This window comes from Apium graveolens, chromosome 7 (genome assembly GCF_009905375.1).
Source record: "Apium graveolens cultivar Ventura chromosome 7, ASM990537v1, whole genome shotgun sequence".
Lineage (NCBI taxonomy): Eukaryota > Viridiplantae > Streptophyta > Magnoliopsida > Apiales > Apiaceae > Apium > Apium graveolens.
The window spans coordinates 145,607,019-145,679,107 of NC_133653.1; positions in this window are offsets into that span (position 1 = coordinate 145,607,019).

Here is a 72,089-nt window from a genome sequence, read left to right on the forward strand (position 1 = left end):
AGCATGTATTGTTCTTACTTCAAGTGGATGACAGAATAACAGAGACTGCTGCAAACTACTTAAAGGAACAGATTCAGAGACAGAAAAGACTTTATTCTGTTAAGTCTGACAGCAGATATGTTCCAAAGTACAGAAATCACAATGGTGATATTGTTGATATGAAGCCTAATACTGCACAGATCAGAACATATCTTGGTATTAAGGGGCTTGAATTCAATCTAGAGTCTAATAAAGCTTATGTTATAAGACTAGATCGGGAGTTGGGAAAAGCAAAGATTAATGATCTCAGAGCTGCGATATTTCAAACTGGTGAAGATACTGCAGAGTTTAAAGATGTTAAACGGAGAATGATTGATGAACTCAGATATGCTGAGAAATGTTTGTTGAAGAATTATCTCAGAACAACTCCTGACATCAGAGAGATCAGAAAATGATGAAGCCAAGTCGAAGATCTACAACTGCTTAAATTCTGATATTTATACAGATTGAAGTTGTTATCAGAAGTTGAATTGGTAAAAACTTTAAGGACTGTAAGTTGTAGTTATCTTGTCTATTTCTCATGCATTTGTACTTAATGTTTTTGACATCATCAAATATCTGTTAAACTTGTATATTTTGTTAATTTACAAGTTGGGGGAGATTGTTAGATATATTTGATAATGTCATGGCTAATATGTTTTATGTTTAGATTTCAGATCTTATTTGAACAGAACAAATCAGTACTTAACTGATCAGTACTTATACTGGAAGTCAGAACTTAAGGGATATCAGTACTTATGTTATCAGGAGATAGATATCAGAACTTAAGTGCTGAAGGACGATCAGATAAGGACAGTAGCTGATTAAAGTTAAGAAGATCAAGATAAACATAAGAAGAGATATGCATGAAGAAGGAATTCCGTGAAGAATGGAATACTTGGAATAGAAGATATCTGATTGATATATTTTAGGAAGCAGAATTATATTCCATATCAATTAGCGAATATCTTGTAACTGTGTAGTATATAAACACAGACATAGGGTTTACACTAAAAGTGTTATCATTATCGAGAATATTATTTATTATAACTCTAGTAGCTCTCGTGATATTTTGTTCATCACTGAGAGATAACAGTTCCAGATTGTAACAGAGTTTATTGTTTTAATAAAGTTTGTTTTCTGTTACATAAGTTCTTGAAGTTTGATTTGATTGTAATAAACACTGTATTCACCCCCTCTACAGTGAAAGTGTGACCTAACATACCCTACGTTAGACGTCTAGGTATGCTTGACATATCCTCGCTAACAACGTACCCATTCGATATTAAATCCCGACTCGCATTTATGAGCACTATTATAGTACATACAACAATCAGGTTCACATACTCCAAACTCGACTCGATTTTCATTTTAAGAAAACACATGTACTTGTCGCTTTAGAAAACAAGGTTGTCAGTTATAATTTATAAAAATATATTCTCGCAACACGCAGATACATTTCGTAAAAATAGGGTTATTAACCATTAAAAACAATATACAGGTAGGTCCACACAACATTTGTTTATAGGTATATCACTATATACACTCGACGGATATCCCCCCGATAATTTCCAGGACACGCTCTCGAAATTTGGGCAGCGTCTCCTTTGTTTATCGGACTACCCGTCGAACGAAATCGACGTCTCAACCAACAACAATCCAACAATCAATCCAATCAACTCAACTTTATAATCCAATCATAAATAAATACGCAATCCAAATCTCAATACAACCTTTAAATACCGGATACATATTTCTCGTTTTGAAAATAATTTTATAGATTAAATTAATATTTTAAAATTTTTAGGACTCAGAATAATCATCACAGCCCACCGTTGGCTCGTCGAGGCTCATCGCCGACGGCGGAAAAATTTACGGTTACACGATTAATTTCGGGTTTCCAACGTAATTTCACCGATTATGAATTTAGTTTTCTGAACGAATATTCATATCACTAATCTTATTCAATACTTTATCTATAGAAATAATTACATTGAATCAGAATCACAGGATCACAGAACTGAAACTGCACAGCAAGAACAACATAAACCCAACAACATACACGGGCGGTACACAAGCGCGCTGCACACACACAAACCCCACACATACATAACCCAGATACACAACACCATACACACACGATAATATACGCATATATAATAGTATATATATATGACAGAGATCAAGACGGCAATCACCAGAAAAGATGGAATCACGGCGGTGACCAAAAGCAGCGGCGGCAGCTCAGGACAACTGGGGGGGAATACAGAGGGCATAAAGAAGAGAACGGGGTGGGGAAGAATAGAACAGGGGGTACATCCCCTTTGTTTGTTTTTTTTCGAATAATGCTGCTACTGCCACGTTTCTGAAATTACATAAAAACTTAACAAGTGTCCTGCATTCCCTAATTACAGGCTTAATCTGACCCAAAATTTGCATTTGACGATATAATTATACGAATGAATATTTATCGAAATAATCTTAAAATAATTTTAAAATTCTTGAAATATTTAAGACTTAATAAAATAAGATTTTCATAATTTTATAAGCATTTTTGAAATACACGACATACCCGCGATTCGAATTTAAGGGACCGAGGTGCACACAAACAATTTCAGAAAATTACGAGAATAGTCTTAAAATGTTACAAATATCCCGAACTTTATAAAAACATAAATTTCGAAATTTTAAAACAATTTTTGAAACACAATTTATACCCGCTTTTTAACAATTGACGAATCAACGTGCGGGTAAAATTAATCCCAAAAATTTCCAAAATAATTTTAAAATTTTGGGAATATTCCAAACTTAAATAAATACGAGTTTCGTAATTTTTGAAGAATTCTGGAATTAAATACGGATTTTACAATTAAATGCAATCAGAAAATCATACAGGGCTAAATAATTGATGAAATATTGATTTCTAAATTTTATAAATTCCTAAAAATAATTATTGTAATTATAAAACCATAAAAATAATTTTAGAGATAATCCAAATATTTATACAAATAAATTTGCATTAAATCCACTTTTACAGAAAATAAGTGAACACAACTCCATAATTAATTATGCAGACAACACGGTACACCATAAATCACACATAGATAATAATCAAACAACATATATCGGTCAATACCAATACACATATTTTATTTATTTAATAATTTCCGTAATTACACATTTAAATTTTACAAAAATACACGAGTCATTATACAAGATGCCAGGGAACTGATGCAATAAAAAAGAACAGGAGGACTATACTCACTCAAGAGTATGAGCACTTTGACTCAAAAGCTGATGAGTCATTAACTAATTTATATGATAGGTTTGTAAAACTCTTGAATGATCTGTCACTGGTGGACAAGGAATATGATCTTGAAGATTCAAATCTAAAATTCCTTTTAGCCCTTCCTGAAAATTGGGATTTGAAGTCTACTACCATAAGAGACAACTATGACCTTATTGAAACTACTCTTGATGAAATTTATGGTATGCTCAAGACTTATGAACTTGAGATGGATCAAAGGAGCAAGAGGCATGGAAGAAAGTCAAAGACAGTTGCTCTTAAAGCTGAGGAGGAGTCTCCCAAAGTTGTTGTCTCAAAGAAGGGCAAATGAAAGGCTCTCATCATAAAGTCTGATTCAGAGTCATCATATTCTGATGATGATGATTCAGAAACTGAAAGTTTATCTGAAGTTGATGTTGATGCAGAGATGATGCAACTGTGTGCTCCTATGGTGAAGGGTATCACAAAGATAGCCTACAGGAAATTCAGAAAGGGCAAGAAGTTTTCCAGGAAAGGTGGAAGTTCTGATAAGAAAGGGTTTAGAAAGTCTGAAGACAAAAGAGGAAAGTCTGACAGAGGAGACAACTCAAATGTCAAATGCTACAATTGTGGTGAAAGAGGCCACATATCTCCTAACTACAAGAAAGGAAAAAGTGATAAAGGCAAGACACTTGTCACAAAGAAGAAAAGCGGGACAGACACTTCAGATTCTGAAGATGAGGTCAACTATGCCTTGATGGCAAATACTAATAGCAGTACTGACATTTGTGAATTGAAGGTACCTCAAACAACCTTTGCTTTTCATACTGATGATATTACTGAGTTGAGATTATACCTTAAAACCATGTTCATTAGTTTTAGAGATCATACTTTAACATGTGAAAGATTAACATCTAAAAGTCTTGCTCTTAAAAACAGAAATGACTATTTAGAAAAGGAGTTAGTTTTTCTTCATCAAACTAATAAAGAAAGAGATGAGGCTTTGTATGTTAAAGATGAAGTGCTAAAATTGAATCTCTAAAAACTGATTTAGAAAAAGAAAGAGAGATCATCAAAACTTGGACTAAGTCTGGCAGAACAACTCAGAATATACTAAGTAGTGGAAACTGGAAAGAGGGATTAGGTTATGGAGATGATAAAAGTGAGAAAGGAACTATGCAAATTGAGCCAATTTATGTTAAACATACTGCTAAGCCAAAGGTAAATCCTGTAAAATATTTAGCAAAAACTGTTATGTCTGATTCTGAAAAGATGAAAGATTCTAAGACAGAAGTAAAATAAAAGTCAACTTCTGACAAATTAAAACAGGATAAACCAGTTGAAGTAAACATAGGCTTAATGACTAAGAAGCAGCTTAAACATAAGCTGAAAGAGATTAGAAATGTGAACAAGTTAAAGGAAGCTAGAAAAAATAGGAATGGAAAGGAAGGTGTGAATAAAAGAAATAATTATATGCCTGTTCCTAATGGTCCTAGAAAGAGATGTTATAACTGTGGAAACTCTAACCATCTTGATTCTTTTTGCAGGAAAAATAAAGATATAAACTCTTTACCTCCTAGATCAGGAATTAAGAGTCAGTCTGTTAGGTTTAAACCACAAAATCCTTGTTTTCATTGTGGTAGTCTATGGTATTCCATTCATACTTGTAAGGAATATCATAGTTTGACTATGATTATTATCAAATAAAACCTTCTTTGAAGAAAGTTAGTTTGATTCCTTCTAGTGTAAATTATGATGCAAAGTCTGATATAAAGTCTGATAAACAGCATGTTAGCATAAACTCTGATATAAAGGCCAAAGGATCCAAGCAAGTCTGGGTCCTTAAAACTAACCAATAGTGGTCTTTGTGATTGATGGGCAACAGGAAAAACATCCTAGTTCTGGACAGTGGATGTTCAGGACATATGACTAGAAATAAAGTCCTGCTATCAGACTTTGTGGAGAAAGCTAGCCCATGAGTTTCTTATGGAGATGGCAAAATCGGAAAAACTCTAGGATATGGCAATATCAATCTTGGGAATGTCATCATTGAAACAGTAGCTCCTGTCTCAGGACTTAAACACAATCTGCTAAGTGTGAGTCAAATCTGTGACAGAGGTTATCATGTCGATTTCTTTGAAGAACACTGTGAAGTTGTAAGTAATTCTATAGGCAAAGTGGTTCTGAAAGGTTACAGACATGGTAATATATATAAAGCCAGACTTTCAACAAATTCTGATGGTTCTGTAATATGTCTGTTGAGTAGAGCATCAATTGAAGAAAGCTGTAATTGGGATAAGAGACTCTCTAATTTAAATTTCAACAACATAAATGAGCTAGTAAAGAAAGATCTTGTGAGAGGACCGCCAAAATCAGTATTTGCTCCTGATGGCCTTTGTGATTCATGTCAAAAGGCAGAACAAAGAAAATCTTCATTCATGAGCAAAATTGAATCCTCAATTCTTGAGCCTTATCACTTACTACATGTTGATCTATTTGGTCCAGTCAATGTCATGTCAATTGCAAAAAAGAATTATGCTATGGTTATAGTGCATGAGTTCACAAGATACACTTGGGTGTATTTCTTGCACAAGAAGAATGAAACTGCATCTACTCTAACTGATCATGTCAGATAGCTGGATTAGTTGGTCAAAGATTCTGTTAAAATAATAAGAAGTGATAATGGCCCTAAGTTCAAGAATTCAATCATGGAAGAGTTCTACAAAGAGCATGGAATTAAGCAGGAATATTCTGCACCTGGAACTCCACAGCAAAATGGAGTTAACGAAAGAAAGAAAAGGACTCTCATTGAAGCTGCACGAACTATGCTTGATTTAGCAAAGCTGCCAACCTACTTTTGGGCTGAAGTTGTGCAGACTGCTTGTTTTACACAGAATGCTACACTCATAAACAAGCATGGAAAAACACCATATGAGATGGTGAAGCAAAAGAAGCCAAATCTGAAATACTTTCATGTATTTGGATGTAACTGTTTTGTTCTTAAGACTCATCCTGAACAGCTGTCAAAATTTGATCTAAAAGCGGATGAAGGAATTTTTGTTGGATATCCACTTTCCACAAAAGCCTTCAGAGTCTATAATTTAAGAACAAGGGTTTTCATGGAATCTATCAATGTATCTTTTGATGATAAAAAGATTACTAGACTTGAATATTTCAATGATCATGATCAGCTAAGATGTTGAAAATGAAGATTTAAATTCTGATTCTGTAAATTCTGATGGCTTAAATCCTGATACTGTAAGTTCTGACGGGTTAAATTCCGATGTCATTGAAACTGTGGTAACTACTCCAAAGGAAATTGCACCTGTTCAGGTGGAACAAGCTGAAGATCCTACCACAACTCAAGACTCTCAAGAAACATCAGAACCTGCCACTGGCTCTTCAAGTTCTGATTCATCAAGTTCTGATGAGCCAAATTATGATAATTCCGGAAACTCTGATTCTTCAAATCCTGAAGGATCCAACTCAAATTCTGAAGTCTCAGAGAGCATAACTATAGGGGGAGTATCAGAAAATGCTGACGGAGATAGCATGGATCATGGGGGAGGATCCAGTTCTAGAGAACAACTTTCATCTGCAAGGAAGTGGACTAAAGCACATACACCTGACTTAATAATTGGAGATCCTGAAGCAGGCGTCAGAACTAGAACTGCAACATCAAATGAATGTCTCTATCATTCCTTTCTATCTCAGACTAAACCAAAGAAAGTGGAAGAAGCTCTTCAAGATGTTGATTGGGTGCAAGCAATGCAGGAAGAGTTAAATGAATTTGAAAGAAATAAAGTCTGGACTGTAATATCCCATATTTTCAAATATTATTATTATTATTATTATTAATTGAAGTGTTTATGTGATTTTAATACGAATTTTAGTGAATTATCTAGTAATTAAAGTTGATGTTTTGGATGTTTATATGTGATATTCTTTGAGTATACTAATTTTTATATGTCCAGAATAAAATATAGATAATTGTGATATTTTTCTGGTAATTTTTGGGCTGTTATATGATTTTATAATGATTTATAAATTTAATAATTATTTTCTGAGTAATTATAAAACTATTTTATAAAGTCGAGAATTGTCCAACTTCAACCATTTTTGCGTTTTTATAACCCGAAACTCTTCCAAAAACTCCTTCCTAACCTAATCTGGTAATTTCGAACATTTTCCGTGTTTTAACTTTTTCAATCCGGATTACGGTTTGACCTGTACGCATCTCGGCGTACAATTTTCGATACGATAATCGTTTTGATAAAACAAAACCCATTTTCTCGAAAAGAGAGATATTACTACCCTATTTTTGTATACAGTATTTTATAACAAGCTCTGTTTTGATAATTATCCAAAACTAATATCAAATCGGATCGTTATTGCAGTTACTTAGCGGCTAAGCAACTAATTTATCGATCCAAAACGATCCAGAACGAACCAATATTCCGTAAATATAACTAGCATAATTCTTATTTCATTTTATTCGTTTATTCATTTACAACCAGTAAAAATATAGTAATTACAGAGAAAAATCCTAAAAATGATACGTTCTTGAGAATCAAACGCACAAATGAAGGCGTTAGCGAACTCCGATTCAAGCGTATAATATATCAAAATGAAGCTCTCGAAATATAGAATCATAATCAATCATCAAATCAAACCCAGAAATTTCAGGTAATCCTCTGTCTATTTATTTTAATTCGAATTTATTAAGATTTTAAATATGAAAATTTGTTCTTGAAACTGTTGATATGATTTGATGCCATAATCATGTAGAGAATAATTTTCTGATAATTTTGGTATATAATATGTCAGGTTTTGAGGTTCACATCATGTAGAAAAATGAAATTAATTCTGGAAAAATAAAATTAGGGTTCTTGTTCAAGAACAGTTTTAATTGTTTTTTGGATATTTTTGATTCTGGGGTTAGTAGACTAATCTGATGGTTGGTATAGCTTTGTCTAATGTTTTGTAATCGATTCACGTGTTTAATTTCATCAAAGATAACTGAAATTGATAATTCGATAGTTAGGGTTCATATGCAATTTTGGTCAATTCGTTTTAACAATTGGTTGATCTGAGGTTAGTATGAGTTTGGGGGTTTGATTGTGCATATTACAAGCATCATTTTCGTATATACATCGTCGAGTTTGAGTTCCGATTCTGCAGAATCGTGTTTTCGCTGGACATGGCCGACGTTTCGCTGGGAAGTCGTCAGAATCGACAACGGGTGGTTGTTTCTGATGTTTACCAATTCCTGGGTGTTTTGTTGATGTTTACGAAAGATTTGCAGCAAGAAATAGGGTCGAACCGTGTTGATTTGACCTCCGTTGGGACTGGTCAGAGAACCGCTGGCGATAGCCGGAAACTGGGAAGAACCACCGGTGTTCTTCGCGACCCGGTTGGTTCTTTTCGACTCAGAATTTCGACCCGCCATGACCCGGGTTCGATCCGGATTTCCCCAATTCTGTTTTAAAAATAATGTTTCTGAAAATTCTATTATCAAATAATTCAAAATTCAATTCTTTTAATTTTAAAAATTCCAAAATTCATTACTTATTATTCTAAAAATTATTTTTAATTCTAAAATAAATTCTAATTAGTTAATTAATTAATGTTATTTGATAATTAATTATTTAATTAGTCAATTGATTTAAATATTAGTTGATTAATTAATTTAATTAGTTAATAATTAATTTTAATTGATTATTTAATTAGATTTAATTATTTATTTTTGATTTAAAAATTTTGAATAATAGTTCGAGCTTTAAAATACTATTTTAAATTATTTTCAAGACTCGATAATTATTATAAATTATTTTAAAGACATATCCGGGTATTCGAACCCAATTATTTAATTATAAAATGATTCGGAGACCCGTTTTAATTCCGAAAAATGTTCAAAAATTCATAATAAATCAACCGTTCGTCCGTTTAATACGAAACGAACGCGTCTAGACTCAGAAAAATATTCCGCTTTCAATAAAAATACTTTCGAGACCCAAATTCTTTTATTTCGAAAGGTCATTTGTTTTGTAAATCGAATCTGAGTCGTGTAGTGACTGAAAAATCATATTTTGACCAGATTTCAGTTTTAAACGTACCTTGTCGAACCTTTTGATGAACCGAGTCATATGTGATAGGAATTATATGATACATGAGTTATGTGCTTATGTGCTATGTGAATTATGTGTGCACGTGGGTCAAAGGTCCTGTGTTTGATTGTTTTAATTATGTGTGGGGTATCGTATGGGTAGACGATAGGGTTTTGACGCGTCGTTCACCGAATAATTATCGTTTAGATGATTAAATTTATATATTTTAATTATGGATACGATTCTTTCAAGATGATCAGGACCAGATGGAATGGATGAAGACTAGAGTTGAATAGTATGGAATATTGAGGTTGTAGCACTGCATGAGCAGCAGACCAAAGGATTAGTAGAATAAAGACGGTGATGTTTTGAGACAGAAGGTCAGAATAGATGCGTTATTGCGAGTGTGACTAACTGCTAAATCCCAAAGGCAAGTATCCCTATCATCACTTATTGTTCAAGTGATATTTATTTTAAATCTTCTTATGCAAGTATTGCTTTCCCTATTTTCAATTCAGAATAGATAAATATTTTACATATAGCTGAATTAAATGATTCTGTTTATGCAAGCATTCTTCTGTTATTCTATGTTCAGAATAGCTAAGTGATTTTACTTATCAACTTACTGGATTTACAAATATTTTGGATTTTGAGAAAAGTGATTTGGTTGCAAATATTCTTTCCCAAGTGAATGGGGGAATAAAATTATTTCGGGTGTCGATTATTATGACCCCTTCTCAATAAAAGGTTTTAAGATTGGATCATAATTGCGTAAGTGACCGGGACGGACGGTCCAGCGGAGGGCTATTTCTAAGTGTCATATGGAATATTATGACACAATTTTTGCCACAGGCAGGTATATTGCCTTTTTGTTTGAGTACTCGTGTTTTTGGGGTCATGTTTGTACAAATCATAACTCAGTGCTATCACACGGGCTAATCAGCATGTGATAGTACGTTCGTCGGAGAATGATCCCAATCTAAATTATCATATTGTTTTTGATATTCATAGAATAAATGATTTATCAAATGTCTCTGTCTTGGACTAATGGTGAAAAACAGTTTTGATTCAGTTTTCTTTTATTCATGCTGATACTTATTTTGTTATTAAATATCAAAGGTGGTATTAGTATAGATGATTGATGTTGACTTCAGTATGGGATGTTGTGAGCATCAAAGTTCGTATTGATATCTAATTTGATATGACAACAAAATGAGTATTAATATCAAGAGTTCGGTTTTGAATAAATTTATGATTCAATCCATAATCATTGTTTCTTGTTATTGTTGTTTACGATATTTCTGTAAACACAGTTATACGAGTTTTATTCTCGTCAAGATTCAAAGTATTGTTGAAGCATTTCGCTCAAAAATATCAAAATGGTTTTGAATACAATTAAGGAATCAATTCTGGGGTTCCTCAACTAAAATTTTATGATTCAGCAATTATAATTTTAAATGTTCTTCTCTAATGCAAATATCAGTTTTATATCAAAACGACCATATATATATTACAATGATCTTGCTAAGCATTTCTTTCGCTCATACTTGCCTGTTTTAAAATTTAACCTCCAGTGAGGATTAGCTTGCGTTGTTTAGCTGCGTAATTCAAGGAAGCAAAGAAGAAGCTTTTGGAAGGTGGTTGGTCCAGGGTTTGCGGGCTAGTATAAGTTTTATTGTATAAAGTTGTTTATATTATATTATAATATAATTGTGTTATTTTATAGTTGGGCCTAGTATACTTCTTTTCGAAGTTATACTAGCGGGTTAGTATTGAATTGGAATTTGTGGAAAAGAGTTTAAAGAAAGTGAAAAATTTATTTATGGAATTTGGATTTCTTGTTTATAGAACTGTAACCTTAAAAGATCATGGATTAGTTTGGGGTCATAGATGCTAAATATCTTCCGCTGGCATTTGTTTATTGATTAAACAGATTAATTTGGATTGAGGTTTCATAGTGATGACCAAATCCCTTGACCCCGGATTTGGGGGCGTTACATGGACCCTAGTGCCAAGACCAAAGAACAGATCAATTATTGGCACAAAATGGGTGTTCAGAAACAAAACTGACAGTGATGGCATAATTACATGAAACAAAGCAAGGCTGGAAGCCATAATTACATGAAACTGACAGATCAATTGCTAAAGGTTACTCTCAACAAGAGGGGATTGATTATGATGAAACATTTGCACCAATTGCTAGATTGGAAGCCATAAGAATCTTTTTGGCTTATGCTGCTCACAAGAAGTTTAAAGTATTTCAAATGGATGTGAAAAGAGCTTTTTTTAATGGAGAATTGGAAGAAGAGGTATATGTTGAACAACCTCCAGGATTTGTAGATCAAAAATTTCTAAATCATGTCTACAGACTTGACAAAGCACTTTATGACCTTAAAAAAGCTCCAAGAGCATGGTATGAGACTCTAGCTCAATTCCTTCTGGAAAATAGATTTCACAGAGGAACAATTGATAAAATACTGTTCTACCTCAACCATGGAAAGGACTTACTTTTGGTACAGATATATGTTGATGATATCATCTTTGGTTCTACAAATGTCAAACTCTGTAAAAGGTTTGCAAAGCTAATGCAGTCAAGATATCAAATGAGTATGATGGGAGAACTTAGCTATTTTCTGAGACTTCAAGTCAAGTAAAATGAAGAAGGTACTTTCATAAATCAATCCAGGTACACCAGAAATTTACTCAAGAAATTTGGAATGCAAGACTGTTCAACTGCATCCACTCCCATGGCCACTGCAACCAAGTTAGATAAAGATATTGGAGCACCAGTAGATATTACTAACTACAGAGGTATGATTGACTCTTTACTCTATTTAACTACAAGTAGACCTGATATCATGTATGCTACCTGTCTTTGTACAAGATTTCAGGCTGATCCAAAAGAACCTCATCTAATAGCTGTGAAAAGAATTTTTAACTACCTCAAGGGTACAACTGATCTAGGATTGTGGTATCCTAGAGAATCAAATTTTAAGCTAATAGGTTACTCAGATGCAGATTTTGCAGGATGCAAAATAGACAGAAAAAGCACTAGTGGAAGCTACCAATTTCTTGGAGGCAGATTGATTTCTTCGTTTAGCAAGAAACAAAAATCAATTTCCACATCAACTGCAGAAGTAGAATATATTGCTGCAGGAAGTTGTTGTGCACATATTCTTTGGATGAAGAATCAGTTACTGGATTATGGGTTAGAATGTTCTAATATACCTATTTACTGTGATAATCGAAGTGCTATTGCTATGACAGGTAATCCAGTTCAACACTCAATGACAAAGCACAACAGCATTAGGTACCATTTCATAAGGGAACATGTGATGGAAGGTACAGTGGAATTACATTTTGTTCCAACAGATCAACAACTAGCAGATATCTTCACCAAACCACTATGTGAAGCTACTTTTACAAGTCTGGTAAATGAACTTGGAATGGTTTCAGGTTCTTTCTCAAAATTTGCTTAGTTTTTGTTCTCATGCATCAGACTTTATGATCAGCGTTTATAGATTATCTTATCTCTATTTAATCTGTGCTTAAAATGTAATATATTAAATACTGATTGTTATCTGATGTGATTCTATATACTTTGATAGTGTTTTGAATGTCCTGTGACTATTCAATCCAATAAGGATTACCGTGCTAGATGTTGACCTAGTAGTCTTTAACATACTAGAAATCCCATGTTTGAATTAGTTGTTTATATGGAAATTCATTAACACATGCAAATTTTGATTTTGAGCTTAGTCAAATTTACATTGTGTATCTTATTACTAAGTCACAAACTAGATTCTTGCTTCTTATCTGTCAAATTCTGATGTCAGTAAATCTTAAGGATGAACTACATGCTTGATAAGCCTCACTTATTTGAAGAAAAGAAAAGAAAAGAAAATCAAAATCAGGTACTCCTTTGAGATCTAGAGTAATATATGTGAAAGGGAAGACCCAAGTGCATTGTTGGTATTAAGTTATATGCATTAGAAAAGCAAATAAATTTTTCTTGGTGACTTTTCACATTCTCTGATTATTGGAGAAATATTCTGATAATAGCATAAATTGTGATAGCAGTTGTGACTCACTTACACTGAGAAGCCACTGTAAAAAGAATGTCAAAAGATGCATAAAATGAGCACAAACAGTTGAGGTGGACTCTTGCATAAATTTATTCTATAGTAGACTTCAAAATTAAAGACAGATTTTAAGCACTTTTCTTAGTCATGCCTTATTTCTAAGATATACTGAAGTTTATCAGACTTTAATCAATATCTGATTATTTGCAAATGTACACACTCTCACTCCATATGAATGATGAAAATTACTGTGGTGATTAAGTTGTTTTTGATAAAGAATTAAGTATTATTTGCATAAATTTTGAGGACAAGTTCTGATGAAAGTTCTGATGATTAAACTCTGAAGAACCCAGTCAGTATTTGTATGAAGAATCACAAAAATAGACATTCACTTTTTGAGTACAGAAGCCATATTCTGATGACCGTTAAATTCTGATAATAGTCAAGTTCTGATGCAAATCCTGATGGAAACTCTGATGCTTATGTGGCATTATTTATTTACTTGACTTATTTGTGGTTTTACTAGTAACAGTCATATTTATCAGAAAATAATTAAGTGAGATAAAAACAGTCATAATCATTTGGTTAGTGGGAAACGTGTTTGCCTTGACAACTGCATATGCACAATAATTACTGCTTATTTCTCGTGCCCACCAACTACTGCTTTAACTATTTACTGGCTGAGAGGTGTAAAGTGTCTGTTTTACTTCCAAAAAGAGCTGTTGAGTGGAGAGAGTATATATATGGGAGTCAAAAGATTTTACAATCTTTTACCTACTTTTCTTATTTTATAATCTCTCTTATTCTCTCTCTCTAATATTCTCTGAAGCTATTTTCTTACAGGCATTTTATCAAACACCTTCTATACACACAACTTTCTCACCTATTTCTCACAGAAATGGCACCAAAGGACATCATTTTCAATGGAGCCAAGTTTGTTCCCAACAACTACATGGCTATTCTTAGCAAGGACGAAGCTCCATCAGATCTTCACTTCGTTCAGGACTTTCTTGCTAACAGTGAGATTGGGTATGCATTGACCCAACCAGAAGCACTCTCAGGAACTCAAGTACTGGAGTTTTGAAGGAGTGGTGTTTATGATGATGGTGGTGCAAATGGGTCCCCAAGCATCATATTTACAACAGGGGAAGATGAACACTTGGTTACATTGTCAATTGTTCGACAAGCTTTACATCTTCCAGAAAACTGTGTTTACAGTTCAATAATTGAGGAGCCAGCTCTTCAACAGATGATGGCAAACCTTGGTTATGAAAAATCTTTGTCCAAGCTGGGACAATTGAAGAGGCCCCACATAAGGAGGGAGTGGAGTTTCTTTTTTGACTGCATCACCTAGGCCTTTGCAAACAAGTGCTTCAACTTTGATGTAATTCCAATCCTTAGTCAGCAAATTGGGTATGCTCTTATTACTCAATCTCATTTTAATTATGCTAGTGCTGTGCTAGGATTTATTGGGGATAGGATGCAAGAGGACAAAAATACTGTATATTTTGCTAGATTTTATCAACTTATTTACAGTTTTTGTAATTCTGATAAGCCCCAACTAGCTAGTGAGTTGATCCAACCCTTTAAACTTGCTAAAAGGGCCTTCACTAACTTATTATCTACTGATAATAAGAAGACTGTACTAAGACCCCTCCAAATTCCTCAATAAGTCAAACAAGTCTTAGTAAACTGTGATCCAAACACCTATACTGCCATATATCCTGATGTACAACCATCCCAACCTCCATTAGCACCTACAACCACTAAACAACCTACCACTTCTCAATCTCAACCAACTCAACCTACCATCAGAACACATTTCCAGCCAACACAATCTCAACCTTAACAATCTGCTGCAACATCAAGATCTAAACCTTCAAGAACAAAATATGTTCCTAAATCTCCACCAAGGAGAAGAAGGATGGTCCTTAGGGATGAATTAGATGAAGAAGAAGCACAGGTTCATGCATCAGAACTTGTGACAGTAGAAGCTGAAGGGTCAACCCATCAGAAAAAGACTGAAGCTGAAGGTTCAGATATTTTGAAGAGGAAAATAACTATAAGTTTTGATGCTGCTCAGGAAACTCCTTCACTATCTAGGAGATCAAAGAAACAGAGAGCAGGAAGACATTTGGCACAACCTCATTCTGAGGAAACTCAAGAAGCTGAGGAAGGGGATCAGGAATATCTGATCTCATCAGAACCTGTTGTAATTGAAGCTTTGCCATCCCCACCTCAAGCTAAAGACACTGTTCCAGAAATAGTGATTACACCTCCTGTCTCTCCAGTTAAAGAAACAATAGTTGAAGATTCAGGATTAAGTCCTGAAATTGACCTTCATAGGCTGATAATTCTAATTGTGTTATATCTGGAAGCTCCTTAGTACAAGTGATAACTCCACCAGTTTCTCCATTACATGTTGATATTCCTACCACACCTATTCTGGATGTGGACAAAGATGAAGTTGTACCAGAATCACCTTCAGTGAAACACACTTTAGTACTCTCAGAAGATAATGAGTTTTCTACAAGTTCTAGAGAGTCACTCCAGTTAATACTCCAGCTCCCATTCTTGGAAAGAAGGCACTGATTGAAAAGTTTGTTAAACAACCTGCTCTTGTTCCTTAGGAAGAAACTCACAGAGGGGTTGAGTGGACCAAGAAGTGGAATGAATCTGATTTCATTCCAAGATCCAAAGTTCTGATAGAGCATATTGCAAAAGTTGATGAGTTGCTGAAAAACTCTGATTTCAAGCACCAACTCAAAGTTACTGCTCTAAGTACCAAATCTCTTCAAGGTCTACACTCTCAAACTCATGAAAAAGTTGACAAACTTCTGGAAAGAGATGATAAGCTGGATATGGAGATCAATCTAGACAAAAAGAGGTTTATCAAACCTATACATGAGAAAGTTGAAGCCATTGAGAAGGTTCAAGAAAAGCAACAGGCCCAAATTACTGAGGTCCTGTAGATACAAGCCTCTCAACAAGTTCAACTAAATGAAATTTAATCTTCAGTAGAACTTCTTCTCTTTCTCCTACTACCAGATGATGCCAAAAAGGGGGAGAAGGTAGTGAAGTCCAAATGCTCTAATACTCAAGTACTGAAGAAAAAGGATGACAAAGAAGATGACCAGGGAAACCCTAGCAAGGGCAAGTGTGACGGCCTCAACCCCGGGGTCAGGGGCTGACGTCACCAAAAATATGATAAATTATAAAAAAAACTACTAAATAAACTTTATTATAATACACGACCCCAACCAGGAGCCTAAACAGGTTCAAGTATTATTTAGGTTACAACACACACACTAACTTATTCAAAACTAGGCACTCTCACTTATTACAGCAACTCATCAGACCTCAGGGCCTGATACAAACTACCTCAGAGGAGCCGGGACCGGAGGCTGACACTCTATGCTGACCTGATCTTCTAGACATCTGCAATAAATAAATACAAAACAAGCTGCAAGGGTGAGCAATCCATTGCCCAACAGTACCTCTATATGAATAATCAGTAACAGGATGTATAAAACAGTATAGGAACAGATATTAAACTGATATACGAAAAATCCGTAAAACAGGTATAAACTGGATATCAAAACTAGCATGCTTTGCAAAATAACATCATCTGTAGTGTGCTGTGTAAAAATACCAGAGTTCAATTTTAGCATGTTATTTCCTTTCCAAAACCACTGTCCATTGCTGGACCCATAAATCACACGTCCCGTTACGGGGACTATAAACCATTTGTTCCGTTTCGGGAACCATTAAACCTTTATCAGATATATAAAGGAGGATGAATTCTAGGGACAGCTGATCAGTCTATCCCACCATAAATTTCATTCCGGAACTCAGAGACTAGGTAGATCTCTGTCATGCTGGACTAAGCGGCCTACCAGTGCGCGCATCCGACTTAGCCTCTTACGTAACCATGCTGGGCCGTTACCTAATAACGGACCTCTTACGCCAACTGACCATCCAATATCTGATTTATTTTTATCCAGTTTCCAAAACCATTTACACCTATCTCCTTTTTAAACAATTACAGCACACATTCTAAAAATCCCTTTTTAATTTTTAATCACAATCTAGAGATAGGCATTTTCAGAAGTTACTTTTTCCCCAAAACCACGTTCATTAAAACATATTTAAATACGGGGAATACGTAACTTAAAACGTTCTGTTCCAGTACGTAATTTAAATCAACAACTATTCATATATACTGAACTGTAAAAGATTAGTTCAGGGGTACTTGCCTTGCGAAGCTTTGCACTAACTCTGGCTTAACTCTAATTGACTTCAACTACTGGGTCCTTTGACTCGAACTTATGAGATCAAAACAACCTAGGTTAAACGACCGATTATGCTTGACTTTTCCTCATTAATAATTATCCAACGATATAATTCCCGACTCGCATGCATATTAATAACAATAATATATACGCAATAATAGTGCACATAACAATCATGGGTTAATTTGTATTAAACGAGATATATGTACTCGATTTATAATTTAAGGAAATTTTTAGAAAAATTTGGACAACGACTCTTCTGTTTATATGCCTATCCGTCGAAACATCAATCGACGTCAAATCCTAACACAACAATTCAAATCGCCACATAACTAAATTTTTAGTCCCGAAAACAATTTATACAACTCATTTTATTTATTAAAATATTTAGGACTCAGAACAGGGTCATCACCGTCCACCGTCGGCTCGCCGAAGCTCATCGCCGACAGCGGCAAAATTTTCGGGGCACCCAATTATTCGGGTTCCAACACAAAAATTCTACCGATAATTTTATAAATTAATCCCGCATGAAATTATATTTAATTTCACGAAATCATTCAACATAATTCCTGCAGAAAAAATATAAAATCAATATAATGATTTTAATTTTTGAAACTGGAAAAACAGTACAAGAACAAACCCAAACCAAGCCACACAGCAACAATCACATGCGCACCAACACGCCACCGCAACACAACCGCACAAAATACACACATACACTGACACTAACACACACCCACAACTATATACACACACATAACCACAACAACATGTATGTATATTTATATCGGAACGAAACTGAACCGGGCCAAGATACCGGAAAATAAAAGGACGGTGGCTGGAATCGCGGAGGAGATAGGCGGGGAAGAGAAGGACGAAAGAGGGAGGGAGAAAGAGATATATATAGAGAGAGAGAGCTATAGAGAGATTGAAAACTGTGAGAGAGAGAGGGGAGAGAGATTCGAGAGACAGAGAGGGTGAGATGAGAGAGACATAGTCAATGTTAACCCACAGAACCAAATGCTGGCTGCCCCCTCCTTCTGTTAAGCCGCGTGTCCAATAAAAAGGAACACGTGGCTACTTCCTAGACTAGACAAAATTTGTTCTAACACCGAATCGTAAAATTGGCGATACATACCGCGCGCGAGAATTAGTCGGAAAAATTCCAAAATAGTCTTAAAATGTCACAAATATCCCGAAGTTTGTAAAAACATAGATTTTGAAATTTTAAGACAATTTTCAAAACGCAACTTATACCTGCTTTTAGCCTTTAAACGAAATCATGCGCGGGTAAGTTTAATCCCGAAAATTTCCAAAATAATTTTAAAATTCTCAGAATATTATGAACTTAATAAAATACAAGTTTTATGATTTTTGAAGAAGTCTGGAATTAAATATGGATTTTACTAATAAACACAGTCAGAAAATCATTCAAAAATAAATAATTAACAGAATATTGATTTGTAAATTTTATAAAATCCCAAAAATAGTCCTTAAAATTATAGAATCATAAAAAAAATTTTAGAGGCAACCTAGATAGCTTTTGAAAATAAGATTGTCAGAAAATCACTTTTTAAAAGTGAAATCAAAATAAAACGGTGGAGCAGCTAATTATAAAAACACACCACGCAATCTAACAATCACCTATAAACAATAATAAATCAGACACAGGGGCCAAAATTTATACAAAATTCTTTATTCAATATATTTACGCAATAATTGCATATTTAAATATTACAGAAATATACGCGTCGTTATAGCAAGGGTCAAGGTCAAGGGCAAAGCAGCAAAGTTTCTTCAAAGAAACTAATTTCTGATTCAAGCAAATCTTCTACTCAAAAGAAGATAAGTTCTGATGCTGTAAATGCTCAAAATCTGATAGCAAGTTCAGATTCTGATGTTCTGATTCAAGCTGAAAGTCAAGACTCTCGAAAGTTCTTGCAAACTCTGAAGCTAAAGGGAAAACAGACTACTGTCTACTACAAGGATCCCAAGATATAGGCACTTGATGAAGAAATTGCTAGAAGATTATTTCTCAAACATAATCCTGGAATGGATTTAGATAATCTAAAAAAGGAAGAAGCTAGATTTGCAGGTGAGAAGATAAATCTTAAGTCTAAAGCTTCTGATGCAAAGAAACCTCCAAGGCCTAAGGCAAAAGGTATTGTGATCAAGGAAAAGTCAAATTCTGAGGTTTCAAAGCTCAAGACAAGATCACAAGTTGAAACTGATCCCAAAGATAAGGGGAAAGGAAAAATTGATGAACCAACAAAGCTACAGAAGATGAAAATTCCTCAAATCCTTATGAAACCTATATGAAACTAGTTCAAGTATTTGATGATGCTCCTGCAGTAGATGAGACTGTTCAAACTCTGAAAGAAGGAAGATAACTGAAGAATCCAAAATAACCTCTGACACAGCTCAAGTTGTTCAGAATGAAGAGCAGCAAGCTACAGAAAATACAGTAAATCCTGATCAAGTCATCAAGACATCAACCTCTGACAAAGCTCAAGTTGATTTGAATAAATTGATATTTACTGATAAGAGAAAACTCCTATGAAAGAATGTTAATCCATCAGATCCTAAGAAAAGCCAGCTGTTATCTGATTTCATGACTGTTGGATTGAAAGCCAAAGAAGTAAGAGACAGAGCTGGATTAGGTTCTGAAGAAGCCAAAATCAAGACAGGAGTTGAAGTGCTTACAAGAGATCTATTCTTATTGACTGACAAACCTCTTGAAGAAGTTTCATAGAAACACCTTGACAAGGTTATATATGTTCAAGTGGTACCGGATGCTCATGATAAGCATAATGTCAAAGAAAATCTGATTCTATTTCTTGAAGATGGAAGAACATATCAAATGTCAGAATCAAATGTGCTGAACAAATCTCTGAAAGAACTTCAATTCTTTCATTATCTTTTAGAGATAAAGTCTGAGATTACAAGGAGATTGTCAAATTTCATAATGAATACCATATAGGATAAAGCAAGAATTTCTGGTTCAAGGGTTACAAAATTCATTCCTAATATAGTTGAAGATGATGGAAGTGAAATTCCAATGAAGAAGGATTCTGCTAAACTTGAAGTGATTCTGAAAGAGAAATGTATGTGCTATAAGTCAAAGCTACACTAGCTCAAGTCCTGAGGAATAAAGAAGAAAAGATGATATCAAACTTTGTCAAGAATCACTTTGGATTCAGATTGACTCAGTAAAATTGGTAAAAGCTATAAGGACTGTAAGTTGTAGTTAATTGTCTGATTAAACTCTTATTGCATTTATAATTAAATGTTTTTGACATCATCAAATCTATTAACTTGTATATTTTTCATAATTTACAAGTAGGGGGAGATTGTTAGATATATTTGAGATGTCATGTCTAATCTGATTTGTGTTTAGTTTTATGAACTTAACAACAAAACTTATCAGGACTTACTGGAAATCAGAACTTACTGAAATCAGAACTTAAGTCGTCAGAAGATATATATCAGGACTTAAGTGCGGGAAGACTTCAGATAAGAAATGTGGTTGATTTACAAGAGAAGATCTGGACTAAAACAAAAGAAGATATGCATGAAGAGTTAGAGGACTAGAAGACTTGTAGAAGATATCTGATTGATATATTTTAGGAGACAGAATTATATTTTATATCAATTAGAAGATATCTTGTAACTGTGTACTATATAAACACATCTTAGGGTTTACACTATAGGTGTTATCATTATCGAGAACATTATTCATTGTAACCTAGCATCTCTTAGTGATATTGTTCATCACTGAGAGAGAACAACAGTTCTATGGTAACAGAGTTTATTTGAATATACTTGATCTTTGTTACATACTTTTGTTGAAATCGATTTGATTGTATAAACACTATATTCAACCACCTTCTGTAGTGTTGTGTGACCTAACAATTAATTCGAAATTCCTATTTGTATAATAATTAAGTCACACTTAATTATTTAACAAATAAATTTCATAACTAATATTAGTAAATTCGAATATCAATATTTATCAAATAAATTAAGTCATACTTAATTAATATTATAAATAATTCGAATTACTTTAATATAATTTAAATATAATTTAAATTAAATAATCCTTCAAGCATTCTTAGTGTGTGACCCTATAGATTATTATTACATTGGCAATGAATTTTAAATCTAATTTAAAATCGTAAACAATTAGCGACATCTAGTAATACATCATTGCTACCCAAGTAATAATAATTGAATCAGTGATCGATTAAAACTTTCATGAATAATGTACAATGTAATATAATCCCTTTTTTTGTATATTATAGATTAAACTAGAGGCATGTAATGTGTCATCATCATCATAGTTTAATCCAAGTTTTCTAGATCAATGAGTAGACTATCATATCAAATCAACATTTGAGCGTGGCCACGCATTTCATAGTCTAGCTCACACAAGAGGCTAATAATATCACTCCTAAAATAAGAGGGTTAAATCCCATCTAGATCATTCATATTTCTCATACGATTCATAATATACCCAATGTCCACTTTTATCTTTACCCGGTCAAGGATAACTTTTAATGGAATCAATTATTAGATATGAATAGAACACAGAGGGGGGAGGGGTGAATGTGTTTTGGCTTAAATGTTTACTTTTTGATCGACTTTGGGTTTAGCAGTTGGTTGTTATCAATGATTTTGTAGAATAGATGTTAAACATAAATAACAATGCAAATATGTAAAACAAAGATCTTCAAAACTCACTTAATTTTATATTAAAAATCAAGCAGTGTTTTGCTACAAAATCTCTAAGTTCTTGGTTTAGAACTTAGCTTCTTTCTTGAGAGAGAATACAATTTCTAATCTATTCAGTCCTATCTTAAACAAAGGATCGCAGTTAACTTTATATGATAATTAACTTTGGTTTTCACAGTGAACAATAAGAAGAGCTAATCACTTTTCTAACCTATCACTAATCACTTCTATTTAAGGGAAAAGTGACATTTCCATATCTAGATTAGCATATCTTCATCCACTGTGTATTGGTTGATCCTCCTTTGTCAGTTAATCTTCACCATTAATCTTGCACATCTCTCAAGCTGCTTTTTGTAGACTTGTCAATCCAGCTGTGTGAATTGTTTGTTGATTTGCAACCTTGGATATTGATCTGTTCTGCAATTCCGTACTTAGAGAAATTTCTTTACTTCGAGATCTCCAATTAAGCTGTAGAGAACTCAACATCTCGATAGGCATGTTGGCTTGTCGATATCTCTGAAACTTCATTGTTGACTTGACTTATCGACAACTCTGAGTTCTCTAGTGAATTTTGGTTTATCGATAATTCAGAATTCTCTAATGGATTTTGGTTTATCGATAACTCAGAGTTCTCTAATGAATGTATACTTATCGATATCTCTGAGTTCTCGAATGGGTATCTGACTTATCGATATCTCCAATAGCATTTCCTGAGTTCTCAATAGACAATTCCTGAGTTCTCGATAGGTCTTTCTGAGTTCTCGAATGACTTCTCTATAACACTAATTCTGTGACTTGTAGAAATCTTGACTTAGAATATTTTTCACCAAACAGAATTATTCAACTCCAAGCTTCTTCATAATTCTTCTGAGGCATGACCTTCTTGATCTTCTTCCATATAGAATTCTTAGGCTTGACACTGTTTAGGGAAAAATGCTCTAGTCTGCTCAATTTACATTTTACAGACATTAAGTGTTACAAGTATAAATTACAGATTAAGGTTACAATATAACTAATCTTAGGGTTGTCAATATGACTTAGTCTTGTTATGATACATGCATGTCTTGCACAACAGTCTCCCCCAATTTGTGAGAAGATTGCTTATCACAAATTCATGCCTGTTAACAAGACTAACCCCAAGTTAAAGAATGAAAATAAAATAATACAAAAGCTGATACAACACTTGTACATTGAACATTTGACAGTTTACAATAATTAAGTAAAGATTGAGCTTTCTGATCCTTTCTCAATTATGTTCTTAATCTGTACAAGTATTTCTAATTCTTCTAGGATGGGGGTGTCAGTTAGAGCCTCTATTAGTTTTAGCAAATCTGGCTTAGGATAACTAGCTAACATCCCTATCCTGTATCTTGACAAAGAGCCAGCTTTTACATTCAGAAATCTTCCATCATTTGATATTCTGCTCTTGCCTGCTACCTTCAACTCTTCTGATCTTCTAATATACTCATCAATGTCATGCTCATACTTTCTCCTCTTTTCAGCTAGCAAAGCTCTATGCTCATCTCTCATCTCCTCTCTGTTAACCACAAACACTGCTAATACTGTTCTCCATGCCTTAGTGGCTGAATCTTTACCATTCATCAAGCTTAGCACCCTTTTCAGTTCAACAATTGAGAGAGAATCCATTAGTCTATTTCCAAGCTGTTCAAAGGACCCATCACTGTAGTAGATTCTAACTTCTTTGATATCAACAACCCAAACTCTGACCATTCTTTCAGCTAGCTATTGGAAGTAGTCTTCATCTGAATCAACAACATTTAGAGGTTGGAAATCATCTTGATCATATCTATTCCAGATGGCCTTTTCACCAAATCCATGATCATTGGGAAATTCAGCTATCAGTTGTCTTCTTCTTTGTCTTCTGAATCTTCTCTTGACCTTGGCTTCTTTTGTACCTATTCCAACTGTTTTGAAGTGTGTTTTATGGGGTGGCTTGAATGAAGGTACAGTTTTGAGTCTTTTCAGAGAAGTATGGCTGTGAGTGATTTGAGTTTTGATGAGAGAGTTTGCAGTGAGCTTGTAGAAATATTTAGACTTAGAGGTTTGAGGTTGAGCCGTTTTTGATGAGGTTGAATGTGAAGGTTTAGCAATTGGTATTTGGATATTTAGGGTTTGGAGGGGTTGTGAGGTATCATTCTTTTGTCTTTGTCTCCTTCCACCCCTCCTTTGAGTCTCAGATCCACTTTTCTTCTCCTTCTCTTTCTCACTATCACTTTTTCCACCAATTGCCTTGCTAGATTGACTTGAGTTTGAGCCAGAAGGGTTTTGACCATCTTTCTTCTGCTCATCATCACCCAAGTCATCTTTGTTGATTTGAGTTTTGGGCAAATTGGCTTCAGGGTTATCAATGTATCTCCTCAGAATCTTGATCATAGCTTCATCTTCACTAATCTTCAATTTCTTACTTTTCAGCCCAGAGTCAAGCACCATTATCAGCCTTCAATTGGCCATGACACAGTTTTTAGGTACTTGGAAATGTTTCAGTTGCTTGCTTGTAGAGCAGATATAGTGCACCCCTTTGCTTGGATGTAGATAAGCTTCTGGGAATGCAGCTTTATGAGCCTTCTTCAACTCTTCTAGTAGCATTTTCTCTTCATTGGTGATTATCCTGACCTTGTTAATCAAAATATCCACCTCATATGCTCTTCTAGAAATTAGATAATTGAAATTGACTTGCATACATCTGGGTACACCAGAATCATTAAGATTGATCACTATCCTTTTCTCCAAAAACTGGTCCTTGACTGGGATCTGCAGCACCCTGATGTAATTGATAGTCTTTTCCAAGGTCTTTTTGTAAGTGAAGAAGTTGTTTTTGAGAGAGTTCCGTGGTCCAGTGAGCAAATTGTCAAACTCTTGTGTCATTTCTGGACCTTGGGCAGCCTTAAGGAGCCTCTCTTGTTCTAGACCTTGTACTTGACTTTTGAGTTTTGATTCTGCTAGCCTTGCATCTATCTCCCCCTTAGTCTTGGTGACAGGCATGAGTAGGGGAGTAGGAATCTCAGGTCTTACAGCTTCAGGCAATGCTGGTAGTGGTATGTTGAGTTTTCCCATAATGGCTCCCAAAGCAACTGTATTCTGTATTTGTAAATGCTTATGGGACTCCAATAGGGCCTGAATATCATGATATTGACTCTCAACCAATGTGGTTAGAGCTCTAACTTGTGAAGATAAATCTGAGTTGGAAGCTTGAAGTGAAGAAATTTGATCTTGAAGTTCTTTTATTTGAGGAGTAGAGGTAGTGGAGACTGTTGTAGCTGAGAAGGACCCAAAATGTTCATCAACAACTTTTTTGACACCCTCCATGAGAAGAAATGAAGGCTCATACCTAGCAGTATGCATTTGATTTAGCTTGACCCTGGTACCATTTGAATTTGTGATATGAGCTTGAACTTGTTCACACAGGGCCTTGAAAGAACTCTTCATATTTGATACTTCCTTCTCCATGGAGGCTAGATTCATCCTTGACATTTGCTCAGTGAAAGACTGGAATTTATTCTTGATGTCCTTTTGAGAAGGCACAATGTCATCCATCTTTTCCTTGATCAGCTTCCTGATTTTATCTTCATGTCCAGTCAATTTTACTTCATGGGCCTTTCCAAAGAGATGGAAAGCCTTGAGTTGAGCTTTGTGCACATCCATGATGGCATCATAGACTTCAGGAGGAGTGAGAGGTTTAGCATTATTTCCCATGATAGTTATGTACTCCCTCCTGAATCTAGCCAAAACTTCATCCATTTCTGCCACATGGTCATCAGACAACCAGGCATCTACATTGCCATCCTCTTCAGCCTCATCTACTATCTTCTCCTTCTGTTGTTCAACCTCTTCATTGAAGCATAGCAGTATAGCTTGATAGTCCTGGTTTCCCATGTCTGAAGTGAGCAATTGTTGAGAGAGATTGGCCAAGCCTGAGTTTTGATCTACCAACATGTCATCAATTGTAGAAGGCTGAGCTTTTATATCTTGTAGCCATTGAGCCATGACATGTGGTTGGCTGGATTGAGATGTGGATGGCTGTTGAGAAATGTCCAGATTACCACCTGTGACTGAAGTCACAGTTTGACTCACAGATAAATATGTGGTTTTGACAGTTTGTTGTTCACCACATGTAGTGGGAACCTCCATTGGAATTGGAGAGGATTTGACTGGGTTACTATCATGTATACCAGCCTCAAACCTTTGTGCACCTTACAGAGCACTGTCACATAAATGTGATGAACTTGCCTCTCCCATAACAGGGTCATTGGCAATTGTACTCCTAGCTTCAACTGCCAAGGCAATTTCAGCTAGGGTTTTGAGGGGAGTTGTTCCTTCTAGAGGAACCTCCAATTGAATTGGAGAGGATTTAGATAGCTCTCCCTCAAGAGTACTACCCTCAAACCTATTCATCTGTGAAGATGATTGTGCACATGAAGGTGCAAGAGTGACCATGGGGTCTTCAGTAAAAACTGATGAAACCCCTAAATTTTTGATGGTGTCATCAAGGTCTACCCCAGCTAGTAGCCTCTCACCATCTAGATGTTGGTTCTGGGTGGTGATCACAGTTTCATGAACCATGTCACTTGAGTGTTGGTGCACTTGAGAATCAGATTCAAGTGCTCTATATGATGAAGAAATTTAAGAGATTAGAGAAGTTTGCTCAGTTGTGAATGTTGGCAGCTCCCCTTGAATGGATGAGGGAGCTTCAAATGATGTGCCCTCAATGTGTGTGCCATCCTTATTTCTTCTACCATACACTCTAGGTGCAGGTTGTGCTGACTCAATACATGATGCATTGGGTGAATGCTCTTTTCAATAAATACACCCTGTTGAGAGGATGCATCTAGTAACTGTTTACTCCCCATTTGTTCAACTGTGCCCTTTTGGGAGGACACAGAGGTGTTTTGAGTGGTCAACTCAGGTATCTTACTCTTCTTTGGTCTCTTGACCAAGGGTGACTCTGGTTCAGTTTGAACTGTTTCACTCTCATTTACAACAACAAGGGTTGGTTCCTTTCTCTTCTTTTTACTCACTTCAGTCTTTTGAGAGACTAAAGTGGTTGGTTTGCTAACATCTAGTGGTTTAGAAGAAGGGGCTACAGCTTTGGAAGGTCCCTGTTGGTGTGCCTGTGTTTGTACTTCCACAGGCTCAGGAACCATAGCTGAACTAGCAAATTGAGGAGCCCTCATGTCTGGCATAGGGTAAGGATAAGTCCTGAATCTCTCTAACATAAATGGAGTGATTCTAAGACTTACACTCACCTTATTCTTTGTAGTAAGTGAGCCAAATATTATTTTGGACACTTGCTTACAATTGCCAATTCTACTACTATCAATACCAGCTAACAAATGTATGTCATTTACTTTATGAGCTAAAGTAGACATATTAAACCTTGGCAAAAAGATTTCTTTACCTCTATTCTTCAAAGGCATAGTAAGCCCGGTAGCCAGCTCCTCCAGAATTAGAGCCCCAATATTCAGATGCCTGTTGTGAGCTATTGAGAACACCAACTTCTGCACCACTTGAGATGTTGTCAAAGCCAGTTTTTCTGCAGGTGAAAGCCCTCACTACAGAATCAAACATAAAGGACCATTCCTTCCTAAGGTTTGTCCTATTCAGGCTTGCCAAGTTGATTGAGCCACTGTAGTTGATGAAGTCCATGAATTCACTCAGCTCATCTGCAGTTGGCATCTCTCCATAGTTCTCAATTGTCAATCCCAGGGCTGTATTCACATCAGCAGCTAAAAACTCAATTTCTTGGCCTCCAATTGTGCAGGTGACCACCGTAGAAGTGACATTCTCTAGAACAACTGTCCTAGTTATAGCTGATGTCCAAAATTCATGAAGAACGTCCAAATACAGCACATGACTTGGAGTTAAAGCACCTGCAATATAGGATTCAGAAAGAAACTTCACAAACCCCTTGAAACTATCAGGGGCTTGGTTAGCATCAAGAAAAGCAATAAAGTTGGTTCCCTTCTCTGGAATGATAGCTCTAACAATGTTTTGTGCCATTTTAGTGTTTAGAAGTAGTGGGTAAGAAATTTTTTTGAGAAAGGAGCAAAAACGAGAGAGAAATCGCCTTTTGTCTGAAAGCTAAGTCACTTGAGATCTCGAAAAAGTGTAATTACAGTGTATGTATCGAGAAGTATGGGTATTTATAAAAAAAGTAAAATACTTATCGAGAAGTAATTTTGAATTTGAAAAAGGTACATTCGATAAGTCATTTTATTAATTCTTTTCGAGAACTAAGAAATGATTTATCGAGAACTCTGATAAATGCCCAGTTTATCCGAAAATGGACTAAAAATGATTCTAATTTATTTGAATTGAATCAAATTGAAATCAGAATAAATGTTCCAAAAGTATTTGTCTAAAATAATTCATTGAATTAAATTATTTTAGTTCTGAGTTATTGATAAGTCTCAAAATATCCTTGTCGAGAACTCTGTGAATTAACACTATTAGAGAACTCTACATGGTCTTATCGATAAGTCATAATAGAGCTTATCGAGAAGTCATTCGAGAAGTCTGTAAATAGACTTATCGAGGACTCACTCGAGAACTCTAAAATGACTTGTCGATAAGTCATTTTGACTTATCGAGAACTCAGTTCTCTATACCTTTGAGTACTGTTATTCTGCCTTGTGTTAATTTTACACATGTAAGATGTAAATTAACAACTAAGCAATTTACTTAGAATTTGAAATATTCTAAGTTAATTTTTGAGTTTTTTTTAAAAAATAAAAATAAATATACAGAGATTCTGAAATATTTATAATTCATATTTCAGTTAATTTCCAATTAAGTCAAACTAGGTTGATTTATTAGAAATTAATCTGCTGCAACACATTAGCTGAGTTCTTGCCTTAGGATGAAGAATTGAGCATTCCAATTTCACTCACAAGTCTAGTGAAGGTTGCTTCATCCAAAGGTTTAGTAAAAATGTCAGCTAATTGTTTCTCTGTTGGAACAAAAATGAGCTCAGTGGTACCATTTGCAGCATGTTCCTTGATAAAATGGTACCTAACATCAATGTGCTTTGTTCTAGAATGATTAACTGGATTAGCTACTATAGATATGGCACTAGTATTGTCACATATAATAGGAATTTTGTGTAACACTAGACCATAGTCCATTAGCTGATTTCTAATCCAAAGCACCTGAGCACAACAACTTCCAGCAGCTATATATTCAGCCTCAGATGTGGAAGTTGACACAGATTGTTGTTTCTTACTATACCAGGATACAAGTCTTTGACCAAGAAATTGACAGCTTCCACCAGTACTTTTCCTATCAACCCTGCATCCAGCAAAATCTGCATCTGTGTATCCAACAGCTTCAAAACCAGTTCCCTTAGGATACCATAATCCCAAGTTTGGAGTTCCCTTTAAGTATCTGAAAATCCTCTTCACAGCCATCAAATGTGATTCCTTTGGATTGGCTTGAAATCTAGCACATAGACAAGTAGTAAACATGTTGTCTGATCTACTAGCAGTCAAATAAAGAAATGATCCAATCATCCCTTTGTAGCTTGAAATATCCACACTCTTGCCTTTCTTGTCTTCATCCAACTTGGTTGCGGTAGACATTGGTGTAGATGCAAGTGAGCTATCCACCATACCAAATTTCTTCAATAAGTCATTCACATATTTGGTTTGGCTGATGAAAATACCATCACTTCTTTGACTAACTTGAAGGCCAAGGAAGTAACTCAATTTTCCCATCATGCTCATTTCATACTCACTCTGCATTAGCCAAGAGAATCTTTAACAAAGCTTTTCATTTGTAGATCCAAAGATGATATCATCCACATAGATTTGAACTAGGATCATATCTTCACCATGCTTCTTGTAGAAGAGAGTCTTATCAATAGTACCTCTGGTAAAACCATGTTTGAGTAGAAATTCTGACAGTGTGTCATACCAGGCTCTAGGTGCCTGTTTCAATCCATAAGAGCCTTGAGTAATTTGTAAACAAAGTTAGGAAATTCTGGATCTTAAATCTAGGTGATTGTTGCACATAAACTTCTTCTTCTAGTTCACCATTAAGAAAGGCACTCTTGACATCCATTTGATACACCTTGAAATTTGAGTGTGCAGCAAATGCCAGAAAAATTCGTATTGCTTCTAGTCTTGCAACAGGAGCAAAAGTCTCATCATAGTCAATTTTCTCTTCTTGTGAGTGGCCTTTAGCAACCATCCTTGCTTTGTTTCTAGTAACAATTCCATTTTCATCCATTTTGTTCCTGTACACCCACTTAGTTCCAATTATGCTTCTATTCTTTGGTACATGGACTAATTTCCAAACTTTGTTTCTCTCAAACTGATTCAGCTCCTCCTGCATAACACATATCCAATTAGGATCCAATAGGGCTTCTTCAGTTTTCTTGGGCTCTACTTGAGATAGAAAACATGCATGTAGGCATTCATTAGCAGTTGCACTTCTAGTTCTCACACCAGCTGAGGGATCACCAATAATAGCTTCTACTGTATGACTCCTATCCCACTTTCTAGTGTGTGTCTGTTGACTAGTGCCTTCATCATTTTCTTCAGTATTACCATGAATGTCATTTCCATTCTCTCCTTCTCCCCCTGAGTTTGTGCCATCAAATTCAGGTGTCTGAAGAGAGCTTTCATTCCCATAATTTTGTTCAGAGGTCTCTTCATTTGTCATTTGTTGTGCCACAACTTCATCTTCCTCATCAGAATCACTATCAATGGTTAGATTCTCAAATGCAAGGGCTTCAGCATCATTTACATCAAGGCATTCCAAGCCTGGACACTTGTCATCATCAAAAGTCACATCTGTGCTATCCATAATTTTCTTTTGATCAATCACATAAACTTTGTAGGCTGTTCTTTCCAATGAATATCCCAAAAAAATTGCTTCAAAAACTTTAGAGTCAAATTTTCCCACATATTCAGAGTTGTCTTTTAGAATATAACACTTGCTTCAAAACACATGTAGATGCTTCACTGTAGGCTTCCTGTTAGACATGATTGAGTAAGGTGATTTACCATGAGCTTTGTTGATGAGATATCTGTTTTGAGTGTAGCATGCAGTATTAACAGCCTCTTCCCAAAAACTAGTTGGCAACTGAGCATCTTGTAGCAAGGTTCTAGCAGCTTCAACCAATGTTCTATTTTTCCTCTCAACTACTCCATTCCGTTGAGGTGTTCTAGCTGCTGAAAATTCTTGAACAATGCCTTTGCTTTTGCAGAATTCACTTAATGTTGAGTTTCTGAATTCTGTTCCATTATCACTCCTCAATCTTTTCACACTAACTTTTCCTTTAGCTTGCTTCTCAATTTTCTTGATGTGCTCAATTATAATGTTTGGAGTTTCATCTTTAGAGTACATGAACTCAACCCAAGTGTATCATGAAAAATCATCAACCATGATAAGGGCATATTTGTTCCTTGAAATGGACAAGATATTTACTGGCCCAAACAAGTCCATGTGAATAAGTTGCAGAGGTGCACTTATAGAATTCACATATTTTGACTTGTGACTTGATCTTTTCATTTTTCCTTTCTGACAAGCTTCACAAACTTCCAGTTGAGCAAATTCCAGACTAGGCATGTCTCTCACAAGCTCCTTCTTGACTAAGGTGTTGATTGCTTTGAAATTCAAGTGAGATAGCTTCTTATGCCACAATTTGCTTTGCTCTTCTGATGCCTTGGTGTAGAAATAACACACTCCATCCTTATTTGTTGAGTCTAAGTCTGCAACAAACAAGCTTCCCTTTCTTACTCCTTTAAGAGCAATTTCACTAGTCTTTTTGCTAATAAAAGCACAATCTTCTTTGTTGAAAACAACTTGAAAACCTCTGTCTGCAAATTGACTAACACTTAGAAGATTTACTTCTAATCCAACAACTAGTGCTACATCTTCAATGACAACATTTCCAGAAATAATCTTGCCATATCCCATTGTGAATCCTTTGCTGTTGTCTCCAAAGGTCACCAAAGGGCCAGCCATCTCCTCAAATTGTGATAGCAGGGCCTTATCACCTGTCATATGCCTGGAACATCCACTATCAATGATCCATATGACCTTCTTTCCTTTTCCCTGCACACAATGAGGATTAAGTATGTTTAGCTACCCAAGCTGTGTTGGGCACTTTCTTCTTGTTAACTGATTTTGCAAAAGTAGAATGAGAATTTTCAGATAAAATGGAATTCATAGACTGTTGAGCATTTTTCCTTTCAGATATAGAACCAACTTTTGATTCTTTGAGATCAATTCTCAATTTGTGGCAACTCTTCATCACTTTTATGTTGCAGGGAATGCAGTCAAACTTGTCACAGAATGAATAGGGATCATTAGCCTTAGCTTCATTGTACTTACAGACTCCTTCAGGTGGATTGCTAACAATCTTTTTACAAAGGTGAGTTAGGTGATTCATTGATCCACAATTCTCACACCTCTTTCTAGGAGCATCTGCAACATAAGCAAAATTATTGCTTTGTTTATCCCAATCTTTCCATTTTTATTCTTCTTTTTCTTTTTGACCTCTTCAGCTTTAATCTCCTTCACAGACTCCTTAGTTTCTTGATTGGCTTTTAGTGTTTCAACAGAGATGGAATACTGAGTTGTCTCATCATTTTTCTTTTCCTTGTCCTCATCAACTATCTCCTGTTTGATGATCAACTCTTCTTCACTGAAGTTCACCTCACATGCCTTGAACAAAGGTGATTCAACTTTCTTCAAAATAATTGGAACATTCTCAGTTTCAGTTGATTTTCCTTTTTCACTGACAGACTTTTTTTTGTTTTTCAAACCCTCATAATCAAGACCAATGGCAATGTTTGCACATGGCTTGTTCTTTTCATGATATTGGTCAATCAACTCAGAAGCATTTTTGAAGGATTTCAGCTTCACTTCATTCTTCTCCAGCCTTTCTCCCAATACTGCTTCAATTTCACTTGCACACTTTAATTTGTTCTTTAAGTATGCATTTTCTTTCTTAGCAGCATCAAGCTCAACCAGCAACAATCCAGTCTCTTGTTTTTCACTTTCAAGTTTTTTATTGATCTTTTTCAATCTGCTAACTTCCTCATTTGTAGCAACCATGCTTGTATGAATGTGAAACATTTCTGTGCTCATCTTTTCAACAGTTTCCTTATATTGACTCACATTTAAATCAATTGTGGTAAGAGTTGGTACCTGTGATTTAGATGATGAAGAATCTCCTTGCTCCAAGGCCATGAGTGCATAGTTTCCAACTTCTTCATCTTCATCATTATCTGAATCATTCCAGCTTTTGCCCTCAGCAATATAAGCTTTCCCTTGTTTCTTCTTTAGAAGAGCATCATACTTTGCTTCCAATTCAAGATAGGGTTTGTCTTTCTTTGCCTTCTTGGGTTTCCTACATTCTGTAGCAAAATGGCCCAACTCATCACAGTTAAAGCACCTTATGTTTGATCTATCAACAGATCCAGTTTTTTAGCCAGTTTTGCTATCAGGAGTGTACTTCCCTTTTCCTTTCCAGCTGTTGTCTTTGTTGAAGGACTGTCCTTTGCTCTTGAAAAATCTTGGTTTCTTCACTCTAATGTTAGAGAATTTTATAGCCAAGTAAGCCATTGATTTGTCTAGCTCATCAAGCTCATCAAGAGTGTAGAACTCATCTTCTTCATCCAATTCCAGTATGACTTGCTCTTTAGTGTCATTGACCCTTTTCTCACTTGTAGAAATTACTGGAGTTTGGGATCTTTGCTCATCATTAGAGGTCTGGCCATCATTCACAATCAGTGCACTTGAGCCATCCATTACATATCCTTGACGAGCCCTTAATGATTTCTTTTGAATCATTTCAAGTTCATAAGTTTTCAGAACCCTATAGAGCACTTCCAGTGTGATTCTACTCAAATCCCTTCCTTCTCTGATTGCAGAGATCTTTTGTTCCAAATGATCAGGGAGAGTAAACAAGAACTTCAAATTCACTTCTTCAACATCATAAAAATTATCATGAAGCTGCAAGTCATTTATCAGCTTATTAAACCTTTCAAACACATCAGTAATACCTTCCTTTGGTTTAGCCATAAAACCCTCATACTGAGAGATCAATATCCTTCTTTGATTTGACCTAACCTCCTCAGTTCCTTCACAGAGTATCTCAATCTTTTCCCATATCTGTTTAGCAGTGTCGTAGTTGACAATGTTATTATACATTACATTATCAAGTGACTCAATTAGTATCAGTTGCAAAGCACTGTCTAGGGAAACTTTCTCTCTTTCAGTTTCAGTATACTCAGAGGCATCCTTGGGAGCATAATGAGCTGGAATAACCATGTCTCCATCTGTGGTTTCCTCAACTCTAACCATAGGAGTGAAGGGCCCATTCTTGAGGATCTGAATGTAAAGGTGATTGGCCATTCTTATAAACAGCAACATTTTCTTTTTCCATAAAGTGTAGTTGGCCTTATCAAAGGAAGGAATCTTGATACTACTGATTTTCTGTGTATTCATTTTTCCAAGATCTAATCTGTTTACTTTTAGATTTTGCTCTGATACCACTTTTTAGATATGAATACAACACAGCGGGGAGGGGGGAGGTGAATGTGTTTTGGCTTAAATGTTTACTTTTTGATCGACTTTGGGTTTATCAGTTCGTTGTTATCAATGATTTTGTAGAATAAATGTTAAACATAAATTACAATGCAAATATGTAAAACAAAGATCTTCAAAACTCACTTAATTTTATATTAAAACTCAAGCAGTATTTTGCTACAAAATCTCTAAGTTCTTGGTTTAGAACTTAGCTTCTTTCTTGAGAGAGAATACAATTTCTAATCTATTCAGTCCTATCTTAAACAAAGGATCTCAGTTAACTTTATATCAATGAACAATAAAAAGTGCTAATCACTTTTCTAAACTGTCATTAATCACTTCTATTTAAGGGAAAAGTGAGATTTCTATATCTTGATTAGCATATCTTCAACCACTGTGTATTGGTTGATCCTCCTTTGTCAATTAATCTTCACCATTAATCTTGCACATCTCTCAAGCTGCTTTTTGTAGACTTGTCAATCCAGCTGTGTGAATTGTTTGTTGATTTGCAACCTTGGATATTGAACTATTCTGCAAATCTGTACTTAGAGAAACTTCTTCACTTCGAGATCTCCAATTAGGTTGTAGAGAACTCATCATCTTGATAGGCATGTTGGCTTGTCGATATCTCTGAAACTTCATTGTTGACTTAACTTATCGACAACTCTGTGTTCTCTAGTGAATTTTGGTTTATCGATAACTCAGAGTTCTCTAATGGACTTTGGCTTATCGATAACTCAGAGTTCTCTAATGAATATATATTTGTCGATATCTCTGAGTTCTCGAATGGGTATCTGACTTATCGATATCTCCAATAGCATTTCCTGAGTTCTCGATAGACAATTCCTGAGTTCTCAATAGGTCTTCCTGAGTTCTCGAATGACTTCTCTATAACACTAATTATGTGACTTGTAGAGATCTTGACTTAGAATGTTTTTCACCAAACAGAATTATTCAACTCCAAGCTTTTTCATAATTCTTCTGAGGCATGACCTTCTTGATCTTCTTCCAGATAGAATTCTTAGGCTTGACACTGTTTAGGGAAAAATGCTCCAGTCTGCTCCATTTATATTTTACAGACATTAAGTGTTGCAAGTATAAATTACAGATTAAGGTTACAATACAACTAATCTTAGGGTTGTCAATATGACTTAGTCTTGTTATGATACAGGCATGTCTTGCACAACATCAATGTATATCAATTTTCGTATATAAATATAATGACTTTAGGCCCAAGGACCATTACACAATTATCACTGTGAGAATTACTTATGACACAACATATATGTAGAATCTCACTTTGGGTCTGTCCAGCACCATGTACATATACATCTGCCTGTGTTTTTGACTTTAGTATTATCATACCTATGATTAATGAGATATTATCATCAGTCAACAAACACACCAGTCTTAATGCATTATTATTGTCCCTTAATAATAATACTCGACTAGGGACCTTTAGGAATATTGATACTATTCTCATAATCTCATTTCTAAATCACGTACTTAGAGATATAGAATTGCATATCATATTTCAAGAACATTTATTAATCTAACATTTATATCACAGTAAATTAAAAATTAATAAATTATAAAAGGAATAATCGATAGAACATAAAAATTAATAATCCTAATGTCTTAAACTAAAACATCATAGTGTTGTCTCTAGGGCACACATATTAACAATCTCCCACTTGCACTAGACCCAATCACCCATGTATCTAATACTCATGGAACTAGTATGACCATCGTGCTTCTGCTATGATAAAGCCTTAGTCAGTGGGTCTGCAACACTATCATTACTATGCACTTTACATTTATATCTCCTTGATCATTAATCTCATTAATAAGGTGATATCGCTTAAGGACATGCCTAAACAGTCTCCTTAGCTGTTTCGAAAACATCAATATATTCGGCTTCCATAGAATCATCAATGTTCTTGCTGTGAACTATTCAAGCTAAAATCAATTATATTTAGACAAAACACAAACAAGGCATAGACACATAATTATCCTTGTCTATCCATAAATTATTTTAAGAAACTAGTATCAGTGTAACCCTTTATAGCTAGTTCCAAATCTTCTCCTTATACCAAAAATAAATCTTTAGTCCTCTTTAAGTACTTAAGAATATTCTTGACAACTATCCAGTGACCCTCACCTGGATTAGACTGGTATCTGTTCGTCATGCTCAAAGTATACAAATATCAGGACAAGTACATATCACTGCATACATTATAGATCCAATTGCCGAAGCATATGGAGTTTTTCTAAGACGACCCTTGTCATCTAATGATTTAGGGCAGTTATCCTATGAGATCACTATCCCAAGAGACATCAGGACATATCCACTTTTTGCCTCCTTCATCCTAAAATGATACAATATTTTATCAATGTATGTACTCCGACTAGGTCGATTAATCTCTTCAATCTATCTCTATAGATCTTGATCCCTAATATATAGGTAGCATCGCCCAAGTCTTTCACCAAGAAACAATTTCTCAACCAAGTCTTAACAGCTTGTAGAGAAGGTATGCCATTCCTTATTTGTTATATGTCATCTACATATAATACTAGGAATATCATATGGCTCCCACTAATCTTCTTGCAAACACATGGTTCATCTTTGTTTTGAATAAAGTCAAATTCTTTGACCATTTTATCAAAATGAATATTCATTCTCCTTGAGATTTGCTTCAATCTATAAATAGATAGAAGCAACTTACAAACTATCTTAGCAGACTTTGGATCGACAAAAACCCTCAGGATGTATCATATATACATCCTGTTCAAGGCTCCCATATAAGAAAACAGTTTTAACATCCATTTTCCAAATCTCGTAGTCAAAGTATGCAATTATTGCTAACAAAATCCTGATGGACTTGACCATAGTAACCGGTGAAAAAGTCTCATCATAGTCTATACCATGAATTTGTTTGAAACTTTTTGCCACTAGTCGCGTCTTATAGGTCTGTACTTTACCATCTATGTCAGTTTTCTTCTTGAAAACCCACTTGCACCCTATAGGTTTTACCCCTTCGAGTGGATCAACTGAAGTCAATATTTTATTTTGATATATATATTCCATCTCAGATTTCATTGCCTCTAGCCATCTCTCGGAAACTGTTCATAGCATCTTGGTAGGTGAGAGGCTTATCATTATCCGTAAGCATCACATCACCATCTTGAGTCAAAAGAAATTCATAATTTCTCCCGGGCTCATGGTGAATCCTACTAGATCTACGAATAACCTGTGTTTCTTGGACGAGATTACTTTCAACATTTTAATATACATCATAATCTTATTCTAACTCTGGTTCAATGTTATCATGTGGTTCTCGATCCTCATCGAGATGTATTGTCCTCCCACTGATTTTCTTAGAAAGTAGTTCTCCCTCAAAAAATACAGCGGCCTGAGCAACAAACACTTTGTTCTTGGTAGGATTATAAAAACTATACCCTAGTCTAACTTGGGTATCCCATGAAATGACATCTATCTAATTTTGGTCCAAGCTTGTCAGAGGCTAAATGTTTTACAAACGCTTCACGTCCCCAAATTTTCATAAATGACATGCTATGACGTTTATCAGTCCACATCTCATATGGAGTCTTTTGAACCGCTTTAGTCGGAATTTGGTTAAGTGTATATGCAGCCGTTTCTAGAGCATAACCCCAGAAACTGAACGGAAGATCCGCTTGACTCATCATTGATCGCACTATGTCCAACAAGGTACGATTTCTCCTCTTAGAATCTTTATTCCATTAAGGTGTTCCAGAAGGAGTAAATTATGATACACTATCACACTCCTTCAAGAAACTCTTGAAATTGAGGTTTAAGTATTCTCCTCCACGATCTGATCGTAAAACTTTTATACTTTTCCCTTGTTTTCTTTTCTACTTCGGCCTTATATTCTTTGAACATTTCAAAAGAATCGAATTTATTCTTCATAAGAACCACATATCCATATCTACTGAAATCATCAGTAAATGTTATGAAGTAGTATAAGCCCTCACTTACCATCATACGCATTCGACCACATACATCATTATGTATAAGTCATAATCGTTCGGTGGCCCTTTCATTTGATCAGGTAAAAGAAACTTTAGTCATTTTGCCAATGAGACAAAGTTCGCATCTTCCGTATGATTCAAAATCAAACTTATCCAAGTATTCATCTATATGTAACTCAAAAATGCGTTTCTCATTAATATGGCTTAACGATAATGTTAGAGGTAATGTTTGATTTGAGTCAACTTAGAACATATAAATTGTTAACTAATTGTGCAACATTATAAGTCTTATCATTGAAATAGAATAAACAACTATTGTTTATTTAATTAAAATGAAAACCTTTCTTGTCCTGACAAGAAATTGACTTAATGTATCCACTAAAGCCAGGCACGTAATAATAATTTATCAAGTTCTCAATCTCGCCTTATGAGCAAAATTGGGTATCGAGTTCCTTCAACTAGAGCAACAACTTTTGCTCCAATTCTAACCCTATACCTGAAGCTTGACCATTGCTAGTCTTCTTCTTTAGATCTTCCAAATAAGCTCGACAATTTAACTTCCATTCATCCAGTTATTTCCACAGAAATGATAATCATCTCCTTTAGCAACACCATTATTTGGCTTCAAAAGCCCTTTGGAATTGGACTTTGGTTTGGCACCGAATAAGATCAAATCTTCACCTTGGCTATCCACTTTCCTTTCCCATTTGCATTCCAATTAATATGGATGTAATTCATGCCTTTATCGTGTTATTTTCAGCAGTTCTAAACATGCTTAACAACTCAGTAAGTGTTCTGTTTATCTCATTCCTTTTATTCTTAACAAACTAAGAATATAAGTTTTTCAAAGATTATTTGATCAAATCAAGCCGAGTCTCTAGACTATTCTTAAAACCCAAAATATCAAGGTACATATACTTATCATCTTTAGAACATGTGGTCTAACCGGATATCATTCTCTCATTAATGCAAAAATATGGTGCCTTATTATTGTCAAATGTTTTTGACGAGCCTATCCTTCAAATATCCTTTGAAGGTGCTCAATCATATCATAGGTATCATTATGCTCTTGTTGCTTCTAAAGCTTAGCACTCATAATTACAAGCATGAGACATGAAACATCAGTTGCATAATCAATTTGCTTCTGGTAAGCATTTTTTTCAGCACATGTTTCATTCTCAGCTAGAAGAAATAAGAGAGGGGTTTGAGTGACATCCTTGAACCTGAGGACAATCCTCAAGTTCCCATGTCAATTGAGGAAATTATTTCATGTCAGCTTGTCCTTCTCAAGGACTATTACATAGAGAAGTTATTTGTGTTATTTTTCATTTGATATCTATAATATTAAAGTGCATAAAATGACTTAGTCTACAGATGATCATTAAATTAAGTTCAAGTGATTATTCATATATATATATATATAATATATATCTCCCACTATTTTTATCAAATCAATATCCCTAACTATTAATTCGGAAAAAATATATTCTATATCCTTTCTAGTGAGCCAAGATCCATATTTCACCTCGTGTTAGGTCAGCTTTGGCTTTTCTTCTAAAACATGATTATTTAGGTAGACAACATTTGTCAATTATATCAACTATATAACTCTTGAATAGCTTGGTGGAACAATATTTGTTCATATTTATCTAATAAATCTCGCCAAACTCTATGCCTCCAAGTTCACAATCCTATTGTGGTAACTTAGTTAAGTCAAACCCAAAAGTCAAAAAGTATCAATATACTTCAACACATCTCCCACGATAGATAGGAGTACTTCGCTTTGGCGAACCCACTTCTTTTCGATCTAGGGGTTAATGCATTGGACTCATTGGAAGGCATCTGATCAACTTAATATTAACTTTAGGGTTTTGTTAATTTTAAAACGGTCATGATCCCATCATAAAGAGATTCCCAATTTTTCCTTAAATAAAATACTTCAAATCAATATTCATCAATGGTTTGATTTCCAGGTAGTGAGGAAGTCACAATGGTCTCGCTTAAAACCCACAGCCTTACAAGTTCAATGAATTCGCTTTTGACAAAATCGCCTCATGTCAGAAATAAAGAAAATTTGTATTTTATTTCGTGTTTCATAAACACGAGAATCTCATAATCATTTTTTCATTTTAAAATCTTGAGTCGCTACAGATTTTATCTTGTTTAGCAAGCATGGCATGGGTGTCGTATTTAATACATACATCCTTAATCTAATTAAGCATGCATCTTTATAAACTACTCTACACATACATTTATCATATGAGCATATATATGTAAAGTGTAATAAATTAAATGTGGTTGGTTATGGCTTCATCCTATGTGATTTTTATCAAGCTAATGACAAAGATCTAGGTCAATCTAAGGTGGAAAATAAATATATGCTAACTATTACATGTCTTCTTTCTTGTATTGCTTCCTTGGATGACCTCCATATGTGATTACCCTTCCTTGATCTTCAAATCTTCATGTCTTCATGTACATTACAAGAATGAAATATAAAACTAATCTAATGAACTTACAAGAAGAACTCGAGTTACATTCGAGATTTAATAATTACAAGATTAAATGACATGCAAGCCGTATTTGAAAAACCAAAACCATTAACCTAAGGTCATAAGCCATAACCATCCACCATGCTCAATTAAACAAAATAACATGTTAATACACATAATCTGATCTTAACATATCATATCCATCATGATCTAATCATAAAAACCAAATATTGAAAAAATCAGAAAATTCGAAATTAAATCTGATAACATTAAATCGCATATTACAGGGCCTAAACGACGTCAAACGCCTTACAGATCAGTTGATGATAGCTTTATCTATCAGTTACGTTCAGACGCTCGATTACATATGAAATAGCGTATTCGTTCGCCAAAATCGGACACTAGACACATATTTCAGCAAATCCGCTGCATCCGATTTAGAATCGTATCAAATACAATTCTTATAATAAGAACAAACACAAAACATGTATATATCAGTATATATACAGATTATATAATCATCATATGATCATACAACTCTCATGAATATCATATATTCAAAATATATATATACATTCACATATATAAACATAACAACATGTAAAACATACAAAATTGCATACATAACAGTCATGGAATATTATATACATATTATCATCATAAAACCAGTAAATAAATAAACGAATTAAACACTTTTCGTAAGTAGCTCTGATGCTATTGTTGGGTTTCGAGCACATAAACGCAACGGAAACAATATAAAAAAACGTGAAAAATCAAAATTTTTGAAACTCACCGCAGGATCCATGCGAAAAATATATATTTAATACATTAAATCAGATTGTTTACCTTAAGAAGCTTTACCAATTGGTTGACTAATGGAGATCCAAGCATTTTCAATCAGCACGTATCCCGCTCTCACGATCTACGCTATATCGGTATCCACATGAATGCTTGAACGCAAGGATTGAATGTGTACTAGCACAAACTCGTTTCTTCTTGCTCTCTCCATCTTCTCCCTTGGTAGCTAGGGTTTTAGTAAAAGTCTTGCATATAAAATCAGCCACACAAGAGATATTATATAGAGAGTATAATAAGAATTATAACTCTTAACTAATTAGGAGTTATTATTAATTCAAAATTCTTATTTGTATAATAATTAAGTCACACTTAATTATTTAACAAATTAATTTCATAATTAATATTAGTAAATTTGAATATCAATATTTATCTAATTAATTAAGTCATACTTAATTAATATTATAAATAATTTGAATTACTGTAATATAATTTAAATCTAATTTAAATTAAATAATCCTTCAAGCGTTCTTAGTGTGTGACCCTATATGTTATTATTACATTGGCAACGAATTTTAAATCTAATTTAAAATCATAAATAATGAGCGGCATCTAGTAATACATCATTGCTACCGAAGTAATAATAATTGAATCGGTGATCGATTAAACCTTTCGTGAATAATGTACAATATAATATAATCCCTTGTAAGTCATATGTCATAGCCTATTTGTATATTCGAGGATTCAACTCAACTCAAATAAGAATGTAATAAGTAAATAGTGGAACTACCATCAGAGAGATCTCGCAAAGTAATATCTGTCAAAGGATTCAGAGACAAGGTTCATCTACAGACTTGAGGAATTAATTCACTGGAAGAAGTTCAAGAAATTGATCATGCCTCAGTGATATAAGTCAAGATCGTGGATTTAATCAAGTGACAGAGATCTCGTCAGAGTATCAATTAATTACAAGGATTTAATCTGAAGAAAATCAAAGTGTCAGAGTCAAGACATGAAGAAACGTCACGGAAGTTAGTCACTCATGAACCAGACAGTACATCGAGTGTCAACGTTGAAGTGGTGGAATTGATTCATAATTTTCAGTGATTTTCAGAAGATTTGCAGAAGAATGGTTGCTGCTCAAGACTAGAATTAATTCTCTATTAATTAATTAATTCATCTAATTTAATTAAGAAAATAAATTATATCTGCAAAGAATAATTTATTTATTAATTGAATTAATTGATTAATTAATTCTGAATTAATTTTAGGAATTTTCAGAAGTTTAATTGGATTAAATTCAAGTCTTAAATCAGCAAGACAAATGGAAATGAACTAGCATGACAATCTGGATTGTCATACCGATTGTCATGCCAAGTCATTTCCATTGTCATACCGAAAGTTACTCTAGGAGGATAATTGTCTTGCTAGTTCATTCTGATTGTCATGCTAGTTCATTCTGATTGTCATGCTAGTTCATTCAGATTGTCTTGCTAGTTCATTCAATTGTCCTACCGAAAGTCTTGCCAGCTATAGGATTGTCATGCCAATTCAATTCTATTGGTTTGTTGATTAAAAAGAAGCAGAAGACCTTCTTTCAATAATCCATCATTCAAACAGAAGAACAAAGAACAAGAAAAGCAGCCGCCTTGAAATATTACATTTTTCATCTGTTTAATTCAAGATCAATTTCTAGATTGTAAAGTTAAATCCAATCAACTAGAAATCTTTATCTTGTTCTTGTGTAACAATCTAGCGGATCAAAATCCCTAGAACTTAATCTCAAATTGCGTTTAGCATTTGAATCTTTTTATTACAAAAATAGAAAAAGTTCATGTCGAATTTATTCTAGATTTGTGATAATTAATTTGAGATTAATTCCTTGTAATCGATACAGTTGTTGTAACACCTTTCAAGTTTAATAATATTTTTATTTAACTTGAATTTTGTTTCACATTTTTTATTCCGCATTTAATTCGATTATTCGGTACTGTTTGTATTCAACCCCCCCTTCTACAAACTCATTGGGACCCAACAATTGGTATCAGAGCCTTCTGATTAACGAACAAATCAAGATCCTAGACTTTTGTGATTTTTCAACTCCTTGAATTTTTATTTATTCAAAAATTCATAATGACTTCACATAAAGTTGGAACCGTTAAAATTCCACAATTTGATAAAGAGAATTATATCATGTGGAAGAAGAAGATGCTATTATTTTTACAAGTTGCAAATCCCAAATATTCAAACTTGTTAAAGAAGGGTATAAAAACTCCGATGATTATTGAACCAGAGGTAATAATAGATGGTGTGGTGACTACTGAAGCTAGAACCTATCCAAAAGAGCCTGAAGATTTTACTCCTGCTGAGAAGGAAGAAGCCTCCTTGGATGCCAGCCTTCAATTAATATTAATTGATTCCCTTGATCCCTTGATGAACAGACATGTGATGAACTGTAAAAATTCCAAACACATGTGGGAAACTATTGAGGTGATTAATGAAGGCACAGAGGAAGTTAGGGAGAACAAGTTGGAAATCCTAACCTCTGAATATGAACATTTCAAATCAAATCCAGGAGAAGGAATTACTGAAGTGTTTGAGAGGTACAATACGTTGATCAACAACCTGAACATCAATAGAAAGTATTATTCAATCAGGGAGGTCAACAAAAAGTTCCTTTTAACACTGCCAGCTCATCTTGAACATAGAATCACTGCCATTAGAGAAGCTAGAGATCTGAGTGAGATTTCTTTGGACAGGCTCTATGGAGTGTTAAAAACCTATGAGTTGGAGCAGATTCAACAGAAGGAAGTCTACGGGAAGGATAGAATGGTCAGCACATCTACTGCACTTGTAGCTGAAGGTCAACAACAACAACAATCTCAACAGTTAGAAAGAATGGTACAGTTTTCCAAGGGTGAGGAAAATGAGTTAGTAGCAGAATATGATCCTCCTACTACAAATCAATCAAGTGATGATTTTTATTCCTTGGAAGAGCTGGAGCAATTGGAAGACGAGTCAATGGCCCAAATTGTCAAGAGATTCTCCCATGTCAGATTCAAGAGGAATCCCAAGCTTAAGTACAAGTCCAACTACAACAAATTCCAGAAAGGTGGATCTTCATCCTCTAACACCAGCAGTGGTGGATACAAAACAGGGATGGTTGATCGGAGCACCATTAGATGCTATAACTGCAATGAGTTGGGACACTTTGCCACAGAATGTAGAAAGCCAAAGCAAGTAAGAAAGAACTCTGAAAGGGCTTATCTGGCAAAGGGAAGAAGCTGGGATGATACTGACAGTGAAGATGAAGATGAAGGAAATCTTGCTCTTATGGCTATTGATGGAAAAGCTTCATCGTCAAGAATAGAGGTAAAACTTTCTGATGCTGAAATGGTTTATCATCTAAGAGGTAACTTAGATTGTGCACGTCGTGATAATGAACTGTTAAGTTTACAGATCACAGACCTTGAGAAAGAGGTCAATGAATTAAGACTTGTGCACATTAATCAAGACAAATTAAAAGAACAGGTATCTTTTCTAGAGAATAGAGTTGACTGTTATAGAAAACTCGAAACTATTCTCAAAGACAAGATCACCGGTCTTGAGACTAAGGTTAGAGCCTACTTCAATTCTTGTTCGAAGGCTAAAGAGTTCTACAGTAAGCAAGCTGTTAATCAAACATCTGGAATAGGTTATGATTACAATGCTGCTATTGGAGAATTAGGCATAAACTCCCCTCCTCATGTATGTGCTAAAGGGAGGGAAGTACCACATGTGCTTAAGGGTGTTGATGAACCCCTCTATAAAGCATCAATTGCTGAACCATTTGATGCGACCTCTTCTGTTATTCAAGAAGAAATACGTGCTGAGGATCATGCTAATGAGAAGATTGTTTCCAAGTCAAGTGAGTCGAAAGTTCCAGTCAAAGTTGTGAAAGCAACTGAGACTAACTCAGACACACATGAGTTGGATAACAATAATGCCATGTCTACCATGCATAAATTACCTGCTATTAATCACTCTCATAAAGCATGTGGTGTTGCTAATTGTATGTCTTGTGCTTTTAATATGATGTATGTTTATTTTAATGGTAAGCATGTGTCTAATGATAAGACTACTCCTCGTCAGCATGTGAATAACAAGAAGCATGATAGGTCTAAGACTGCTAGTCCTTCTAAGGCTAGAAAGGAGACATTTGTGCCTAAGCTTAAACATAAATTTGTTAAGGCTGTTTACAAGGTCAAATGTTCAGTCATTGAGAATGTTGAGACCATTAAAATTAAAAATGTTGTTTTGTCTGACAAAGGACAGTTCTACAAGTATGCCGGGCCCAACCAAGTTTGGGTTCCGAAGAAGGTCTAATCCATTTGAAGTGCAGGGCAGTATACAGGTGTAACCGGTAGTGTGGATTCTTGACAAGTGGATCATCAAGACATATGACCGGAGATAGAGCCCTGCTATCAAATGTGGTTGAGAAAGCTGGCCCCATGGTTACCTTTGGAGATAACAGCAAAGGTTTATCTGAGGGATATGGCTGTTTGCAAGCCGGGAATGTTATCATTGTAATTTTGTATATTGTGCTAGGTTATTATCAGGAAGCAGTATCTAACATATAGCACCAGTGACGAGACTTGAGAATATTACGACATATCAGGCACCTGCTGCACATTACACTTGGAATTGGACTCTAGTAAGATGTGTACAAGTGTACTCCTGGTTGGTAAGTCAAAAGAGGAAGTCAATGCACCACAGTTCATGGACTTTGCAGCTGCAGATCTATTGGACTATGCAATTTCTTCTTCACAATCTCACTTCAGGTTGGTATGAACTAGTATACTGCTCAAGCAATCGTCAAGAACGTGGTATGGCACTCTAACAGAAGTTATAATTTTATATGAATAAGTAGAGTCGTCATATTAATAACTATCTTATCACTAAGCACAATCATATTGTTTTATATGTGCAGTGGTATATTGCTAATGCAACATAATAATTAGTATCTAAAGTACTTGACAAGTATCGGTCAATGATATGTTGTTAACATTATGTTGCAGATATTTGTAAGCTTTTGACATGAATGAGAATTACTTAGACTTTACCCTAAGTGATCAATATTTTATCAAAAACTCATTCATATTGAAAAATAAAAATTAAACTTCTTTCTACATTAGTGATTTCTTATTTCATGTAAAATCTTTTGAAATCACTATTGTAAATCATTTTCTCTCTATTACCATATATTCTGTGTTACAGGTTCAGTCTCCAATGACTTTCTTTCATTGACAGTCATGAGGTTGAAAACCCACAACGTCTATCCCAGACTGTAAAGACAAACACAAAAACAGAACCAACCAACACTCTCTTACCACTAAATGTAGTATGAATGAGCGTGAGGGAGATAGTGCCTAGTGCACCACATAAGGAAGGTTCTGTAGTCAACCCAGTAGCTCTGTCTCATACATAGATGAGTAGTATTTAAACCGAGACAACTGCTAGCCCCCATACATCTTCTCAAAAAGATGTAATGGCTGAAAAGGCACAAAAACAGTTACTAGATTCATTCTCTCAACAGGGTGAGTCTATTGAATTTTGCCTGTCGGCCAAGGTATCCGATGTAGTGTCACCACTTCAAACATAATCAATTCTTGATGCACAAGGAGAGGTTACACACACAAAGGATGAGTTGACGAAAACAAGAGTTTTGACCATTTTAAGGTCAGATTCGATTGTTCAAGGTTCGTTAGTGGACCAATTGCCTTTACAGGTGTTAGGAGAGGATACTGATCCAAAAGCCATATGTCAGTGGTCAGTGTCTACCTCCCCAGGCTTAAATCCCCTGGATGCATCTGCGGATAGTGGATCTGACATAGGTGCAGATCGACAACTTGTTGACAATGATTCAGATATTACCTGATGAGTCACAAGGAAGTGTCTTCACAGACATTAGAAGGGAACTTTGATCTTTATGCTAAAATCGTTGGATCATTGTTTACCTTCCCAGAATTCAAATCTGGAACCCTAAAAGGGAAACTAGCAACTTGTAGATTATGACTCAGATTTATCTGACGAGTTTAACAAGGATGGGGATTTGTGAACTCCCATTGCACCACCTGTGACCTCCTTTAAGGATGGCTAAGGTGATTTTCCTTGCAGGTACAGCTGGATTATGGAGCTATGAGAGAAGAGTGATACACTTGTGAGAATGAGTGTAAACACGAGTGGAGAGAAGAGTGAAACACATGTGAGGTACACTAAACAGAATCACACACTCACAGTGAGGTAGAAAGAGAAACTACTTGTTATTTCTTTTCCAACCAAGTGAAATATGAGAACTCCTTCAGACGACGGCATGCATTCCTTCTTTAAGAGGGAGATAAAAGCTTAAGAAATAGTTTGGAGGATTCCTCAACTAAGGGGGAGAAATAGCAGGGAGGAAGAAAAAGAACCTAAAAATGTACACTACACCACACCATTGTTGTTTCTAACTACGGATCCTATTGTACGGGAGAGGTGGTAAACACAAGGTGATTTCCTAGTAAGGGAAGAAGCTGTTAAGGGAGTACCATTGGTTTTTATCTGCGGATCCTATTGTACGGGAGAGGTGGTAAAACGAAGGTGATCTTCTTTAATCAGTTGATTCTCATAGGGGGAGAAGCAAGAGATATGGGCTTCTCAACAGGAAATGTGGTTGTACAAATGAAGATGGAACTACTTGAAGATATGTTCAGTCTAGAGGAACATCTACTTGGAATCTGGAAAATGTTAAATCTCATCCAGAACTTTTCTGCTATTTACTTTGCATGTATGTTTATATCTTTTTCTTATTTGTTAGTTGAGTTATCCTCTAGGTATTTGTGTGTTATTGTCTAACAAACAAATAGGGGGAGATTGTAAGTCATATGTCATAGCCTATTTGTATATTCGAGGATTCAACTCAACTCAAATAAGAATGTAATAAGTAAATAGTGGAACTACCATCAGAGAGATCTCGCAAAGTAATATCTGTCAAAGGATTCAGAGACAAGGTTCATCTACAGACTTGAGGAATTAATTCACTGGAAGAAGTTCAAGAAATTGATCATGCCTCAGTGATATAAGTCAAGATCGTGGATTTAATCAAGTGACAGAGATCTCGTCAGAGTATCAATTAATTACAAGGATTTAATCTGAAGAAAATCAAAGTGTCAGAGTCAAGACATGAAGAAACGTCACGGAAGTTAGTCACTCATGAACCAGACAGTACATCGAGTGTCAACGTTGAAGTGGTGGAATTGATTCATAATTTTCAGTGATTTTCAGAAGATTTGCAGAAGAATGGTTGCTGCTCAAGACTAGAATTAATTCTCTATTAATTAATTAATTCATCTAATTTAATTAAGAAAATAAATTATATCTGCAAAGAATAATTTATTTATTAATTGAATTAATTGATTAATTAATTCTGAATTAATTTTAGGAATTTTTAGAAGTTTAATTGGATTAAATTCAAGTCTTAAATCAGCAAGACAAATGGAAATGAACTAGCATGACAATCTGGATTGTCATACCGATTGTCATGCCAAGTCATTTCCATTGTCATACCGAAAGTTACTCTAGGAGGATAATTGTCTTGCTAGTTCATTCTGATTGTCATGCTAGTTCATTCTGATTGTCATGCTAGTTCATTCAGATTGTCTTGCTAGTTCATTCAATTGTCCTACCGAAAGTCTTGCCAGCTATAGGATTGTCATGCCAATTCAATTCTATTGGTTTGTTGATTAAAAAGAAGCAGAAGACCTTCTTTCAATAATCCATCATTCAAACAGAAGAACAAAGAACAAGAAAAGCAGCCGCCTTGAAATATTACATTTTTCATCTGTTTAATTCAAGATCAATTTCTAGATTGTAAAGTTAAATCCAATCAACTAGAAATCTTTATCTTGTTCTTGTGTAACAATATAGCGGATCAAAATCCCTAGAACTTAATCTCAAATTGCGTTTAGCATTTGAATCTTTTTATTACAAAAATAGAAAAAGTTCATGTCGAATTTATTCTAGATTTGTGATAATTAATTTGAGATTAATTCCTTGTAATCGATACAGTTGTTGTAACACCTTTCAAGTTTAATAATATTTTTATTTAACTTGAATTTTGTTTCACATTTTTTATTCCGCATTTAATTCGATTATTCGGTACTGTTTGTATTCAACCCCCCCTTCTACAAACTCATTGGGACCCAACATCCCTTTAACCATATATTATAAATTAAACTAGAGGCATGTAATGTGTCATCCTCATCATAGTTTAATCCAACTTTCCTTGATCAATGAGTAGACTATCATATCAAATCAACATTTGAGCGTGGCCACACATTTCATAGTCTAACACACATAAGAGGCCAATAATATCATTCCTAAAATAGGAGGGTTATATTCCATCTAGATCATTCATATTTCTCATATGATTCATAATATACCCAATGTCCACTTTTATCATTACCCGGTCAAGGATAACTTTTAATGGAATCAATGTATATTAATTCTCGTATAGAAATATAATGACTTCAGGTCTAAGGACTATTACATCATTATCACTGTGAGAATTACTTATGACACAACAGACATGTAGAATCTCACATAGGGTCTGTCCAGCACCATGTACATATACATCCGCCTGTGTTTTTGACTTTAGTATAATCATACATGTGATCAATGAGATGTAATAATCAGTCAACAAACACACCAGTCTTATTGCATTATTATTGTCCCTTAATAATAATACTCGACTAGGGACCTTAGGAATTTTGATACTATTCTCATAATCTCATTTCTAAGTCACGTACTTAGAGATATAGAATTGCATATCATATTCCAAGGACATTTATTAATCTAACATTTAAATCCCAGTAAATTAAGAATTAATAAATTATAAAGGGAATAATCGATAGAACATAAATATTAATAATCCTAATGTCTTAAACTAAAATATCATAGTGTTGTCTCTAGGGCACAAACACTAACAATTTCTTAATGAGTTCCACCTTATTTACCACATGATGCATCAACAGATGATATTCGGTTTCAGGTGTTGTGTTATTTAGTTCATCAGTGTGATGGGGTGTACAGTTTACTGACCACTATGGAGGTCTCTTCCATCCCATGTTTTTGTATTTTTTTCGTGACCTAGATAGATATGGAGATTATATTTAGGGGGCTGCAGTTCTTGCATATTTGTATAGGGAGCTATGTATTGAAAGCAGGAAGGACGTTGATGAGGTAGTTGATTTTCTTACATTGTTGCAGTTATGGGCGTGGGAGAGATTGCCCACTCTTACTCCCAATCGCACCCTTGTCCCTTTATTTAATGCTCATTTCTGGGAGGGGCAGCCTACAGCTTCACATGGACTCAGGTAATTTAACACTTTTTAATATTTTAGGGTTAATTAACCCCCGAATTTGGTTTTAGAAGCGCTTAAATGAATATAATATAATAAGGAAAATATTAGGGTTTAAGGTTCGTGGTTTAGGACATTACCCTCTTGATGCCATTTTTGATCTTCCAACTTATTGCTTGTTTGATGAGTGTATTTGGCGATACTGTGGGCCTTTGATATGTATCTTCATTGTGGAGTTTCATTACCCTGATAGAGTTGCTAGATAGTTTGGGCTAGTGCAAACTATTCCTGTTGATGTTGTGTACTCGGATGCAGAGAATAATACAAATTTGAGGGGAAATAATAAGATCAAATGGATTTAGAAACATGTAGCTAGTACATCTTTCTCGTTTGGATCATACATATGTGGGAGACTCGATTGTTGCTGAGAATGTACTGCCCGAGTACCATCATTGGTATTTAGAGAGGACTGTTAGATTTATATCTCTTCTTAGTGTTTTTAATCATCGCATTGTAAGTTTTCTTTTTGTTAAATCAGTTTATTGTATATGTTATCCTGCTTGCGTAGTTTCTTAGTTAATGTTTTATTAGTTGTTTTATTTCATACATGAATCTTGTAACATGTGTGTCCCTTCTTTTTTTGTTTTTCAGGGACTTATGTTTATGGAGATATCTCAGCAGACACAGGATGTTCTTCCTGACGTTTCTCATTTTGCTGACCAATGTTGTGATTTTGTCAAAAATTACACCTTACATGGTTTTGATGAGATGTTTGTGGAGGTTCATCGAGCTAGGCAGTTGGAGGAGAGGTAGCAAGCGGTCTGTCATGGTAGACGTGACGGTGTACGAGCTGCTGGTGGTAGACGAGCTACATTTCAAGTTGAGGATGATCCTATTACTATAGACCTTGGAGATGATCGTCTACCATTATATTCTAATTCTCATAATGTGTTTGATTCATCTACTCATGCTCGTACTGATCCTATGACTACAGATCTTGGGGATGATCGGGATCCTCCTATAGGTGATTATGTTGGATGACCCGCTGATACCGCTTTTGTTCATTAATAAGTGGCATTTTATACCACTTAAAGCATCTCATAACGGCTTGAATTGGTGTCTTGAACTCAAGTATTTTGTGTATTTGACGTGTTTTCTAGTGTTTTTGCATTTCAGGGTATAACTTGCTTAGATAGGTGGTTTTCATCAAATAAAACTTAAGGAAGTGCTTGGAATCAGTCTAGGGGTGATGAGAGAAGAAATCAGCAAAAACATATGCAAAATAAAGTAGTTTCTAGAAGGGTAGCAGGCGACCGCGCGCTAGGAGCAGGCGGCCGCGTGCCAGCAAGTGGCCGCGTGGAGACAGCAGGCGACCGCGTGCGTGCGAAATTTCAGAATCTGGATTTTATTAATTCAAGTACAATTGGGCTTCTGTTGGCGCTGGTTCTCTTGGGCTATTATATAAACCTTATGGGAAGACGTTTTCTTCATCAAGATCAAGGGAAAAAAGATTGAGAAGACCGTTTTAGCACGCAACAACGAAGAAGAGGATGCATACATTTGTCTTGTGATTCTTTTAATTCGTTGTAACAGTGGATGCTAGTTTTCTTTATGCTTTGAACCTTAATACTCTTGTGACGTACTTCATTATATATTAAGTACTTTTATTAGCCTTATATCATTGTGTTATTATTATGCTTTCATATGAACCCATGATGACGATGAGTTCTATTATGGGCTATGTTAGATAAATTTGATAATGTCATGTGTAATATGATTTGTGTTTAGTTTTCAGATCTTACCTAACAGGACAAATCAGTACTTAACTGGAAATTAGCACTTATACTGAAGACAGAACTTAAGATATCAGAACTTAAGTTATCAGAACTTAAGTTATCAGAACTTAAGTTATCAGAAGATATTTATCAGGAGATAATATCAGGACTTAAGATGACTTTCAGATAAGGCAGGCGGCTGATTGAAAGGAAAGAAAATTGAGACTAAGACAGAAAGAAATATGCATGAAGAAGGAATTCTACGAAGAATAGAATACTTGAAAGAAAAGATAACTAGTTGATATATTTTAGGAAGCAGAATTATATTCCATATTAATTAGAACATTATCTTGTAACTGTGTAGTATATAAACACAGGCATAGGGTTTACACTATAAGTGTTATCATTATCGAAGTTATTATTCTTTGTAATCCTTGCAGCTCTCGTGATAATTTGTTCATCACTGAGAGAGGACAGTTCCATATTGTAATAGAGTTTATTGTGTTGAATAAAATCTGTTTTCTATTACTTGAGTTCTTATATTCGATTTGATTGTAGTAAACACTGTATCCAACCCCCTTCTACAGTGTGTGTGACCTAACAAGTGGTATCAGAGCAATATGTGTTGTGCATATGTTGTGTACTTGATGATTTCATAAACAAAACATCTAAGTGGATTTTACTTAGTAAAATAATGTAGCACTCGACGAATAAGAATTATAGTCCCGACGGATAACTCATTGCAGTCCCGACGGATAACTCATCATAGTCCTGACGGATGTTAACTTATTATTATCCATCGAGTGAGTAGCTTATGTAATAATAAGTCTGTAGCACAGTTATGTATGCACCTTTATATAGAATCCGTAGTAGCATACAAGTCATGTTGACTTTAACTAGATATGCAGAATAGGTTGATTAATTGTACATAAATGATGTCTTGTAATTCTGTATAAGTGAAATGAAGTCATATGCTTGATTGCTACCCGACGGATAACCTACAAAGCAACCGACGGATGATCACTAACCCGACGGATGATCAACAACCCGACGGATGATCATGTACTCAACTAATAAAGAATTCAAACAGCAGTTGAACAGTGAAAGCTGAGCACAGCCGTCGAGATGTATACAAATCTACTGTGGAAGCCCATTAACCGGGTAATACAGGACGAAAAGCAGCAAAGCTTAAGACTGATAGTTTTTATATTTGTTCAGTCTTTTTGACTTTGTAATCTTGGTGATATATAAACCAAGAATGTAGCAAATAGAAAAATAGAGCTGAGAAACACTAAAACAAAGAAATCTTTGTAAGCAAAATCTTTAGCATTTCCCTGTATTCTCAGTAGTTCAATTTGTAAGCAGCTGTGAGCATTCTTGCACACAGAGTCCTCTCGATATATAATATATATCTCTGGTGGAATTATTTAAATCCACCAGAAATTTTTTAAAGACTCTTGTTTTTAATTACTTATGTTTTGATTCAATTAAGTTTCTATTCCGCATTGTGCTAATCAAAACATTATATCTATATTCGAGTTGAACATTTTTATTTCGAGAAAAAGGTTCAAGAATTCCATTCAACCCCCCTTCTGTAATTCTTGCTATATTGTTAAAGGGACTAACAATTGGTATCAGAGCAAGCTCTTAATCTACAAAGAGTTTAAAGATCAAAACAATTCAGCAAGATGAACAAGAAAGACGTTGGAGTCAAGATTCTTTTTCTTGATAAAGATAATTACCATCATTGGAAGGTAAAGATGCATCTTCATATGCTTTCTCAACATGAGGCCTATGTGGACTGCATAGAAAGAGGTCCTCATGTTCCAATGAGAGCTGCAACAGGAAACGAGCCATCTGTTCCCAAACCAAGGCATGAATGGTCTGATCCTGATATTGAACAAGTCAGGAAGGATAAAAAGGCCATGAACATTCTGTTCAATGGAGTTGATGCAGACATGTTTGACAATATTATAAACTGCAAAACTGTCAAGGAAGTCTGGGATACTATACAGATAATCTGTGATGGCACTGAGCAAGTTAGAGAAAATAAAATGCAGCTCTTGATTCAGCAATATGAGCATTTTCACAATGAGGAAAATGAGTCACTCACTGACATTTTTAGTAGATTCCAAAAACTACTAAATGCTCTTAAGTTGCATGGAAGAGTCTATCAGACTAAAGACTCTAATCTGAAATTCCTTAGATCTCTTCCAAAGGAATGGAAACCAATGACAGACTCATTGAGAAAATCACAAGTTTATAAAGAGTTTACTTTGGAGAGACTGTATGGCATCCTGAAGACCTATGAGCTTGAGATAGAGCAGGATGAAAGGATGGAGAGAGGAAAGAAGAAAGGAGGATCCATTGCACTAGTTGCTGATCTGGAAAAGGAGAAGGAAGTGAAGATGGAAGCTGTAGAATCAACTTCAAAGGTCTGTGAGAATAAGGGCAAGGGGCTTGCAGTAGAAAGTGAAGATTCATTGAGCCAAGATGACATGGAGGACATTGATGAGCACCTAGCATTTATTTCCAGGAGATTTGCCAAGCTCAAGTTCAAAAAGAACTTTGGAGCAGCCAAGCCAAATAGAAACATGGTGGATAAGTCAAAATTCAAATGTTTCAAATGTGGCTTGGCAGGGCATTTTGCAAATGAGTGTAGAAAGTCAGATTCCAGTAAGAAGAGGTTTGAGTGTGTGGATTATAAGCAAAAATACTTTGATCTACTCAAACAAAAGGAAAGGGTTTTTATTACACAAGAGAATGACTGGGCAACAGATGGTTTGGATGAAGATGAAGATGTCAGCTATGTCAATCTAGCCCTAATGGCCAAGTCTGATGAAATAGAGACAAGTTCCTCAAGCAATCAGGTAATCACTACAAACCTTGAACATTTATCTAAAGCTGAGTGTAATGATGCCATAAATGACATGTCTACAGAATTATATCATTTGCGTGTTACACTTAAGTCTCTTACTAAAGAAAATGCTAAAATCAAAGAAAACAACTTGTTTTTAAGTGAGAGGAATAATGTGCTTGAGTCTCAGTTTGTTGAGTTTGAGAAACTAAAAATTGAGTGTAAGATTGCCAAGGAGGAATTAACTGAGTCCTTAAAAAAGGAAGAGATTTTAAAGAAGCAGCTCGAGCGTGAACAAGAGGTGATTAAAACATGGAAAACATCCAGGGATGTCCATGCTCAAATCACCAAAGTTCAAGGAATTGAGTCTTTTTGTGATGAAGCCTGGAAAAAGAACAAAGAGAAACTAGAACCCAATTTGGTAGATGGTCTGCTAACAGATGTAGACTCGACGGATGATGAGGACTATCCGTCGGATAACAAAAAGTGTTATCCGTTGAATGATGAAAATCCTCATCCGTCGGCTGTAAGCAAGCCCATTAGCAAAGCCAAACTAATCAAGCTAAATGAGAAGTATGGGACTGTTTCCAAGAACTTTGTTTCAGGAGAGTCAAGTCAAGCTAAGAAAGGGAAAAAGGCTAATGTTGGTCACATGACTGTCAAACAGTTAAGTGATAGACTTGAGAAAATTGAGGTAAAAACAGAGACTAAAAAGAAAAACAATAGGAATGGTAAAGTAGGGATTAACAAACACAATAACTACACTCCTGATAAATATGCTCCTAGAAAATCTGTGTCAAGTGTGGTAGTGTAAATCATTTGTCTGTTAATTGCAAATCTGCCATGCCTACTCCCATGTCTGTTCAGTCTCAATTTCCTCACATGAATACAATGCCTCCCATGCCTGTTAATGCCATGCCTACACAGAACATGAATGCACAGTTTGCTAATATGCCATTTGCACCTAATCCATATTATGCTGCATACAGTATGCCTCAAATTCCATTTAGCATGCCCTACTGAAATAACATGTTTACACCAAGCATGCAATTTCCTCGTAGCCATAATATGCATGATAATTCTGTTGCATTAAATGGTTTCAAAGGTCCAACCCAAATGACTAAGGAAGAATCTGAAATTCCTAAGTCAAATGAGCTAAGACCTAAGAAACAGAAGAAGAAAGCTAACAAGGCAGGACCCAAGGAAACTTGGGTACCAAAATCAACTTGATTTGATTTTGATGTGTGCAGGGAAACAGAAGGAATCTTTGGTACTTGGATAGTGGTTGTTCAAGATACATGACTGGTGATTCTACCCTGCTCACAGAGTTTAAGGAGAGAGCTGGTCCAAGTATTACTTTTCGAGATGACAGCAAGGGTTATACTGTGGGATATTGCTTGATTTCAAAGGACAATGTCATCATTGAAGAGGTTGCCTTAGTGGATGGTCTCAAACACAATCTGTTGAGTATCAGCCAGCTTTGTGACAAAGGCAATTCAGTAACCTTCAACAAAGAAGCTTGTGTTGTGACTAATAGTCAAAGCAACAAAGTGGTTCTCACTGGTATGAGAAGAGGAAATGTGTACCTAGCTGACTTTAACTCAACTAAAGCAGAATCTGTAACTTGTCTTCTCAGTAAAGCAAGTCAAGATAAAAGTTGGCTATGGCACAAGAAGCTATCCCATTTAAACTTCAAGACCATGAATGAGCTGGTAAAGAAAGAACTAGTAAGAGGCATTCCTCTAGTGGAGTTTACAAAGGATGGACTGTGTGATGCCTACCAAAAAGGGAAGCAGATTAAAGCATCATTCAGGAAGAAACTTGATTCAGCAATTGAAGAGCCTTTGCAACTGCTTCACATGGATTTGTTTGGACCAGTCAATGTATTGTCAATCTCAAGGAAAAGATTTTGCCTAGTAATTGTAGATGATTTCTCAAAGTTCTCTTGGACATATTTCTTAAAGTCTAAAGATGAGGCTAGTGAAATCATCATCAATCACATAAGGCAAGTCAACAATCATCCTGATTTCAAAGTTAGAAGAATCAGGAGTGATAATGGAACTGAGTTCAAGAATTCTGTTATGAGAGCATTTTGTGAGGAAAATGGGATTCTACATGAGTTTTCAGCAGCAAGGACTCCACAACAGAATGAAGTAGTGGAAAGGAAGAACAGATCACTTATTGAAGCTGCAAGGATAATGCTTGAAGAATCTAAACTACCAACATATTTCTGGGCTGAAGCTGTTAATACTGCATGCTACACTCAGAACATTTCTCTGATTAATCAAGCAAGATGCATGACTCCCTATCAATTGTTCAAGAACAAGAAGCCAACTCTAAACTTTCTTCATGTCTTTGGCTGTAAATGCTATATTCTGAGAAATCAAACTGATCAAAATGGGAAGTTTGATGCTAAAGCAGATGAAGGAATTTTTGTTGGATATGTTGTTGGTAAAGCATATAGAGTCTACAATCTAAGAACCAACATTGTTGTGGAATCTATACATGTTGTGTTTGATGATAAAAAGATTGAAGGACTGGAAGATGGAGATTACCATGAGAGCCTCAAATTCGACAATGTTGAGATGGTTAGTGATGAAAGTGATGATGAGAGTGATCAAGAAACAATGTCTAAGGATAATGCAGACAAATCTACCACCAATGAAGCACAAAACTCAATATCCGTCGAGTTATATAATGCTTCATCCGTCAGAAGGAAATATGTGTTATCCGTCGGAAGACAACCTGCTTCATCCATCGGTACTCAAAATTCACCATCCGTCGGGTTATCAAAAGGAGTAGGAAGTCAAGACAGGTCACCTACAGAAAATTCTCCTTTCTCAAATCAAAGATCCACAAACTCAGGGGGAGTTTCTAGCAATCAAAACTCAATCACACATCAAGACAATCATGAGGCCTCTTCATCTAGAGCTAATCTACCTCAACAAAGGAAATGGACAAAAGATCACCCCTTTGAACTTATTATTGGTGATGTTTCTTTTAGAGGTCAAAAAAGGAGAGCAACTCAGGAAGAATGTCTATACAGCAGCTTTCTGTCAAAGGAAGAGCCAAAGAAGGTAGAAGAAGCTTTGTTAGATCCTGATTGGATTTTAGCTATGCAGGAGGAGCTAAACCAATTTGAAAGGAATAAAGTATGAAAGCTGGTACCCAAGCCTAAAGGAAAGAATCCAATAGACACCAAGTGGGTATTCAGAAACAAGATGGATGAAAATGGCATAGTCATCAGGAACAAAGCTAGATTGGTTGCTAAGGGCTATTGTCAGCAAGAGGGAATAGATTTTGATGAAACATTTGCTCCTGTTGCAAGACTTGAAGCCATCATAATCTTCCTAGCCTATGCAGCCCATGCCAATTTCAAGGTCGAAGATACAAAGTTTCCAGAATATGTTTTTTATCTTCTGAAAGCACTTTATGGACTGAAGCAAGCACCTAGAGCCTGGTATGATACTTTATCAAAGTTCCTTTTGGAAAATCACTTCACACGAGGTACTGTAGATAAAACTTTATTTTTCAGAAATGTTAATGGCTCTAGCATACTTGTTCAAATTTATGTAGATGATATTATTTTTGGCTCTACAAATGAGAAACTTTGCAAAAAGTTTGCCAAATTGATGCAAAGTAAGTATGAAATGAGTATGATGGGAGAACTGACTTACTTTCTTGGTTTACAAGTTAAGCAAGTTAGTGATGGAATATTCATTAGTCAAACTAAATATATTTTTGATCTTTTAAAGAAATTTGATAGAATGGATTGCACATCTGCAAAAACTCCCATGGCCATTGCAACTAAGCTTGAATTAAACACTACTGAAAAGTCTGTGGATATTTCAAGTTATAGAGGCATGGTTGGCTCACTTCTGTACTTAACAGCTAATAGGCCAGATATAATGTTTGCTACATGTTTGTGTGCTAGATTTCAGGCTGATCCTAGAGAATCTCACTTGATAGCTATTAAGAGAATTTTCAGATATCTCAAGGGAACATCAAAACTTGGCATTTGGTACCCTAGAGATTCTGGTTTTGATCTAACTGGTTATTCAGATGCAGATTATGCAGGTTGTAGAATTGACTGAAAGAGCACAACAGGAACCTGTCAATTTCTAGGAAACAAGCTTGTGTCCTGGTTCAGTAAAAAGCAAAATTCAGTTTCTACTTCTACAGCTGAAGCTGAATATATTGCTGCTGGCAATTGCTGTGCACATATTTTATGGATGAAAAATCAATTGTTGGACTATGGTTTGCAAGTTGAAAGGATTCCTATTTTCTGTGATAACACAAGTGCAATTTATATCACTGAAAATCCAGTGCAACATTCAAGGACAAAGCACATAGACATCAAGTACCATTTCATAAGGGAACATGTGATGAATGGTACTGTGGAATTACATTTTGTTCCAAGTGAGAAGCAACTTGCAGATATCTTTACCAAGCCACTGGATGAATCCACCTTTTCAAGATTGGTAAGTGAGTTAGGTATGCTTAATTACTCTTAATTTATCTGAGTTATTTTGTAAGTTGAAAAGTATCCAGAAATGTAGCTGATTTTTAAGTCTTGGATGAAATTTTGGCTAAGTCAAAATTTGCATCTCGACGGATGACCCTTATCCATCGAGTTTAGTCATCCGTCGATATAATATTTGCCAATAAAAATCAATTACCTTTCTGGAATCTTTTAAAACTCGACGGATAACAGTTTATCCTCATCCGTCGAATTGTCTAAATCTCAGCCGTTAATTCCCTGAACATTATCCATCGAGTATACTTACAATTTGTAAGCATTACACGACGGATAATGGGTGGAATTTTTACAGTTTATTTTTAAACGACTATTTTAGGCAATTTCTATTGGTTAATTTACTCTTCTTTATTATTTTTATCCGTTGTTTTTGAGATAGTATAAAAGCTTATTTCATTCCAATTATTTTCTTTTTTCACTCTCAAATTCAACTGCTTCTATTTCATTCTCTCTCAAGCAAATCTTCTTTTTCTCTCTTCAAGCTTTCTTTCTCTAACAATGGAACCTGTAGTAAAGATTATATCTCAAACTGGGTTCATTTATGAGAAGAACAACTTCACTGCTTTGGTCAATAAAGGTATTCAGCAATCAGAAGACTATCACAAGATGATGGACTTTGTGAAGAACTGCAAGTTAAATTATGCCATGCTGGAATCACCCACAATTTACTGTGAAGTTGTTGAAGAGATGTGGACCACTGCAATCTATAACTCTACTGACAAGACCATCACTCTAACCATCAAAGGTAACGAATTCTGTATCAATAGTGATGTGATAAAAGCATATTTCAAAATTCCTGATAATAATATGACTTCACCACACACTGACACTGATCTTATCAATATGCTTAATTCCATGCATTATGCACTTCCTACTTCTAAACTAAGTGATATTAGAAGAATGGGTCTTAGGAAGGAGTGGAGTTTCATGTGTGATGTAGTTTCTAAGGTTTTCTCTGAAAAATCAGTAATTTTGATTCTGTGAACATTTCCATGCTTAACATGCTATACATGCTAGTTACAGATAAATTTTACAATTTCAGTGACCTTGTCTTGATTGAGTTAGGTTTTAAACTAGGTGAGTTAGCTAAAAGAGGAAAGAATGTGTATTATGCTAGATTTTTCATGTTATTGGCTAACCATTTATGTCAAGAAATTATGCTTGAGAACCCAAACAACAAACTGGCTTGTTGGGTTCAAGAGAGAAGACTCATTGCAGACTTGAACAGAGCCAACCATCACAGGGATGTGCCAATGTTCTACTTTCCTGTAATGCAGGCACCTCAGGTAAGTGATGTAAGTTTATCCGTCCCTTCAACTATTCCAACCTCCTCAATTTCTTTGAGTTCAGGAGTAGCTATGGCAACTGTGACAATGACCAAACAGTTGCCTACCAAAGCTGCCAAAACTACTACAATTTCTAAATCCAAATCAAAGAAAACCCCCTCTGGTATCTCTCAAAAGGTACCAGTTGAAAAATCCACCAAAACCAAAGAGGGGAGTGTGAAGGAGGGTAAGTTAGGTGAGGGAAGGGGTGAACATCAAAGAAACCCCAAGAATAAGGTTGGAGAGTTGAGTGAATCCCAGCCTAGCCACACTACAGTTTCTCAAAAAATTGCAGTGCTTAAAAAGGACAAAAGTTCACTTCTAGCTACATCCTCCCAAAAGGATGTAGCTATTGAACAAAGCTCTTAGCCAAGAGCACAGGCCAAAAGGGTTAGGGACACAAGCTCACCCCAAACTTACATAAGAAAGAAGAAATCTAAAACCTCTGGGGATGCACAGGGCACACACATAGTGCAAACTGGTGCTAAAGACACAGTCCCTGCACTTTCTCAAATTCAGTTTGATGTGGCTCCAATAAATGTGGAGTTACAGCCAAAATCTCTAATAATAGAAGCATCTGAAACACCATACTCACCAACAAACTCTCTGGAAGTGGATATGATAAACACTTCAATTCCTGATTCCCCTTTTTTAACTCTGTTGGGGAAGCCAAAATCTGGTGCAAGTGAGCATCATCTTTTAGATGATTTGTTGGCTCACTTGCCAATTCTTTCAGATTCTACTGTGACTTCTGTGCCTCAAATAACTTCAATCAACACAGAGTCAACAATAGTTTCTCTTCCCACCTCATTCATTTCTACTCTCTCGATGGATATTGCTCATCCGTCGAGTAGTGATTGTATCCTGACGGATAAGCTTAACAGCAGTTATCTGTCGGATAGCATTACCACTCACTCGACGAATATCTCTTATCCGTCGAGTATCTCTGCACAACTTCAAACTTTAATTATTTCAAGTGCAGAAGATTTAGTGGTTGTACAGTCACTCTTAGGACTGAGAGAGGAGAGTGTATTGAGTGAGAGGCTGGGTTGCTCCCAGGCAAAAGGAGAGGAAAAGAGTGAAACTCAGCAATCCATTTATTCAGGATTGGCAAAAGTGAGTGAGAGGAGTCCCACCTTAGTAGGTGAAGGTGAGGGTGTGAGGGTGGGGAGCCAGGGTGAGACCCTGATGCAACAAACGAGAGATTATGAGAGAAAAGCAGGTACATGAGAAATAAGGGTAGATCCAGCCATTGCTAGTGAGTCAATGATTGTGGATGATGCTGAAAAGGAAAGACAATTTCAGCAACATTACAAAGCTGTAATTGATAACATTTCCTTGGATGCTGACACTTTTACTCATCCTGTGTCAGCCTATCAATTGTTAGCTGCTCAGGGCAATGTGGAGGCGAACAGACTTTGAACTTAGTACACACCTCAGAATCTCTTCAAAGAGATAAAGCTGCTGTCAATAGGATGCCTTCTCAAGCTAGTGAGCCATCTGAAGAATTTGAAGTAAATTCTAATGATGATGACTCTTTTTCTTTGGATGGAAGCATGAACTTAGGGGGAGATGAAGGCCCAAGTTCTATTTCAGATTTACCTGAATGGGCATGGACAAAGGAATCTACACCAGGACAATTTGGTGTATCCTTGGTTAAGCAAGTGATGGCTATTCAAAAGGCTCTTCAGGAAACTTCAGATCCTGGTATCAAGGCTATTCTTCAAGCTCATCTAGACTCTCTACATCTCATGAAGATCCAGCAGTTAAGACAGAATCTGAGTAACTAAAAAGGGATATAGCTGACTTGAAGACCTACAATTCTGAGAAGCTGGATTCAGTCATGCCATATGGTACCATGCAAGATCTATTACTAAGATTGAGGAGAGAATCAGATTCTGAAAAGAAGTTGGCCAAGCTGGAAGATAGAGTTCAGGTTATTGAGAATTCAGTGGCTATCCTTCTTCAAAATCAACAGACTCGGACAAATCTTCTCATGCAACTGGCTAAAGCACAAGGCCTAACTCCTCAACTTGATGATAGCAAAAAGGGGGAGAGAGAATCAAGTAAGGGGGAGAAAGGACCAAGTGAGGGGGAGACACTTCAAGTTCAAATCAGCAAAGTAATTGTACCTTCAATTATTATCTCCAAGTCAACAGTTGCAGATGGTATAGATCTGATTAAAGCAGCAGCAGCAAACTTGAAAGTTGCTGAAAAAGGAAAGTTGAGTTTGATCAACTAGAATAAGATTGATAAGGAGATACAGAAAAAGTTTGAACTTGTCAAGGAGCCAGTTAAGTCAGCCATCCATCACTCTCAAGTCAAGTCAATCAGTGTGAATGAGATGAGCATGAATTATCTGGAAAAGGACAATCTTCCTGCATCAAGTCTCCAAAGGCTGAAACAATTCTAAAACCAAGGGCAAATTATCCAAAATCATCTTTGAAGAACCCCCTGGACACTGTGTATGAGACACCCAAGCCTGATGAGAAGAAGCTTCTGTCAAGCTCTATTGTCTTCTATAAAGATCCAGCTGATTCAGCTTCAAAAAGGAGAATTGCTAAGATATTCAGAAATGGAAAGGAAATTTGTGTGGTAGCTGGACATCCACAATTTGCTCAAGCAAAGAGAGAAGAAAAAGCCAGACTGAAGCAGAAAAAGAAGCAAGCTGCTCTAGATGCAAAGAAGTCTAAACAAAAGAAAGAGCAGATTGTTATCCTGGCCAAACTACAGGCTGTGAATTCATCTCAACAAATTCCCTCTCAACCAACTGAAGCTGCTGAATCAAAGAAGAAAATTGAAGAAAAGAAGAAATCCCCAAGAAAGAAAGAATTGGCTAGAAGAACAAAAAGGAAACTGGATATTGTTGACAAGGAATTGGAAGATCAATTTCCTAAGGAATCCACACCAGCTACAACTCAAGCATCAAAGCCCTCTGTGGTATTTGAAGACATAAGGGTGGTGGATCCCTACAGGAGTATTCATGATGAACCTATTGTGCCAAAGGATGAGCCAATAGAGTGGGATAATATACCAATTCCTGACTTCAGCTTACCAATCCTTAGCAAGCCAAAAAGGACAAAGTCAAGGGCAGTCAAGAAAGTGAAGATGTCACCTCTCAAATCCAAATCAGTAGTTAAAGCTCAACCCAAAGTCAACAGGGGAGACTACTTGTACTTGTGTGACATCAAAGAATTTTCAGATCTAAATCTTTATCTGGATGAACTGGATGAAGTAAGGGGAATTGATGCATACAGAAACCTACCTGAAAGGTTGGTGTTCAAGTACAAAGGAGGAAGGGAGATTGAGTGGCCACTTCACAGGATTCTTCAAGAGAGCCAAGATGTGCTGATTAAAGTTTATTCATCCTTCAAGAAAAACTTTGGGTTCAATTTCACTGCAAGAAGACTAGTATTGAAGAGGATTGAAGAACTAAGGAGTGTTAGAGCTAAAGATGCACTCCCAAAGACTCTAATCATCCCATACACAGGGAGAAGAGTGCATCTAAGACCTTACTGGCTGATGGAGTTCATGGATGACAAGGGTGTGAGAAGATTCTTCAGATTAGAAGATCAATTGAGTATCTCTAGCAATGAGACTCTCTTGGAAATGCAAGAAAAGCTAGATCTCTCAGAATCTGATGAACTGGAATTCCACAGGCAGCTCCAAAATCAGATTGAGGAAAATAACAGAAAGCTTAGAAGAAGATCCAGACCTTCAAGGAACTAGAAAAATCTGCTCAGGCTAGAGGAGCATCTTGAAATGACTGTGAGCCAAACCTTGTACATTTTGATTATTTGAAGCACTTTCAGTATTATCTACTTATCTTTAAAGCTGTATGTTTAGGATGTTTTGTTATCATCAAGTACCTCTTAATTTATGGCTACAATTCCAGTAGACATAAATTGGGGGAGATTTTTGTGCATATGTTGTGTACTTGATGATTTCATAAACAAAACATCTAAGTGGATTTTACTTAGTGAAATAATGTAGCATTCGACAGATAAGAATTATAGTCCCGACGGATAACTCATTGCAGTCCCGACGGATAATTCATCATAGTCCCGACGGATGTTAACTTATTATCCATCGAGTGAGTATCTTATGTAATAATAAGTCTGTAGCACAGTTATATATGCACCTTTGTATAGAATCTGTAGTAGCATACAAGTCATGTTGACTTTAACTAGATATGCAGATTAGGTTGATTAATTGTACATAAATGATGTCTTGTAATTCTGTATAAGTGAAATGAAGTCATATGCTTGATTGCTACCCGACGGATAACCTACAAAGCAACCGACGGATGATCAACAACCCGACGGATGATCAACAACCCGACGGATGATTAACAACCCGACGGATGATCTACTGTGGAAGCCCATTAACCGGGTAATAGAGGATGAAAAGTAGCAAAGCTTAAGACTGATAGTTTTTATATTTGTTCAGTCTTTTTGACTTTGTAATCTTGGTGATACATAAACCAAGAATGTAGCAAATAGAAAAATAGAGCTGAGAAACACTAAAACATAGAAATCTTTGTAAGCAAAATCTTTAGCATTTCCCTGTATTATCAGCAGTTCAATTTGTAAGCAGCTGTGAGCATTCTTGCACACAGAGTCCTCTCGATATATAATATATATCTCTGGTGGAATTATTTAAATCCACCAGAAATTTTTTAAAGACTCTTGTTTTTAATTACTTATGTTTTGATTCAATTAAGTTTCTATTCCGCATTGTGCTAATCAAAACATTATATCTATATTTGAGTTGAACATTTTTATTTCGAGAAAAAGGTTCAAGAATTCCATTCAACCCCCCTATGGTAATACTTGCTATATTGTTAAAGGGACTAGCAATATGTTAACAGACAAACAGTTTAAGATCCAAAAATAATCATGTCTGAAGAAGAAACTCCAACCAAGCCCACCAAAACTGAAGAACCTCCAAAAACCATAACCCATAGTCGATATGGGACTATAAGAGTTCCCATGTAATGAAACCTTCTGAGTATTCCATATGGAAAGTGAAGATGGCTATGTTTCTGGAAGCTACAGATCCAGAATATCTCGACAGGATTAATGAAGGACCACATTTTCCAACCAAACTCTCTGTGGAAGTTGTAGGTCAGCCAACAAAGTCTATACCAAAGGAGAAAAGTGATTACACTGCTGAAGATATCTCATCGATTGCGGAGGATACAAAGGTAAGACACTTGCTGCATAGTGCCATTGATAATGTCATGTCAAACAGGGTAATTCAATGCAAGACTGCAAAAGAGATATGGGATGCTTTGAAAACAAGGTGTCAGGGAACTGATCTAATCAAGAAGAACAGAAAGACTATACTCACTCAAGAGTATGAGCACTTTGACTCAAAGCCTGATGAGTCATTAACTGATTTATATGACAGATTTGTCAAACTCTTGAATGATTTCTCATTAGTTGACAAAGAGTATGATATTGAAGATTCAAATCTTTAATTCCTGTTAGCTCTTCCTGAAAGATGGGATTTGAAGGCCACAATAATAAGAGACAACTATAATCTTGATGAAACAACTCTTGATGAAATTTATGGGATGCTCAAGACTCATGAACTTGAAATGGAACAAAGAAGCAAGAGGAATGGAATAAAGTCAAGGACAGTTGCTTTTGTGGCTGAGGAGGAAAGTCCCAAAGTTGTTGCCTCAAAGAAAGACAAGGGCAAGGATCTCATCACAAAGTCTGATACTGAGTCATCAAGTTCTGATAGTGATGATGACTCAGAATCTGAAAGTATACCTGGGATGGACCCTGATGAGGAGATGATGAAGCTGTGTGCTCTTATGGTGAAAGGAATCACAAAGATTGCATACAGGAAATTCAGGAGAGGAAAGAAGTTTTCCAGGAAAGGTGCAAGTTCTGATAAGAAAGGTTTCAGAAAATATGAAGGCAAACGAGGAAAGTCTGACAGAGGAGATTACTCAAATGTTAAATGCTACAACTATGGTGAGAAAGGCCACATATCTCCTGATTGCAGAAAAGGGAAGAGTGACAAAGGCAAGGCTCTTGTCACAAAGAAGAAAAGCTGGTCAGATGCTTCAGATTCTGAGGATGAGGAAAACTATGCCTTGATGGCAAATGCTGATAGCAGTTCTGATACTGCTGACTTAAAGGTACCTCAAACTACTTATGCCTTTCATACTGATGATATTACTGAGTTGAGAAGATATCTTAAAACCATGTTCATTAGTTATAAAGATCAAACTTTAACATGTGAAAGATTAACTTCTGAAAATCTTGCTTATAAAAAGAGGAATGAATATTTAGAAAAAGAGTTAGTCATGTTCCATCAAACTCAGAAAGATAGAGATGATGCCTTTTATGTTAGGGATGAAGTGCTAAAAATGAATGAATCTCTAAAAACTGAGTTAGAAAAGGAAAGAGAGATTATCAGGACTTGGACTAACTCTGGTAAAGCAACTCAGGATATTCTTAGTAGTGGAAACTGGAAAGAGGGCTTAGGTTATGGAGATGATAAGAACAGTAAGAGAACTGTAGAAACTGAGCCTATAGTTGTTAAACAAAAACCAAAGGTAAATCCTGTTAAGTTTGTAACTGCAAAGTCTGATATTAAGAAATCTGAAGTTAAGGAGAAAGTAAATTCTGACAGACCTAAACAGGATAAGCCAATTGAAGTTAACATATGCTTAATGACTAAGAAGCAGCTTAAATATAAGCTGAAAGATGTTAAGAATGTAAATAAGGTAAAACCACCTAGGAAAAATAGGAATGGAAAGGAAGGTGTGAACAAAAGTAACAATTATAAGCCTGTTCCTAATGCTCCTAGAAAAACATGTCATAATTGTGGAAATTCTAACCATCTGGCTTCTTTTTGCAGGAAGAATAAGAACATAAACTCCTTACCCTCTAAGTCAGGAGTTAAGAGTCATTCTGTTAGATATAAGCCACAAAATCCTTGTTTTCATTGTGGTAGTTTATGGCATTCCATTTATACTTATAAGGAATATCATAGTTTGTACTATGATTATTATAAAAGAAAACCTTCTGTAAATAAAGTTAGCATTATTCCTTCTAGTGTAAGTTCTGATGCAAAGTCTGATATTGCAAATTCTGATAAGAAAACTTTTAACATAAACTCTGATGCTAAATCCGCTGCAAATGTTAACAAACTTAATAAGGCCAAAGGATCCAAGCAAGTCTGGGTCCTTAAAACTAATCATTAGTGGTCTTTGTGATTACAGGGCAACATGAAAAACATCCTAGTTCTAGACAGTGGATGTTCAGGATATATGACTGGAAATAAAGCCCTGCTATCAGACTTTGTGGAGAAAGCTGGCCCAGGTGTTCCTTATGGAGATGGGAACATTGGAAAAACTCTGGGATATGGCAATATTAATCTGGGGAATGTCATCATTGAAAAAGTAGCTCTGGTCTCAGGACTTAAACACAATCTGCTGGGTGTGAGTCAAATCTGTGACATAGGTTATCATGTGGATTTCTTTGAAGAACACTGTGAAGTTGTAAGCAAATCTACAGGCAAAGTTGTTCTGAAAGGATACAAGCATGGTAACATTTATGAAGCCCAGCTTTCAATAAGTACTTATGGTTCTGTAATCCGTCTGTTGAGTAGAGCCTCAATTGAAGAAAGCTGGGATTGGCACAAGAAACTCTCTCATTTAAATTTTAACAATATAATTGAACTAGTCAAGAAAGATCTTGTGAGAGGACTGCCAAAATCAGTATTTGCTCCTGATGGCCTTTGTGATTCATGTCAGAAGGCAAAACAAAGGAAATCTTCATTCAAGAGCAAGACTGAATCATCAATTCTTGAGCCTTATCACCTACTACATGTTGATCTATTTGGTCCAGTTAATGTCATGTCTATTGCAAAGAAGAAATATGTTATGGTCATAGTTGATGAGTTCACCGGATACATATGGGTGTATTTCTTGCACACAAAAAGTTAAATTGCATCTATCTTGATTGATCATGTCAAGCAACTGGATAAATTGGTCAAAGATTCTGTGAAGATCATAAGAAGTGATAATGGCACTGAGTTCAAGAATTTGATCATGGAAGAATTCTGCAAAAACCATGGAATAAAGCATGAATTTTCTGCTCCTGGAACTCCACAGCAAAATGGAGTTGTTGAAAGAAAGAATAGAACTCTTATTGAAGCTGCACAAACTATGCTTGATGAAGCAAAGTTGCCAACCTACTTTTGGGCTGAAGTTGTGCAAACTGCTTGTTTTACTCAGAATGCAACACTTATCAACAAGCATGGAAAAACACCATATGAGATGGTGAAGAAAAAGAAGCCAAATCTGAAGTATTCTCATATATTTGGATGCAAGTGTTTTGTTCTTAAGACTCATCCCGAACAGCTATCCAAATTTGATCTAAAAGCTGATGAAGGAATTTCTGTTGGATATCCACTTTCTACAAAAGCCTTCAGAGTCTACAATTTAAGAACAAGGGTTTTCATGGAATCTATCAATATCTCTTTTGATGATAAGAAGATTACTGGACTTGAAGATTTCAATGATCATGATCAGTTGAGATTCGAAAATGAAGTTTTAGATTCTGATTCTGTAAATCCTGACAGTCTAAATCCTGATACTGCAAACTCTGATGGATTAAACTCTGATGTCATTAAAACTGTGGTGACTATGCCTAAGGAAGATGCACCTGTGCAGGGGGGGCATACTGAAGATCCAACCACATCTCAAGAAGCATCAGAATCTACAACAGGCTCTTCAAGTTCTGATTCGTCAAGTTCTGATGGGCCAAGTTCTGATAATTCTGGAAACTCATGTTCTGATATTTCTGGAAACTCAAATTCTGAAGGATCCAACTCAGAGAGCATAATTTCAGGGGGAGCATCAGAAAATGTTGATGGAGACAGCATGGATCATGGGGGAGCATCCAGTTCTAGAGATAACCTTCCATCTGCAAGGAAGTGGACTAAAGCACATACACCTGACTTAATTATTGGAAATCCTGATGTAAGTGTCAGAACTAGAACAACTACATTAAATGAATATCTCTATCATTCTTTTCTTTCTCAGACTGAACCAACGAAAGTGGAAGAAGCTCTTCAAATGCTGATTGGGTGCAAGCAATGCAAGAAGAGTTAAATGAATTTGAAAGAAATAAAGTCTGGACCCTAGTGCCAAGACCAAAGAACAGGTCTGTTGTTGGTACAAAGTGGGTGTTCAGAAACAAAACTAACAGTAATGGCATAATAACAAGGAATAAAGCAAGGATGGTTGCAAAAGGATACTCTCAACATGAGGGAATTGATTATGATGAAGCATTTGCACCAGTTGCTAGATTGGAAGCCATAAGGATATTTTTGGCTTATGCTGCTCACAAGAAGTTTAAAGTATTTCAAATGGATGTGAAAAGTGCTTTTCTCAATGGAGAATTGGAAGAAGAGCTATATGTTGAACAACCTCCAGGCTTTATAGATCCCAAATTTCCCAATCATGTCTACAGGCTTGATAAAGCACTTTATGGCCTTAAGCAAGCTTCAAGAGCATGGTATAAGACATTAGCTCAATTTTTTCTGGAAAGTGGATTTAACAGAGGGACTATTGACAAAACACTGTTCTACCTCAACCATGGAAAGGACTTACTTTTGGTGCAAATATATGTTGATGATATCATTTTTGCTTCTACAAATGACAGACTTTGTAAGAAGTTTTCCAAGCTGATGCAGTCAATATATCAAATAAGTATGATGGGAGAACTTAACTATTTTATGGGCCTTCAAGTCAAGCATAATAAAGTAGGAACTTTTATTTGTCAATCTAACTACACCAGAAATTTGTTGAGGAAATTTGGAATGCAAGATTGTTCAAGT